General features: G+C 41.8%; 1 protein-coding gene across 1 annotated transcript; it reads right to left on the bottom strand.

The window, feature by feature from the left end:
* Positions 1-19,190: 19,190 nt before the first annotated feature.
* On the bottom strand, positions 19,191-60,595 carry AACS (acetoacetyl-CoA synthetase). Its single transcript, XM_014965300.1, has 18 exons — positions 60,387-60,595; positions 57,145-57,248; positions 52,571-52,691; positions 49,502-49,615; positions 42,440-42,537; positions 38,478-38,592; positions 37,832-37,913; positions 37,015-37,162; positions 32,824-32,904; positions 31,606-31,730; positions 28,886-28,950; positions 28,595-28,717; positions 27,127-27,240; positions 26,579-26,704; positions 24,924-24,993; positions 23,960-24,018; positions 22,973-23,175; positions 19,191-20,548 (listed from the first exon to the last, which is right to left on the bottom strand). The coding sequence occupies exons 1-18, from the start codon at positions 60,502-60,504 to the stop codon at positions 20,411-20,413; spliced, it is 2,004 nt and encodes a 667-aa protein (XP_014820786.1). The 5' UTR covers positions 60,505-60,595; the 3' UTR covers positions 19,191-20,410.
* Between the last annotated feature and the right edge of the window lie 1,491 nt (positions 60,596-62,086).

The raw sequence follows: 62,086 nt of genomic DNA, 5'->3' as shown, positions 1-62,086 counted from the left end.
CTGGGGGCGGGGGCAACCGGGAGGTGCGGAGAGATGAGTGCGGGGGGGGGAACAATGGGGAGAGACGCAGAGAGCTGAGTGCGGGGAGCGGATATTGGGGGGTGCAGGGAAGAGGAGGCAAAGGTGGGCACAGGGCACCCAAAAAGGTGCATAAAGGGATGTAGAAAGGGACACCCCGAAGGGGGTGTGAAGGGGGCGGCAGGAGGTTGCCCCATGGCACCCCCAGGAGTGCGGGGGGGACACCAAAGAGCAGGCAGGGAGCCACGCACACAGGTGAGCTGCATCCCCCTGCCCCCGGTGTGGGCTGGGGTGTTAATTACCAAGCCAGGTGCTGCCCATCTTCTCTAGACCTCTACCCTCCAATCCAGAAATAACCCACAGCTGGAGCCACTATTTCACCGAAAATAAACTCAGCCCTTTAAGAGCTGGGAGTCGTTACTGTGATCGCAATAAAAACAGCGAGGTAGGGAAAGAAAAGGAGAGGAAAAACTAAAAAACCATCCCCTTGGGTTCTTCCGCAGTTTTGCAAACATGTCTCCGAGTTTGATTTTTTTCCCCTCCCTGCATAAACAAGCTTTTATGTAGTACTTGCTGTAATCTTGTTTGTCTCCATAACCACTCCTATGAATGTCATAAAAAATTTAAGTCTAATATTTTACCACTCCACGCAAACAGAAACGTGAATAAATGCTTATCTCCCATGTAGGGAAAGGGACGGTGGCGTGAGAGTCGGGCACACAGAAATCAAACTCAGGCTGGAGGAATTTGACCCATACAGGTGGGGAAAAATAAAACGAAGAGAACTCAAAGATTTTGTTTCCTCAAAGAAGGTAAAGCTAATAAAACAATAAAAACCAAAGCTGCAGTAATGATCATCTTGCTGTCTGCTCTTGGTACTTGATATAATAAAATAGAACATGAGCATTTAGCTGCTAGCAGAAACTTGATGAGTGAAAAGAAGTAAATTATCTACTTTTGACATCCCTGTTTCTTTTGGGGGGGTGTGTGTGAGATGCTGAGCTTGCTGTGGGTGGGCAGGTGGAGGCACAGACTCTGCCCCTGCCCTCCGTGGGTTGCTGTGAGCCCACGTCTAGTGCACCCTCAGGCACGGGGTCCCACTGATGCCTGAGCCATCCCCTGCTCTGCTTTGGCTAAAAATGCAGAGCCTGAGGAACGCCAGGCACGTTTCTGGGTGCTTGGGGAAGCTCCCTGCAGGGCAAGCCAGTTAAACACCCCAGGTCTCTTTGCAGGCAAAGAGCATCCCAAGGGGTGCCCACATGGTGCAAAGGGCAGCCAGGTCTGTAGGAGACATCTCCCCTCTGTGGCTCAAAACCAGAGGCAACACATACCCTGGACCAGTGCCTTCTCCTCTCCCCCTCATCTCACCCCCGAGTCCTGCACACAGCCAAGGGCCTCGACCACAACCTCACATTTATGGCAGCACTGGAAAGCCTTTAGGCTTTATTCCAGCATTGCTACACATTTTTAAGTGTGATTTTATAACCAATATTCAAAAGAAAATCCACAGTGAGAAGTTTTGCAGCCTGAAAAAGTGCTGACAAGGAATCCATCCTACTCACATACATCCAGATGTGTCAGCTGACAGGCTCTCAACCCCGATCCCGTTAGCTGCAGTGAGGACTACTCTGGTTAATACCTTTCCAAACTTGTGCTTAAGATGAATAGTAAAGCTGTACTGATTCATCATACACCTCTCAGCAGTAACATCTTCTCCCTCCTCTACAGGATGCCTTAGTGCTCTTATTGTCTTTTAATGAAGGCTAATGTCATTCAGGTGAAGATGAAGCAGAAACAAGTATTAGGTGATGTCTATAGATTAAGATGGTTGCTCTGGCATTGCTCTCCCTCCTCTTCCTTTGGGCTAGCTTGTTTATGTTGCAAGAAACAAACCAAACCAAAATAAAATAGAAACAATAATAAACTCTTCTGAAGGTTTTGCCGCTGACCACTAGGGACTGTGCACAAATAAACAGGTGAAAACAGAAGTTATCACAGAGAAGGGATGTCAGAATTAAAAGTTTTTCAGCACAGAAAGCACCTTGTGGGATGAGCCCCCAGCAGAGGAGCTGCTCCCATCATGGGGGCTGTTGGGGATTATTGTGGGCATTTCGGGGGGGGGCAAAGCCCCCAGAGAATCCAGCTGATCAGTAACTATAAGGGCAACTGGGATTTATTTCCCTCGCTGAGTTTAAAAGGTGTGAGAAAACAGAAGGCGATCATTGGGGAATACAAAAAGCATAAGGAAGAATTGCAGATGAATCAACAAAATCAATAGTTACGGCTGATGAAGCGCGGCTTCCTCATCAGAGCAACAGGACAATGAATGCTCCTTGACTGAGTTTGCACAATTCAGCGGAGCTTCTGGTTTCTGTATCAGCCTCTGAGCCACTTCCAAGCTCCCTAGCTGGCTTGTCTTTTCCTATCTTCTGGTGTGAGAGCAGCAAAAGCCAAGTGAGGAGATGCCGCTGAGACAGCCCAGCCACCCAGAGCCTGTTGGTGCCATAATCTGGGTCTCCCATATGTGATCCTCAAAATAATTCCTTTCCCAAAGGAGACTTTCTTTCAAGCTATTCCGGTAGGTTGTTGCTGTACTTCCCTTGTGCCGGCGTGATTTCGCACACAGAGGTAACCTGGGTTATGAAAGACTCGAAAGACTTTGCAGCGTTCTGGAAAGCTGTTGTTTTTTTAACATCACTCAAATGTCAAAAGACTGAAGGTTTCGGGAGCGCCCTTAGGTAAACAGTAAGGACAAGAATTTTAAAGATGTCTTAGCATATTAGGAGTGAAAAACCCATCTGGGAGATGAGGAGAGGTAAGGATGGAGGCCAGATCCTGAGTTGTGTTTAGACACTTATTTCCTGGAGGGAATTAGGAGCCTGAGTACCCCTGGGGCTCTGTTCAGCACACAGGGGATCGCAGAAATGCCATTGCTTGGGCTGAATGTGACTCACATGGTCACCACATACTCACAGCAGGTTGACAAAGAACTCCCATTGCAGGAAGGCTGGGGGTCCCTCCCTCTCAGTGCTGGGCTGTGGGACCTCCCCATCCTCATAGGATGGTTTGGGTTGGAAGGGACCGTAAAGATCATCCAGTTCCAACTCCCCTGCCTGGAGAGGGACACCTCCCACTAGACCAGGTTGCTCAAAGCCCTATCGAGGAGGGGAATATTCTCTTACCCCAGCTTTTCTTCAGCCAGTGTTTAATAATGATGGGAAAGAATTACATTTAATTACTGTTTGAGGTGTGTAACAGTATTTGAAAGCTCCCCATAGCTTTTATCACTTTGTACCCTTGTGGCTGACCTCATTAGACCAGCATTTATAATACAAGTCTACCAGACCTCAAATCAGTTAGGTGATTCCAAAAAAACCAACCCCAACCCCAATTTGTCCTAAAACTGACAGTTTGGGGGTCACTAGAGCATCTTGTGAATCCAGGTCAAACTCTGTAAAGGGTTTTGGCTGGGGGAAGAAAATGGTAACATCTAAATATTTTGAATGGAAATATTTTGACTTTGTATGTTGAGCAGCCTTTGGAAATTGACCTTAGTTATTCATTTGGTTTTAAGTCCAGAGGAGGAGAGAATAGGAGAGCAAAACACTTTGTTCCCAGCTGGACAAATCATGACCCACAGTGCACCGTGAAATCAGAGGGGCTGCATTCCTCAAGGCATCAGGTGCCTCTAAAACAAGGAAAACTGTGAGCAGCTCTGGAAAAAGGCAATAAAACCAACCAGATCCTGTCTGCAGCGCCGGGATCATTGGTGCCATGGCCTGCGGTAAGGTCCCCTAGCAGCAGTCTGTCCCCTGGGGACTGCCCTGACCCACAGGGCAAGATTGGGAAGAAACTGCTATTTTAGCTGGTGGATTTGCCACTACTGAAAGCCACCGGCTGCTGCCCAAGGGGTGGGGAGAGGCTTTGACATGACTGGGATGAAAGTCGCTCCTGTTTTAGCATCTCCTTTGAGTGATCAGAGCTTGCAGTCAAATGGGGCACCTTGTCCTATAGCTCATGTGGGGCTTCAGATTTACCTCTGGGGTAGAAACCTCAGCAATGAAGAGAAGCAAAACTCAGTCCCCACGGATGTCCCCATGGCCCAGCGGACATCGCAGCGAGCAGCACAGCACGGTGGGGCTCTGGCACCCTGTGAGAGCCTGGTGCCACCTTCCTCACTGCAGGGATCCCAGGTGGAAACACGAAATGCTGCCACCAGTCTGCTCAACCTCGGGTTATTAATCAGCACCAACTGGAAGCTGCAGATCAGTCAGCCAGTTTCCTTGCAAGAAAGGAAGCCACCCGAGCGCTGCGTGCAGAGGGCAGATAGCCAGAAACTCTGCCAGTGGTGCCATCTGGCCCCCTGAGAAAGCCTGGTTCGTTTAGAGCATCATTAAGGCATGCTGTCCCACCAAGCCATGTCTGCTGACTGCTTGCTTGCAAGTTGCAAGAAAGAGTGTTAGCTCCGGGTCAGGAAAAAGCCCAGATTTTGCAAAAATATAATTGCATCCATTTTGCAATGTTGGGAAACACTGGGGTAATGAATCCTCGGTCTGTAGGACTGAGGCTGGTACGTCGCTGGTGGCTGCTGGTATGGAAGTTACTGCCAGCAGCACAGCCTTTGGATGTTACGCCCTGTACCTGCTCTGTTATACCCTACCTGGGGCAGGTGAGCAGAGAAAGCATCCCAGTCCCTGTTTTACAGATGGGAAAGCACATCAATGTCTGAAGGGACCCTACAGGAGAGCTGGAGAGGGACTCTTTGTCAGGAAGTGTCACAGGACAAGGGGTAATGGTTTTAAATTGGAAAAGGGGAGATTTAGATTAGATATTAGGAAGAAATTTATTACAGTGAGGGTGGTGAAGCAATGGAAGAGATTGCCCAGGAAAGTTGTAGATGCCCCATCCCTGGAAGTGTTCAAGGCCAGGCTGGATGGGGCTTTGAGCAACCTGGTCTGGTGGAGGTGTCCCTGCCCAGGGCAGGGGGGTTGGAGCTCGATGATCTCTAAGGTCCCTTCCAACTCTAACCATTCCATGATTCTATGATCAGCCCTGCTATTTAGGCTACTTTGAAGAAATCCAAGCCCCATGAGCTGTCCTTCCCCCTCTATAGGAACTTCACCACCTGCAACACAGCTTGCTGTGTACACGAAACAGGGTCCTCTGGGGATGGGCTCCAGCATCAGCCACAGCAGCAGAAACCAAAGGGCCAAGATTGAAGAAGGAGCTGCCGTTTGCCGGGCAGTGAGGGGCCGGCGTGAGTCACCGAGGTACGTGATTCACCCAGAGTCACACAGGGAGCCCGTGAGCGAGGCAGGAGCTGAATCAGGGGTGAGGGCTTTTTGCTTTTAATCATCTCGTCTCTCTCATTATCCTGAAAGCCGCTTCCCCAGAGGTGGAGGGAGCTTTGCCTGCCAGAAGGGAGCGGGTTAATCACTCCCAGGAGGAAAAGCACGGAGCGGTGGGAATTGTGGTGCCCCGCTGCAGCCGAGCACCTGCAGAGACTAAAAGGTGATGAATTGCCATAATTTCTGCTCCCTCTTTTACCTACGTTTAATTAAATTGGTTTAAGACAGGTCTGAGCAGGAGACTGACTGATTTCCTCTCTGTGTAATTTAAAACACCTGTATGGGCTGGGGGAGACCCCTGTGCCAGGCTGAAATGCCCAGGTCTGGCAGCTGCCTGAAGCTGTGAGCAACCAGCCGAGACTCCCCAGCCCTGCACCACCAGCACCAGGAGATGGTCCCTGGCACCATCACGATGTCTCCTCTCTTCCTCTGGTCTAGAAAGCACTAGAGAGGGCAAAGGCAGGATCAGACCCAGAGAAACGGCTCATTTATTTATGGCAAGGAAGGGGCTCTGCGATCTCAGAGGGCTGGGGAGAGAGTGCAGGAGGGTTTTCAGCACAGACAAGACTGTACCAGGGGCCAGGAGGGTGCTGGGGGAGCAGGACTATGGTTAATCATGCACCCCAGGTAGTGGGAAGCACAAAAAGGCCAGGGGATGTGTGTTCATCTTCCCTCAGGCTCCAGCCAGAGAGTCTCAAAGAACGGTGCATGAAATCCCCTACCTCCAGCAAGTCAAGCTCACACCGTCACAGGGAGATCACAGGAGTCTGGGAGCTGCTCAGCCCTGGGGAAAAACAGAACAAAGCCCCTAAAAAAAAAAAAAAAATGCTCTGTGTGCGCTGTGAGAGCCCCAGGCTGCTGGGAGAGGTGCAAGCCAGTTAGGCTGCAAAGGGTTTCAACGCTGCCCTTGGGACAGGCTGCACCAGCCCAGCTCACACTCCATCCTTCCTAAAAAAGCCTTCCTAAAAACCCCCTGCTGCTGCAGGGTTTTGCTCGGTTGCTGTCACTAGCCCGTGACCAGCTCAGCACAAAGCAGGGAGCTGCAGCGAGTCCCAGCACTTGCTCAAAAGGACAAAAGGACCAGATTTGTATTTGGATGCTGCCAGCCCAGCGAGCTGGTGTGACACACCGGGGCGGGATGGAGGAAAAATGAAGCGGAAGGAGTTAATCTCAGCTGACACCAGATGCTCCATCCCAGATCTCTGCCTGCCTGGAAAGCGTTTTTCAAGGCACCAACACAATTCCCCAGAAGAGCAGCCCCGGGTTTCGGATGCTGAGGTCCAAGGAAGGGTTGGGTTAGGGGACAGGTCTGATCCGGTTGCCATTTCCACCAGCAGAAGTTTCACCAGTGACCTCGGGAAGAGCAGGACTGGGACCAGACTCTGTCCTTCAGACCTCGGGATGGGGGGGGACACAGATAGATTATTGGGAGGGGGGGCAGATGTGCAAACCTTTGAGGAGAACAACCTCCCTTACTTCCTTACGAGGGGCAAACGGTCACCCCGATGGCCAAGGGCTGGGTGCCCCGGCTCGATGTGCTGATGCTGGTGGTGGCTCCCGTGGTGGGACACATGGTCAGTGGCACAGCCTGTGCCAGCAGCAACTGGCAACGCGCTGCTCCGGGCCGTACACGCTTTCCCGAGCGTGTGATCTACTCACAAACCAGCTTAATATCTTTAGGAAAAACAACAGGAGGCCAAAGCCTCTTGGAAATTCCTATCATAAAGCATCCTCGGATTATTCGTTCTTTATTTTCCCTAATAGCCAGTCATAAAAAACATTGTTTAAGGGAATAATTGTTTATGAAGAAAGTCAGCTGTATGCCATGTAGATGTTGTTATTTGCATAATTATGAGGAACCTGATTTTATCTCTTGGCTTTGTCAAAATAAAGACAAATTATCTCGTACCATGGTTTGGCTGCATCATTTTCTGATGCCTTTGAACTGATTAAAACACCCAGGCCCGTACCTCTCACGAACCCAGGGCTTATGACTGGTCCATCAGACAGCTTTCACTTGCCACTTGGGACTGTGGCTGGGTTGCAAAGACAAGCCCCGATTCTGCTCTTTCTGAGAAATCTTCTACTCTCCTCCTAAAAGCCACCAAACCCCAAGGCCTCAGCTCTCCTGCTCGGAGTTTTCCCTGCAAAGCACAGCAGTGGTGCTGAAAAGCAGGGGGGGACATCACTCCCCAGGGCATGGGGGCAGGAGGGACACAGCCGTGCCTGGAGGAGCATCCTGGGAGGAGGATGAGGAGCTCAGTACCCAATACTACCTGCAATGGGACCAGTGGATGCTCCCGCACTCCTCAAGCATTCAAGACTCGGTGTTCCACGGAAAACAAAACCAACACCAAAAATCGAGCATTTTCCATGGAGGTCAGAACTGGGAAAGTTCTCAGGTAACTCTGTCACCGAAGAGTTGCTAAAAACAGGAGTCAGAAAGCTACGTGCCTGCCGGCTCATTAAAATAGTCTTTGTGCTCCAGAAATGCATATAAAAGACGCACACAGGACCTGTCACTCTTACAGATATCTTCTCTTATGTTTGCTCATTCTCAGCTAAACTAAGAAATGCCTGAAGCCGTCAAAGGGGCTGTTTCAAAGGCAGCCTGGAGACAGAAAGGGAGCAAGCTGGCGCCTGGAAAGCCTCGCTAATCAAGGGAGGGGGATCCGCCTGGTTTCCTCCCTCCCCGAGCGCAGCTCGTGCTTCAGCTTTGAAGACCTGTCATCTGTGACGCTACTTCGCTTCAACATTTATACTGAGAAATTTTTGCCTAGAATATATTTTCTTTTTTTTTTTTCAAACCAGTCCGCCCACCCTTCACCTCTCAGCACAGCTCTGGGATCTCCGAGCAGGAGCATCTCAGAGCCTTCAGTAAAAGGTAGTGGAGGTGGCCCCAGCACCAGGACCCCATCCCCACCCTAGACCATCATCTCTATAAACAAAGGGACTTTTTCCACAGCACAAGTGCCAAGCAGGCTCAACATCAGGATCTTTAGAAATTCAGGTCTCTGTAATGAAAAGGAGAGACTTTTGCCCCCAGGAGCACTACAAAAATTAATGGATATTATGACTGTAACTACTTGAATCAAACGCAAAGCCATGTGTCACACAGCCCTTTTACAATTTTAGCAGCTTACTACAAGCCTGTTTACATCTGTCCCTGACTGATTTAAGCCCAGCAGGAATAAAACTAAGATAAAGCGAGCAAGGTGAATTAGGAGCAGAGATGCTCTTAACATGACTTATCCGAGTGCAGCCCTCTCCTGGCACTGGGCAGATGGGTCCTGATGGCGTTTGGAGGGTTAAACACCATCAGGTACCAGGGGGAGGCCCAAAAGGACCAACCCAGGGAGGTCCCAGCCCCAGGACCTGCTCCTTTGTGCCCGGTGTCACCTGTGCCATGAAGAGGATTGCAGAGCAGAGGTGCCCCTGCATCCCTCCAAAGCCCCTCGGGCTCTCCCGGCTGCAGCACAGGTTCAGGTGGGGGCACAGAGAGAGGAGTGAAAAACACCATCAGGAGGTGCTTGAAGTAAAAAGCACGTTTCTGCAGCAGCCCCAGATGCAGACGTTATCGCCGGGTGTGTTCATTAAGCCGAACAATGCCTTTGGATGATATTTGAAGAGCTGATGGAGCTGCCTGTGGCGTGAAAGGCAGAGGTGTGAATTTTCTCCCGTTCTGCGCTGTTGGCATCTTTAATCTCAACCCGCTCAGCGAGCTGAGCACTGACACCGTCCGCGTCCCGGCTGGCAAACACGACTAATTAGAGACGCATCAAAGGGGGTTTGCGGAGCAAAAAGCGACTCTGGGTGCACCGTCTGCAGTAGGAGATTTGTCTTTCAGACAGGACGAGTCACTCCTCTCCCCCTTCCTACGTGGAACAAAGTTCCTGGCTGAAATTTTAAGAGATGGCGTTAATAGATCACCAAACTCATCCATCGGTCAGGGATGGCTTTGGTAGACAACCTTTTGCAGGGAAGAAGCACGGATTTGGGCTGGTACCCAGCTCCATCGACCCATTGCACTCACCCTTGCAGCAGTGTCTTATGAATTACTTACAGGTAGTTGTAGTTCCTGGGCTGGTTTAATATTTTATCATATTTTCATCGGTCAGACGCAGGACAAGATCCCAGAGAAATCAAAGTCCAGGGCTGAGCCCTGTTAATGCCACCACTTAAGTTTGCTAAGGAGCCGTGACTTTGCTGCTTGTCCCTCTGATTTAGATGTGATACACATGACGTGCGAGTGGAATTATTCATACCAAATAATTCCTCCTGCCCATATTAGCTTCTGGAAGAGGTTGCAGCAAATCCACTGGACCATATGAGCCAAGAGCTTCTGCTAAGCAGCTACTTAACAGAAGCAGATCTGAGAGCTGTGAGGCAAAGGGGAAGTCGGGCAAAAAAGAAAGCTCGGGATTATCCAAAAAATCACAGCAAAAGCAGCTGCTGTGCAGGGCTGAACGCGTCCAAAACCTTCCTCCTACTAGAGCAGCCCAAACTGAAGTCTGGCTGCCCATCCCCAAAGGGGGACATCTCAGCTTTTCCCCTCTGCCAGCAGCACAGTTTTACCTTTTAGTTTCATCAGGGCACAGCCCCGGTTATCCCTTGGAGCACTGCCCACATCGGATCTGGCTGATCTTTCAAGGTCCCTTCCACCCCAAACCACTCCATGAGTGTATAATGTGGGTTGCTGCTGCAAACCCCACAGAATCTGGAATTTGAAATCCTCTTTTCAAAGAGTTTTCCCCAGGAGCCTCTCTGGGTTAATACCACGTTGGCCTCATCTGTGGGTCCAACGTTACTGAGGCAGCAGCTCCAGGGGGTGCAGGCAAAGCCTCTGCAAGTGATTCTAAGCCCAGAAGAGCTGGGCTGATGAGGCACTTCCCTCCAGTTGATAACACAACAAAATTTAAGGTCAGCCCATGGCAACAAGGGCTGCTCCTCCTGCTTTCAACAGCTCTCGCCACCCGCCCAGCAGCTCTGCTGCCTGGCAGCGGCAGCGAGGCAGGATTTGCCGCTCAAGTATTTTTGCAAGGTGTCTTAGAACCGGATTTCTCCAGAATTCAGAGGAGATAAACAGCCATCAGACCAAGGCTGACCTCCTGGCAGCTCGAGGGGCACGTTTTATGCTGCAGGATGAGGACTTGGCCAGGGGCTGGTGGCCCGGCAGGGTGCGGACGGTGTCTTGTTAAGTCAGGGCAACCCAGGTGCCTGAACTGTGCATTTCTGAACTACCAAGAGCAAAACGATTGATTTTTGTTTCTACTTTAATAAATGAGGGGGAAATTTCCACTACTTAGATGAGGAGATGCTCTGAATATTTATGTTATTGTTCACCAATTGAAAAAAAAAAAAAGATGTGCTATAAATGAACATATTTGATGACCTAATTTGAGTGGCTCATTACAATTAGATCAAGCTAATTGCCAGTCTTGTATTTCATTTGGCAACTTGTTAAGCTAATTGAACAAAATAAAACTAATGAACAATTATAATGAAGTTTATAATTAGACCATTGGAAAAACTCAGTGTGAGAATATTTAAGGCATAATGAATGTTCAGGAGCATTGGGGGGGGGACAAACAGGAGGTATCAGTAAATCATGCCACTCTCTCCCACCAAAATGCTTCTTCCCAGGAGCTGGAGTTCTCAGCATGCTATCTATTCCCAAATTGGTCATCCTGGTGCTTTCTTAACTATTAATTACATTAATGCCCTTAACGCACACACGTTGCATCTACAGTGATCCCAAATACAGAAATCAGCCTGCAAGCGAGGCAGCTCAGAGCTGGACGGGGTGTTCCAGCTCTCCTCAACCCTGTCTTTACAACAGGAATCAAAGTCACTATTAAGGATGGGTTTATAATGCTAAAAGTGAAAAACAATCATGAGGTAAGGACAGAGGAGTTCACAAACCCCTGACAAGCTGTTCTGTCACATCAATACACAGACCTGCCTTTCCAGTTCAGCATCTGGGGAGGCAGAAAAGGGGAAGAAGTGAAATAGCAGTGCTCTGTGTGATTCTAGCCATTTAAAAAAAAAAAAAAAAACAATCATGAGGTAAGGACAGAGGAGTTCACAAACCCCTGACAAGCTGTTCTGTCACATCAATACACAGACCTGCCTTTCCAGTTCAGCATCTGGGGAGGCAGAAAAGGGGAAGAAGTGAAATAGCAGTGCTCTGTGTGATTCTAGCCATTTTAAAAAAAAAAAAAAAAGTTATTTTCATTGCATTCAATTCCTATTTAAATTTGAATAAGCCCATTCCAGCTCCCTTTCATCCCTGCCCCTGAAGCACAAAAAATTAAATACCATGATAAGACACAGAGTGACCTTCTGGAGTTTCGATTTACAGGGTCAAGCAGGTACCCACCGAAAACTAATAGAATTGTCACATCAGACTCCACACAGCTTAAAAACTTCTTTTCCTGCGGTTTGTACACGAAAGTAATTATTTCATATAGAACTCAGCAGGAACTGAGGTTTTGCATCAAGGAATAAAGGCAGAAACTCTTGAACTAGGGTATAAATGTGTTCAGCCTTGTCTCTTAGATGTCTAGAGGCTTCCCATACTTCTTGCACTCCAAAAGCGAGTGCTGGTTTTCAGCAGGAGCTCATGGAGCTGGGTGCTGTAAATGCACAAGGCAGGGAGGAAGCAGATGTGGTCCAGATAGACCAAAGGGTGGAAGAGGAGGAAAATCATCACCAGAGAAATTAAATGGTGTGGCACTAAGCACACTTGGTATTTGTAACCCCAGCCAAGAGCCCCAGGGATGAGAACTTCCTTCTTCCCATTTAAGGAGCTGCTTTACTTTTCTGAAGATTAAGATAATAAACGGATTCAGGAAAAGGTTGTATTTTATGAACCATCAAAAACCCCAAAAATTTCTATTCCCCCCTCCCCAGTTGTAATTCCAGCTGTGTTAGGAGGAAATCTCTGTTCTTGCAGCCGTGTCTCAATATTTTTATGCCATCAGAGCCAGCTGTCATCTCCTCAATCTAATTACAGGTTTCTCCAGGGGAGCGAGTGATAACATCCTGGTATCAGTGTGGGTTTGGAGCTGTGTTTGGCACTCTCCATGTTTCATCACCTTACCATCAGCCTCGTTTGATGGCTTTTCTGCAGGTGTCTTTTCATCTGTCACCCTGGAAGTGCTGGCACAAACACACTGGGGCCAGAGCTGCCCTCCCCTGGACTTGTGCTGCTCGGAGCCAGGTCCAGTCCCACTTCAGCACAGGCAGGAGAGAATTTTGGCCAGGAAGATGCAGGGAGCAGGATGCCATGGCTACCCTCACCCCTGCTGCAGAGATGCAGGGTTTGTTGTTGCTGCATCACCTGTGAACTTGCCACCTCTACCTCGCACTGGCACCTGGAAGCCCATTGGGGCCAGCACTGCACAAACACACAGTACAAGGCAGCAGTGGCCTCCAAGATGGTGTTTCACCCAACCAGATTAGGTGGAGGAAGGAGGTATGTATCACCAGCCCCTGTGTACAGCCACGGCACAGATGAGCAACCAGGAGAGTCACCAAGAGGAGATGAACCAAGGTCTCTGCATGATGCCTAGAGCATCCTCCCTTATCCCAGGCAGGACAGCTGGGCTGTCCCTCTGGATCTGGCTTCCACCCAGAGGCACATGTAACCCCCAGAGGTTACAGACAAGGATTATTGTCATTGCAATACCTGTATTTTTTGTCCATTGCATGAAGTTGAAGAGAAATCCCTCCATGTGCTTTCCCTCATAGGCAAAGCACCTGGGTAGAAGCAATCAGGCCTTTTTTGCCCCCACCCCACCTGCCACACTAGATCCAACTCACACCAGTGGAGTTTAATAATGCCTTTCCCCACCACACATACTGAGAGAGGATAGCAGGCTGCCAGGCTGACCTCTCCCACTGCTTCCTCCCAGCTACTCCATCACTTGGTAACCACCACAATGGCCACCAATGTGCTAAAAGCTCTCACACATGTGCAGGGGTTTATACAGGCTCATGCTGGTCTGGGCATTTCCCTCCCAGTTTCCCTCCCCACGTGCATGCACACCCCCTCCGATAATAGAGTGGCTCAGGAAACAGGAACAACCCCTGAAGCGAAGCGTGAAATAGGCTCCATGATTCCAGATAGCCAGGCCTGTTTAAAGCCTTGCTTGGCATTTGCATTATAAGAACAAATCCTGTACAAGAATCTCCCTTCATGCTTTATACTCTTGCATTAATTCATGAAGTGTCATGTATCTAGCATATTTTATTATACATGAGAACTAGGCAAATTAAAATTCTCAGTTGAATATCACATTTGCACACTCAAGGCCATCTCCTTAGGCCCCACCAAGGCTTGGAAGTCACACCTGTTTTAACTCAGCTCACCTTTTAAACCAAGTTAGTTAAACTAGCACAAATGCTCATAGTTTTCCTTACACAATTTATTTCAATTTAGCTTTAACCTCCTTGTAGCTAATACAAGCTGAAGAGAAATACATCAGGTTTAAAGGGAAATAAATGCACTGCCAAAGAAGTTAATTACAATTGAGTTCTTTGGGTGTAGCCATCCACTTGCTGAACTGCCACAGTCCCTGCCTGTCCCAGCCCCTTCATCCAGGTGCCCACAGGACCAGCTGCCCCAGGTAAATCCCATCACTTTAAAATCCACTGCAAAGGAAGGAAACCCCTCCTCATGTTGGTGAGCTCCTAAAAAACACCTTTTCTGGGCAATGAAAGATGCCACAGACCCAGGCAGAGTTTGAGAGAGGTGTAACAGCATTGTAAGCAGACTGGGACTTTTCTTCTCTGGTTGCACTAGAAAGAGCCCAAGATAGATTTTCTCTTGACCTCAACACAGACAAGAGCTTGAGGATCATGTTCAAGCAGCCCCATTTTCATTAAGCCCCAGCTTAGCTCGATGGGTGTTTTTCCTCTCTAAAAAGCAGAATTTATCAGTTAAGTGAGACTAGATTTTGCATATAGCTTCCAAAACCTATTTTTCCAAGTTCCAAAGCCCAACTGAACAGGCAGTTCCCAGGAATGGGTGTTCAGCTGCAGGCTCTCCAACATCACAGCATCCAAGGACTGCAGAGAGAGGAGCACCACCATGATCTCCTTCGGCCTTGCTTTTTCCTGCCCCAGACACACACACTCCCATGCATCCTCTGTCAAACCTTCCTACTGCTACTGATTTCAGCTCACTGCTCAGCTTAGTGCTTGCCTTGATAAAACAGACCCTTCCTCCAAAGGATGTTATTTGAGCCACTTTCCATAATGCTGCATTTGGAGAACAAGGTAATTAACCAAGCCACATTTCTAATAGCATGCAAACCATACAGTGAGGTGAAACTCTCTTATTCCTTGGCAAAACACAGGCTGCAGATCAATAGAGTAAAAAAAATGGGGTTTTCTCTTTGCAAAACTAAAACAGAAGCCACACATGAATATACCCATCAGTGGGACTGTTACCCTGCTACAACTAATTCTTAACTTCTTTTAAATCACTACAAAAGAGGGAACAAAACTGAAACAGGGACTTTTTTGAGGAGACTCCTCATTAGCGATGTGAATCTCTACATGTGTATTTTAATAAGCTATTGTAAACTAATTAACAATCCTGCTGATGATGTTTTTTCCAAGGGACATTATCCTTTCAGCTGGAATCTCGAGTTGAATGCTGATAAGCCTCTTGAACTTTGCAAAACCACTTGTCAAAAATAGTAAGATGAGAATTCGTTAAGGTCTTCTAATTACAAAGTACAAGGTCCAATTAAGCTTTCACTAATGTGCTACATAACCCAGTTAAACAATGGTATCCCAAGGATTTTTCCACCCCCACCAATGCTGTTTTATCACTTAAGTTCATCTCCAACCGGTGGTTTGGAAGAATTTCTCTGGCCATCAGAAGCAATGATGAGAAATTGTGTGGACAGCTGCAGCCTGCTACATTAATACTTTGGGACGTCTTATTGTTCTGCAACTGAAATTGTTCCGAGACGCTCTTTGACTCACTAATAGCATTTCAGAGACCGCTTCCCCCTCCTTTGCATAACAGATTCACTCCCACTTTGCACACAGATCATGTAGAGCAAGATGCTCAAACTGATGTTGATTATCTCATTATTTGAATCTAAAAAGGCCCCTAATTCCCAGCAAGGAAAATGTGTGTTCTCCTCGGCTCTAAGGCTGCCATACTGGACTGTGGCCATGCTTCACAGCAATTCCTACCCTGATTTTATTTCTGGAAGAATACAATATATGACATGTAACTTCATCTTTCTACAAAAGACGTAGAAGAAAATTAAGTTGCATCTGGTTGCTGTCTAAGTCCTGATTATTTAAGAGCTAAAAATATCTTCCTTGTGAAGAGAGGAAGATTAACCAAGCCTTTTTGGATTTCTCAGCTCTGTAGGACACAAGATCCAGCCAGTGGACAGACGCCTCAGAAAACCAGTAATGAGCTAAAAGATTTAAGTGTTTAAATTGCTCAGTGCAGAGCTCCAAAGATCACCTGTAGGAAGACCGAAGCCTTCACACACACTGAAACATCTCTGATCTCAAAGGCAGACAGAGGTTAAGTGCTCAATGAAGTGACCCACTAGAAGGAAGGGAAGTGCAGAAACAGAGAAATGAAGTGTTATTGAAAACAACGCTCCTTCCAAATCAACGTCTGTTCCATGCTCTGACCCAAACACAAAATTGCATCAGGCAATTTGAAATACGTTAGTTGACAAATGTGTCTTTCCCACCTCACTCGTACCTCTGAGCACCTAGGAGACAAGTCACAGAGCTTAAGGGCCTGATCTCGAGCTTCTCCTGCACTGTGCTCCACCAACACCAGCCTTCTCCAGCAAAGGTCTCAAATGTTCCCAGAAATGCTCACTGTCCACAAGTCTTCTCCCTCAACACCCTGGTGGGCATCCAAGATTCATACACCATCCAGAAAGATGTTAATAACTTGGTCTTGATATTGAGCCACACCAAAATCCTGGTGTGCACCAGCTGGAGCTGCACTTACCAGCACAAGGACCATGGCAGCACTTGCATCCAGGGGTGTTACATGGGGAAGATCATTCCCCAATATCTTCCACAAAAATTCACCATCCATCACATGGACACCATCTCCCTGCCAGAGCATACCCTAAAGACATTGGTTTTCCCAAAATCTTACAGTTCTGTCTCAAGCACAAACTACCTCACTGGTACTCCTTACTAATGCATTTTAAATATTATTTTAACACCCATTTACCTGTGTGACTGACTGCTCTGCCTTGTAAATGATACCCTTTTAAATATGTATGCATTAAACTGAAAGACAATAATGGCCCCAGGGAAGTTGCATTCCATCAGGCAATTACCTGTGTTTTTAAAATCACTGAATAAGTAATTCACACGATCAATTTCTCCTGCACATAACAATAAACAATTTTATCAGCTATGCCCTGCTTGGGCTGTTGTGTACCAGCTCATTTTATTTCTTTGAGAACCACCACTAACCAGGAAAATTAACTGAAATCATAAGGTAGTGGGAGGGGGAAGTACCTGCTCTAATAGGAGCTGACAAAAGCACATTTCTAAAAGGGGAGTGATAAAACTACATCCCTCCATGAGTCAAGGGCAAATGGGCTGATTCCATCACATAAATTCAACAGTCACTCAAATTTGCAGAAGACTGAGCGAGAAAAGCACCTAAGCCTGAAGTACCTCTGCTCTGAATTTCCTTGCTGTTGAACGTTTATGTCAGAGCTTAAAGCAATTTCCAGAACGAGCTCTATTTGCATGCCACACATGCCACTAAAATCTGCACGTGTAGATTCTCAGCAAAAACACTGTGAACCCCAAATTATAAATAGGCAACATAAAATGCAAGGGTTCTACACATTCAAGGTACAACTAGTTACACACTGACAGCTCTAAGGCACTGAGTCTTTCCAGATAAGAACACCTGAGGTAGTTCAGCACTCCATGGGCTCTGACACCTTCTGCAAGGGTTACCCAGCTGATGCCACAGGAGCATCACAGAGCCTTGGTGCTCACAGGAACATTTGTTGCCAACGCTATGGTATCAGAAGCTGCACTACCATTGCCAGACCAGACTCTGATAGCCAAGGGTCTGGGTGCCACAGTTTGCAAGACCCCCCTTGAAATCACCTTCAAACACAATTGCCCTATGCCCAAGCCCTGGAAGGCACACAGCTGGTTTATAACCTGGATAGGAAGCAGGAAGAAAGTTATGCTTTTGGCTTTTCCTTTGCAGACTGTGATGATTTTAGCTCCCTGCTTCCTTACCAGTGATATTTTGAACTGTCCCCAACTGGATGGGGTACAGCCATGTTCACAGCTCCCTGGCAGTATCCAAAGAAATGGCTCACACCACAGGTCAAAGATAAAAGTAAGTTGGATGTTTGGAGGACAGGATTTGGAATGGGAGGAGCTGCACTCAGGATGTCTGGATGGTGTTCCCAGCTCTGCCACAGCCTCCCTCCAAGTACAAGTCACTTCACAGCCCAACATAAATACCCACATACCTCTCCTCCTCCCTGGATTTTCATTAGCTCCTGGCATCCATCACTTCTGAAACTCAGACCCCTGAAACCAGGTGAGGCACAGAAAGGTCATGTGTCTGCACAGCACAGTTTGCACCACCCATCAAGGTTTCATGGCTATAAAATAAATTTCAGTACATAGTTCAATATATAAATGTAACTATTTTTCACTTGTAACTATAGTCTGGGAAAAGCTTTGCAACATCTGACATTTGCAAAAGATCAAATTATATCCGTCAACAAAACTTTATCCAGCAGGATCAAGGGTTTAAAAAGCAGCCTTTAGGCATTGTGTATGTTCTTAATGTATCTGTGCTTCTAAACTATCTTTAATTAATGAAATACCCCAAAATTACTTATTAATAAGGATCTGTGGGCTTTGTAAACTCCAGACATTTTGCATGAATTAAAGAACAATATAATGAAGTTTTAATGAATACAAAGTCACAGTTAATGTAAAATTTATATATAGCACGCCAGAGGGGAAAGGAATTTAGAAGTACTTTTAATCATAGATTATTGGCAGCTGGATAGCTCATTTTTACTTTTCTAATGAGTGCTTGGTGTTTATATTATCACATTTATCATGCCAGCATGGTATATTGTCTGACTTGGTACAGTTCAGAAAGTCAAACTGAGACCAGCTCATTTCAAGCCTCATTTGCTAATGAGGCATTTCTGCATCCTGCAGCGATTGTGGAGCTGGTGTCCACAATGGCTGTTTCTTTTGATTCAGTCACAGACCACCTGAGAGGGGCTACTCCTCAGCTGCACTTATAGGCAGTTTCACTCTTACTGAACTATTAGCAGCACTATTTGACATATTCTGCAACAACTTTCAGCTTACTGGAGTGAGCTGAGATCTACCATTGGGTGAAGGAAACATACAGTTGACTTTTACTAGCTGCAGCTAAACATGAGAATGAGCATCTAGATTTTGTCTTAATTAACAGAGTACACACTTTCAGTGCACAAGTATTTCTCTTCTAGCAACATTAACATATTAAAACCTACAACTTCTTACTGTACTGACACAAGGCACATTTTCAGCAGACTCTTCCACTGCTGTTCACCTGTGACCTTCTCAATGAGCCAACCATGCATACAGAACTAGCAGCAGTGTTTTACTTGTCCTGGGCTCTGCATAAGAAAGCAGGATAAAACTTTCAGAGAACAATAGTTGTGTAGTGGAGTGGACTTGGATTAAAACTATTAAAATCAGTAACAAATTAAGCTAAGTTATTCCATGACACCCAATCAAAAGGACAATAAAAATAAGACCATAACTGAGTAAAAGGTAAAGCAAATATAATATATAATATATAAAGAATCAATTTCTTTTAATTAACTCTATCAATGCTGAATGCATTCAACACAATTGTAAGTACATCCATGATTTTAATGCATTAAATACGTAACCCACAAACTTCAAATAGTGCAGGAGATACTGAATGCCAAAGGTTTGGTACAACTACTGCAACTGTATTTTATGAAAAACAAAACAATAGTTTAGTGCTTCCATTTTACTGTTTTAGTATGCTCATTACAGTATTTTTCCCTTTATAAACTGGAAGGATACAGAGCTAGAAAACACCTTAGTCTTTCACTTTCAACATGACATTTAGTAAAAAAGTTACAAAAACCATCAGCTTTTAATAAACAAACACACTGAAACTCTTCAGCTAACATAACACGGGATTGTTGCCTTGCAGCCAATAAAGAACTTCAAAACAAGGAAGCCAAATGCTGTCTTCAACTGCAATGGTATTAATTCAGAGTAGTGACAGTAAATTCCATGGAAATAACCTGGAATTACACCAGGAATAAGCCGGTGGTGATTGTTCCCTCACCTTCTGAACCCCCAGAAATCTATTAACTAAGAGCTTAAAACAATAGGAAGGTTACACCACAAAATGAAGCAGCAATTACCTTCAAGGGTACTGTGAAATATTTCAAGACTGAAATTACTCTGAGTCAAGTCAAATGGGTTCAGTGCATTATGATTTGGCTGTATAAAAACATTTAAATGCACACTACATATAGAACACTTTCATGTGTTACGGTCAGGTAGTTAAAAAAAATCACTGTAAATTCCTTACAGGTGACTGAAACACATGGACTGAAAAAATATCACTAAAAATCCAGTTCAAAAAAGAAAGTGAATGTTTTATGAAAGAAATATTCTATTTGCAACTGTAACTTATGCTATTGGTGCTCCCATTTGATGGGCTGCTGATGTAAATATAACCAGAAAAGATGCACTCATAAATACATAAAAATCAAAACAGGCAGGTTCCTCCTTCCAGGCTGGAAAAAACTTCAAGATATGGCATATTTAACCAATAAAAGGGATCTAAGCTTTACCCAAGCCTTTCATAATGCACTTAATGAAATATTTTTTCTTTTAAAAGAACCACTGGTATTAAATAGAGCTTTTTCTTTACATACAGTATTGGTATATACAAAACAAACACAGAACAAAGACAGATGCAAAAAACCAAACGAGTTACTTCAGAAGTTCTGAAGCTCAGGAATATTTTGGTAGAGGTCCAAAGTCTCTGGGTTTGAGAAAGCTCCCCGCTGCTCAACTTCTTTCCCTGCAATTATTTGCTTCACAGCTACTTCCACTTTTTTCCCATTTATTGTATACTGAAAAACAAAACCAGCAATGATAAAAATTACACTTCACATGTAGTAGCTTTGAGATATTCGTGAACCCCCCCCCAATGCCAGAACTCAAGTGAAATACAGAACAGTGCCTTCCCTTCTGTTACACTCGAGACACCAGAATCTTTCTTCTGGAAATTGCTTGAAGTGGAATTCAAAGAGGAGTTGGCAGGTGATTTTAGTTTATTACTCCTCTTCAGTAATACTGTGAGAATCTGATCAAGCTACAACTGAAACCAGATCAGAATCATGGTATAAACATTAAAAATCTTTGTTCTGACACATCCAATTTTTAAACAATTTTTGATTTTCCAAGGGTCGGCTCAAAAAACAAAGCCCAATTCCACTGAGCTTTGGGAGAAGAAAACCATGACTTTCCTATCTTAAATGGACAGTCTCCTAACAGAACAAAGTGAAACACTGAGCTTAAATAGTCCTCGTCAATTAAATGTTTCAAAACAAACCATAAAAAAAAGGCTTCACCTTCACTTATGAATTACAAATTCTGTTACATTGCTACCCTAAAAGTAAGGATGATGCAGAAAAAAAATATAACCCTAATTCCTCTATTCTTGGGATCAGACCACTATTTCTGACTAGTGAAACGAACTCCAGGCACCACCACTTTTCATTAGAGATCATTTGAGCCAGGTTAAATAATCCTCAACTCAATACACTCTTGCAATATTGATGTTGATACTAAATCAAACTCTTCCTTATTAAAACTACTGAAGTCATGTGTAATGCTACCCTCCTGAACCACCTTAATCAAACATTCTTCCTCCTCTACAATTAACAACCTAATTTTCTTAAGTGCTCAAACCAGAACACTCAGTGGCCTGGACAGAACTGCCCCCTTAAAAAAAAAAGTACTGTTCAGCAAAGCAAGTTTGCTTACTTTAACCAGTAAACATCTTGTGGATGACCAGAATGCTTATCTGATCAGAGTAGAACTAGGAAGATTTGCATTAAAAGCTTGCAGTATGTTTTTTTAACACCTGGATATCTCATTAAAAACATGCTTCGTATTACTAAAGTCCGAATTACTTCAACAGAGCTATACTATTTCTACCAGAACAGTGTCAGTATACAGTCAGGATGAGATTGTATTTTCAGATAAGGATTCAAACACATTTCTAAAAGTAGCAGAAAACAGAAAGATGTTTCCCATCCAAGCAAAACTTTGAAAGAAAGATGGGAGACAGCTTTGATCACTTTACCACTGGCATATTTACCTGAAAGGTAATTAAAATTCACTCAATTGTGAATTCAGTCAAAGTCTGAACTAATTAATGATCTAAGCAGGTTTTCCTGAGGGGCAGCCCATCACAAACACCTTACTGCCATCAACTTTGTGCTGTACATTCAGGTGATTTATAGGGTTTAGAAGTTCAGCACTTTCTGCAGAAGCTAAGCTGAAGCCCAGAAAATCTAGAGTTCCCCATTTAACAGGTGCAGGGGATTTTACACTCATGCAAAGAGGACATTGAGAGGACATTTGTCAACAGTGGCCTGAAACAGAAGTAACTCCACAGATCAGAACCAGATCACTGTGTGCACCACTGAGGCTGGGAGTCCCGAACCCTAGAGACTAGAAATCTCCACTGGCAGTAAATGGGTATCAGAATAGCAAACAACTGGTCTGAAGTCTCAAGTCTTTTCTCTAGGTATACTCAAGTCTTATATATAAATGTACTTGGGACAACTACACTCTGCACTCCATTTTGCTGCTGATAGAGCTGTTGAGGAGACTCAAGCATCAGAGAGGACTACAAAACACAGGCAATTCCATTGCAACTACTGAGCTCACACAGCAAGGAAGAGCACTTGTAGACTAACACAGCTCCAGAAGACTGCAAATGTAGAACCTTTAAATATCGAAATTTCTCTCCCTCTGCTTAAGTACAAAGATATTATTATAGTTACTGCTACAGTTAAGACAGTGATAGAGCTACATTTAAGTGGCTAAACAGATATAAAAGTGAAATGATTTACAAAATTATTTTATAAATTTGCTCAGTGCTCTCAGCTTTCATACGAATGCCACTTGAAACAGGAAAACCAAACCAAATACGCTTATGGGTAGCCAGAAAAGCTAAAGTTAAATTACCTTTCTAATATTTTCCTTTAAAAGGTTTAAGTATATATTACTGAGAAAACACTACACATTTATAAACTGAGAATGGGCATTTTTAGGTATTGTTAAAAAACAAAAACATGCTTAGCTGAAAAGGAGATGAAATGATGTTGCTAGGCAACATAGACAAACTATTTATAAAGCTCGAATACACTTTTGAGATGCTAAAATTTCCACGCATGTGGGTTTGAAGAGCAATGACAACTGCTCCTTAATTACTATTCAAGGTGACAAAGAAAAAAAAGTAGGCAGCATTTTTCATGACATACCGGAATGCCTTTGGTTTCTAGAATGAGGCTTGGAACATGCCTGGCAGAAAGCGCTATACGTATTGCATCTCGAATTCTTTTCACCAGATCCTCACTGAACGCATGGTTTAATGCCATCTTCAGGAAGAGTATCACTCTCTCCTCTCCATCTTTGCTGTACTGAGGGACACAGAGGCTATCAGAAACCTCCTCAAAGGCTTCAACTGAAAATAAAGGAAGAGTCCTTATTAGCATATGTATATTATTCTGGATGCACATTTTCTGTGGCTGCACTAAAAGTAGTATCAGCTCCTCTAGAGCTGCAAATGCAAACAGGCATCCTGGCTAGGCCAGTCTACAAGAAACTGCCCCTCTGGGTGCTCTGAAATTTCAACTTCTGCTCAGGTGAAAATCCAGGTTGAAGGACCATGTGTATTTAGGCCCATTTTGGTATAACTTTTGGGACAGATAACAAGCTTTCACACGAAGCCACTTTCTTTGGCTTTTGTCACAATCCCCATCACTGCACAGAGAACCAACATGCCTGATCACACAAGAACAGGAGAGGTAACAGGCTCTTATGTCTCAGATTAGCACCTTCACAGGCACAGTTTCACCACCTCTCACACGATAAACTTTGAAATATGAAGCACAAGAACTGCTTCTAATCATTAGAAAATATATGATAAAAAACTAGCCTCAGGAGCTTGTCTTGGAGGAAAAAGACAAAAAGCTTCAGAAGTTAGGTATTCTCAAAAAACTGCCTGATATAATTAGTCTGTAAGGCCTTATTATACAAAAGCAACATCTTAGGAGAACTAGTCATCTCCAGTCCTACAGATACTTCAGGAAAACAGCCAAAGTCTACAAAACAGAATTTTACTGTTAATGCTAATATGCTCTGTAATGTCTTTCATTTGAAAAATGGCCTTTTATTACTTCATGCTTACAATTCAGATTTAAGGCAACAGTATCACAGCTGAAAGAGGTGGAAAGTTAATTTCATACCTATGTTATAGATTTCAGAACTTCCAAATCTTACTCCATTTGGATTTAATGTACCATCACTGAAAAAAATCACACACAAAGAAAACAAAGAAGCATTAAAATGTGATTAGAGTTTAATGAAAAAAGAAAAATTGATGCAATTAACCAAGTGTCTCTACATTTCATGCAGTGACTATGCAGCCACATTAGAAATAGAATTTTAAAAGAATTTGATTTAAAAAGGCATTTTGCTCATTTGAATGAAGCTACAGAGAACCTCAATGTTGTTCATTCACCTTCCTCAATCCCTCCCTTTTCCCCTTAGCCCACAAATGCACACACACTACTGATGACAAAACAGACCAAGAATCCTTGTAGTAGTCCATCATATTGCAATTGTGTAACATTACTTTCCAGTCATATAGCTGGAACTTGTGTTTCCTATAGAGCAGCCTCACACCATATGTCTGTTGAGTAGGTCTATTTGTGACAATGCCAGACACAGACTTAAGGAATTCACTCAACTTTGTTTCAAACAGCAACTTTTAAATGCAAGCAGAAAATTCAGCCACAATTCTTGTCTTGAATGTTTATAGTCGCTAACTCAAGTGCAACTTTATACCTGACCTTCCATAATTAAGTTTTGCTGTAAAGACCAGAAGACAAGTCTCCTGATTCACCACCTTGAATGTGCTGCACTCTTGATTCATACTCTTATAGATGATCACTATAAACCAAGGAACACAAACCCAAGTCCAGTTCAGTCTTATGTTCACTTTTATGTAAGTGGGATAGAACTTTGCAATGGGCTCCCTTCCTTCTGATCCAGGTGCTCTGATTAACTTAAGGGTTGAAATCCACAATACTAGATGTAACAAAACAAGTATAAAGCTAATAGGCCTGACAATCATGTACATTATGCTCTAAGGTGAGGTTTGAATTCTAACACTTGTTTACTCAAAACACTTCCACCAAAATATTATACCTGCGACCCAGCATGACGATTCCTCCTGTCTTGGGATTAATTTTGCAGTAATCACCGTGGGCCCAAACACCTAGTAGAGAATGACAAAGGTTAAGCAGCTGATTTCTTATTCATTCATTCACAGCAGACATGTGTAACTCAACTTATGTAACTTTGTAAAATACATACAAAAATTTAACACATCATATATACTTAGAATTACCCTCAGCAAATGCAGCAGTACTTAACTGCACAAACAATCCACCTTGCATTTACTACAAAGAGCTAGCACACGCAGGAGAGTAGGTCACACATTAGGATCAAACTCTAGCTTATCTTCTGATTGCTTGTTTGCATGACTATACAGCATCCTTTAGAAAAACAGATGAATTGCTGCTCTCAACAACACATTGAGGAAACTGCAAGAATCTTCTACAAAGGTAACAATATTACCACCAGTCTCTCTTGACCCACTTCTTTTATGATGTACAAATTCTGTGCAAGAAGCTTTCCAGGCTTGCACAATAGGGCTCAACAATTCCCTGGGGAGCTTAGTGTGTGCTTAGTGTTCTTAATTTGTGCTAATGTAAAATCAGATTTGACTTCTCAGAGGTGGAATAACTTCTGTATTATTTTTAAAATTGATACCATCACAGCAGCCTGCCACAAGCAGAGAAACAATTCTACTCAATTTTCTAAAAAACAACCCCAAGCCTGATTTGCATATGCAAGTAAAACCATTTTCCAAGCTTAACTGTTACACCCTTAGGCCCATTTACAAAAAAAGAAGAGCTTCAAGAAGAACCTCTGGACAGCAGTGATTTCAGTCCAACAACTATCACAGATTTTTTTCCATTTATTGTCAGGCTCACATGCAGAATCTAACTTCCACGTTCTCTCAGTTTTCCTATATGATTGCTTCCTGCTGCACATCCTGACTTCTCTCGTGAATCCAGTCTATATTAATGCTATTTATAAAAAAAGCTTCTGCCTCCAGAAAGCAGCAGCTTGAAGTCCTGCTCCTATAACAGCCCCTGCCCAGTAGGCAGCAGGGAGTTCAGCATCACTGTGTCACATAAGCCAAAGATCTGGATGAGCAGACTCCTCCACAATTAGGAAGCAAGCCTCGGTGCCACAGTACGTGTTCCTTTACACTTACCACCACTGAAAGACTGGATGAATGCAGAATATGCATGTTTGAGGCAGCACATATTTAAACCTCATGCTAATGAGGCAGGAGGTCAGCACTTATCCCTTGGGCCTCACTCCTCTAGGACAGAGCAGTCTGGCAGAGGTACAGCAACACTCATTAATGGAGGATTGCTCCCTGACCTATTCAGCACTTTCATTTCACACTCAAGCCAAGCAGTCTATGTCTGCATTCCAGACTATCAGGCTGTTACAGTCATATCTGCCTAATGAGAGTAGGAGCAAAAATAGGATTGAAGCTTTCCAGAGATTCTTATTAAATTGATTTGGATCCATATTCAAAACAAAGCACCAGAAAACAGACTGATATTATCAAACACATCATGGAGTCCTCACCCTGGAAATCAAGATTCAAAGCTGCACCTGCGTATCACTGGGCAAGAATAGACCTGTACCTTCCCAAGAGCAGCAGTACAATCTATAACCTTGGTCAATTTGAGGAATAGCCAAAGTCCTTCATTACATACCTGGGTATTTTGAAAAATAAGCCTTCCTGTATTTGTTTCCATTCTCGTCATTCCAGAAGTGCGTAGGCTGACAGGGAATAGGTTTGGTACAGACCAACTCTCCACTTTCACCCCAAACTGGTTTTCCTGTTTACAAAGAAATACATATTTTCTGCATTTCCCTTCCATAAACAATATAGTATCAAAGCAAAGATCATCTACAGTTATCACTTCCATGCCAGATGCTGATGTAGATGCGAGATGAGCTGTTACTGGTGGTCTTAACAGCTCGTGTTTAACTCCTAACACTCAGCCATGTCTTAACCTCAGTAACTCCAGGAGAGTAACTTTAGCAGAGGAATGGAAAGAGGAGAACCTTCTTTTACACATTGATTATTTTCACCAGAGTCCAGTATGATCCAGATCAGGTGAATTCGGATCCAGGTTGTGTGGAACATTTCCAAAGTGAAATCACCTATTTAACAGCTGTTTACTCATCTGATGAATGAAACCTAGGGTCATAAAACTAGTATTTCCTAAGTGTGAATAATATTTTGGATAATAGTTACCTTCATCATTCCATGCTTCAACAGCCATTCCAAGATTTCTGGCCTGAATTTCTCCTTTGTACACTGGAATTGTAACATTCTGACCCATGAAACATGAAATTATATCTGTCCCACCTATAATAGAAGAAATCCATTTAGAATATGCAATACTTTTTGGAAAAATCAAAACTGAAAGCTACATAAGAACTCTGGAACAGCAAATTGCCACCTTTGCCAAATGCTTCTGATCCACATTAAACAGCATAGACAGTTATTATCTAGGATGTTATGTGACTTGAAGTTTCTTTTCTTACTTTATATATCTTTTTATAGATTAAATACCCTTCATGCAGAAATATTCCTTGGGCATAACTTTTCTTCTTCCAACAGTTTCTTTAATCTCATTTGAGTAAATTTCCATTTATATAAGAGTAAGAAAATAAACAGGCCCTAGTTTACAGGCTTATATACTTAAGATTACTTAGAAATGCTTTCTTGTTTGTTTTCCTTAGTTTAAGGTAAACAGACAAGCTATTCCACTCAGTATTTACTTAGTCTTCATATCTTGTTCTCATTAGCACAAGGGGAAGAGGAGGGAGAGGTGAGCCATGCCTGTAGGATGAACAGTTATCTTAATAAAACAGACACTGTCAAAGTGCTTACTTCACTGAAATATCTATAGTCCTCCTATGACTTCAAGGAATTAGAATTAAAAGACACAAATGAATCATGTTAGCTTTACTCAAAAATAGTCTTCTGCATTTGGGACTATTAATGTCTACAGTAGCGAGTTCAAGATTCAGCACTACTCTTACCAAGACCAGAGTAGAGCTGACTTCAGTAGCATAATAATCAGACTTTAAAAATCAAACTAAACTCAGTTAAAGCACCCTTTTTCAAAGCCTGTCCTCACTGCAAAGCAGAATGAGGAGTTCTATGGTGGACTTTGTGTGAATAGCAGTTGCCTCAGCTAGCACTCCTCACAACAAACCGCACAGTATGTGGGCTTGATATTTCTCTAATTATGTAATTTACAAAAAAATCTGTCTGCAGTGCCAATTACTTGGCACAAAAGAATTGAAATGGGAACACAGAAAAACCTCTCCAAGAGGTATTTTCTGCTAAAGTCAGCTATTTGCAGAACAGTATGTTCTGTAGGTTAATAGACTCTTTTCTTGATCTCACCCTGCTACCCCTAAGGACAGCCAGTCAAAATAAATGATCCTGCTTAAAAGCAGCTAAAATCCAAAACATTCACCATGTCAGAAACATTCTACCTAAAAGCCTTTGAGTGTACAAGCTTCATTATGGCACACTGAATTATGCAGAAAATCTCTGCACTAAGATGACAATTAATTCTAGTTTAACTATAACCAAGCCTGAATGATCCAAGGCTTAAGGCTCCCCAATATACAGCATGAAACAAGGAAGAAGGAAACACACAGGCAACAAACAGAATTAATAAGGTGTACTCAGCATAAAGCATCACCTGAAATGGATCCCAGGAGGACACTGCTTTTTATGTGTTTGTAGACATACTCATAGCTTTGAGATTTGAGCGGTGATCCTGTAGACAGTATCGTGTGGAGTGTTTGGAGATTGTGTGTTTCACCTTAAAAAGCAGGAAATTAACAAAATAGGTTAAGGTAGAATTTGTAACTATTTGTCACTACAACCCAGAATAATTACATAAAGGACTTTGTGACAAGATACAGAACCAGAACCTGGAGAGGAAAGGCAGGAGGGAGGAGAAAGGATTCAATAGCTTTATAAAGCTTACATGGTTTTAAATTTTTCTCTTCTAGCACAGCCAGCCACTTGGCCCCTGTTCCAAGGATGGTGATCCTAAAGGGGAAAAAAGTTTAAATGTTTTACATATTTAAATATGCAAAGATTCTAAAGACCTGCGATTCCCACTGCAGTAAGCAGAAACTGTTAGACTCTATACATTTATTAGTCAAGCAATACAGTCTCTTGAAGCTTTCTAAGTGCAACGCACATCCTTTTGAGCAATCAAAATTAGGCAGATGACATGTCATCTCTACAGCTTTAGAACTTTTAATTTTATCTTTAAATATTAAGTAAAGCTTTCCCACCTCACAGAAAACATCCACTTTCATTTACAGGAATTTGTAACTGCTGAACACTCCAAAGACATCACAAAATGTTGTAACCTTTACTTCATCAATGGGCCATAATTGCCACTAAGATGTTTAACACTAAACTGATGCCTTGTTACACTCTTACATGTAAAAATCTTACCATTTCAGGGCACAGTTTAACAAAGAATACTTTACTCTGAGGATGGCAGTGATTTTCTTAGATACCTGTTCAGTTTGCACTAATGAAAGACTGAGTTGCAGGTGCCTAACTGAACCTGAAATTTGGCCTAGCTAACTGAACAACTGAAATCCACCCTTGCAAAAAAGTTTTAGAGCTCTGCAATACAACAGAATTAAAACTTTAAACAAAGGCTGTATCCCTTCCTTACTCTATCAAGGGAAGTGCCAGTTCAACATTTCTGCTGACTTCCAGGAAATCTCTTCCCTGCCTTCTGCTAAATCATTTTAGATTACAGCAATAAACTTGCTCAAGAAAGCCTATAGAGACAGATAAGGTTAAGGGATACAGTCTGAGCACGCAGAACGTGGACACCACATACATCAGTAGAACTTACAATAAGAGCCTGCTATCTTTGCTTTTACTCCACAGGCGAGGTGGAAGGTAGAACAGCTCTTAAGATCATACAGTTTCAGACAGAGAAGCCCATTTCAACACTATCAAAAGGTAATGTCTTCCTTTGCCATTTAGGTGGGTGACAGTAATAAAGAAGCTGCCACCTCTTGCATGGGGACAGGCTATTTGCACATACACATGGGTGCACAGAACAATTTATCAGGTATGTGGGAGCAGCACTGAGAGCCCACAGCAGTGTACAGCTCCACTCCACAGCCTCCAGCTACGTACCACAATCATATGAACTATTTTTACTCTTGTGGAAGTTCTAACTTTTCTTCCATGCTTCAAATAATTCCTTATTTTAAGTTAGAATACATAATGCTTCTGTTTATTTTTAAGCTCCTTGACACTTCCTCTACAGCACATGTAGAGCCTATTCTCCTATTATTTCCTTCCAAATGCTGTATAATTGGTGGATGGTGACTAAATACAGTTCACTTGAACTGATCTTATAATTGACGTCCACTTAAGTAATTCTTGTCATGCAGTATGAGCTATCTTGATGATACCATAAGAATACGCTATCTGAAGGAAAGTATGGTACATCTTCAGAGAAGCAAGGTAGTCTTAACATGTTGAAACCTTTTTTTAATATGTAACATATGACTGAGTTGGGAACAGACTGCATTATGAAGTACCACACAGATGGCCACCGCTTTTAGCACCAGATTACAGAAGTGAGACATGCAGACACATTTCAGTTATCTTCACTTACTTCTGGCATGTAGAAACAACGCTTAAAAATAAGCTGTGTTATTTGTCGATTCTAAATTTTTGCCTGTTCTACTGGGTCTTTTTTTGGGGGGGTGAGGGGTGTCTTAAGCTTGTGCTTTTGTTTTGTGGTGGTTATTTTTTTATTGGAAGCATTCTGACTAGGCATTAACCTCCAATAGACACAGACAAAATGTCAGTCTCTAAATATTATATGCCACAAAAGAGAGCAAAATTTAAATTATTAATTATGAAGAGTCAGAAAGAATCTTTTGGCAACCATTTTCCACCACAAATGAATTAAAATTATCAATTAAAAATAACACTCATTCTTTTACCAGTAATATAATTCAGATCTATTCCTTACATCCAGTTGGCAAAATAGAAAGGTTAAAAAAAAAGTTTAACCAGTGAACAAAGCTAAATACCATCACAGTAGTTTACAGCTGTTTATCCAATACCTGCCATTTCTCTAGGCTTCAAGAGAGGGCACTATGAGCATTTTTAGGGACAAAGAACTGTGTAAAACAATTAACAAACAGCTTGACAGAGAATTAGGCATTATAGATTGAAAAGCAAAGTATAAAAATGTAAGCAACCCTGCCAAGCCTTTTCAGTCAATTTAGGTCTTTAAGTCAGAGCACTATATTGAGTCTTAGGTTGAGCTGCTTGAAATAAAGGATTCTTATTTTCCAAGTTCTGAGTGTACTAAGAAATTACTCTTCAGATCACTCCCAATTACTGTCTTTTGAAAAGGCTGCTCTTGAAAACTGACTATTGAACTCAAATTCTTTGTTTGCCTGGAATCCAAATACTTGACTTAAATTTGAAACAATCAGTTCTTTGTCTCTTCTGCTCTCTAAAAGACTGTTTTAGTACAAAATTGTAAAAAGTTGTTCCACTCAAGGCTAAGCCAAAAGATAAACTATGTCATGCTACATACTGGTTTCTGACCAATGGAACGACACCTTTAACAAGGTTGCTTGTATGCGGTCACTGTAACAGGAGCAAAGAACATTATTCTTTTTTCATTTAATGTTGCTTACATACCCTAGCCTGTCAGTCAAGTCCCAGAGCACATTCGGTGATGGAATTAGAGGAGATCCATCATACAGGACCACTGAAGCTCCTGTGGCAAGTGCAGACACTAACCAATTCCACATCATCCAGCCAGTCTGGAAAAAAGAACATACTTACATTAGTTTCTGTCAGCCAGCTGTCCCCCTTTTCTGGCAGCTCTATCACACAATCAGGTGTATCTCTTACTGTCGTATGTTGGTAGGAGCTACAGGCAACTAGAAAGTGATGGATAGATTAAGACTTTGGCAGAATCTTCTAGACCAAAGCATGCTCCCTGCCCGTATTCAAGAGGTGCCACCTTCCCCTCCACTTTCCTTGCCTCAAGTTTCTGCTCTAAGAAACTGTTAAACCAGCACCTGAGTTTATGCCCATCTCTGCTGATTACACCTAATCACATTGAGACCTCAGAAACTAAGGCTAGAGCACTGTATCCTCTCATCTGTCCCAAGACTGGATCAGTTACATGTTCCCGATGAATATTGATTTAACTTATCCTTAAAAATACCTAATGAGATGGGGATTCCAAACCTCCCTACACACATACCTTTAAAGCATGAATCAAAAGACAGCACAACTTTGGGACAAGGTAATTATGACAACTCCTCGGAGATACTACAAACTGACTAGTACTGTTAAAGTTCAGAAAGGAACTCATGAGGAAAGGCATTAGCCTTCTCAAACCACTACAGTAATAGAAGATGTGCAATAGTTTTCTTTACCACAGCATTAGGAAAAAGCCATCACATAACTTCTACATTGCTCAGTTTTATTCCCTGTCTTACTAAACTTAAACTTGTGCAGCTTCTTTCCTCCCCACCAAACCAAAAATACACAACAGAAATTCTCATCTTCAGAATGGTCCATCCTTGCATAATGCAGGAAGGTGGAGCCTGTTTTGCAGGTCGTATTGATGAGGCAGTTACATCAATAAACCTATGGGACTGTAAAAATCAATCAATATTCCTCACTAATTAGATCAGAAACATTTAACATGGGTTTGCCCTTTCACAGAAAGGTCCCCATTGCTTTTTATTATTCCATCGGATTTTTTTAAAACTCAATTAAATAGGACAATCCCTTGCAGAACAAGAATTAAAAATACATAAGGATGTACTTGTAGGAAAAGCCCTCCCATCTTCATAAGAAAAATATCTTAAAGTATTTTTTAAAATGCCTTAAGACACTTGCCGTTGTATAGTACATAATAATGTCATTGCTGGTCATGTTGCCATGAAGAATGTGTTCCTTAAGATGCTGTATTAGTGTACCCTGAAAAAAAACAGTGGAAGAAAAATGTAAGTTCACATAAATGAAAAGCAAAACTCAGAGCAAATTAAGACTTCAAGAAAGCCTAATGTTGTCAATCCTTCACAGGATGTACTCCAGGATTACAGGCAAGTATTTCCTTTTAACCACAGCTGAAGTAAATCCCAGGGCCTATCTACAGCAGCAGCAATTGCATTCTCCATTTTCTCACATAACTTCTCAGCCTCTCTCATTAGACCTCAGAAATTCCCACTGCACATCACTTGTAATCCATGGAATAAATAACTTCCTTCACTTCCATCTCTGCCCAGCCATCAGAGTTGCAGAGTAACTCCATGCAGGCTGTAATTTTAACAGCAGGCTTTTACCAGTCAGATTTTCCGAAATAAGCCCTTTGACAGAGTTTCATTTTCAGTATATCCAGGCAACCGGGAGGAATGAAGGATCTAGAGCTGCTATAAACTGCAACAGTTGTTATACATAAACACTATTTATCCAAACTATCTTATCTATTAACATCTACGAGACAAAAAAGTCTAACTATACACATCTCTTGTAAACACTGAAGTGACTAGCTGTGTGAAAAATCTCACTGCTCAAAACATCAATATTAACAATAATGTAGTTAAATATATTACTTCCTACTCTTGTTGGAAATGCCACTGCAGTACCTTTCTTATCAAAGCATAACTTGTTAGGGTAAATAATTTTACAAACTACTTCACTGCAGTGACAAATTAATGTGGTTGATTTTAAAATAAAGATTTTTTTGCATTTATACAAGGAGTTATAGTGGAACTATTAAGAGCCTCATAAGCATGAAACATGATTTATGCTGAAAGAAAATAGATTACAGATAAACATTTGAAATGAAAAAGGAGAGTCATAAAACCGACACCCGATTTGGGAGAGAAGCAGGAAACACTAAATAAAAAAATAAAAGGAGTAAATCTTATTTTCTCTCTGCAACTTGAAGGAAGCAAGTCTGAATTCACCTACTAGTGTTTGAATGCATTAACTGTCACAATGCTGCCACCTACCTATAGCTACCATTATCTACATTTAAAAATGAAGAAAGCCTGAGGATTTAGAAACACTGTTTAACTTAACAGTTAAGGTTGTCAAAAAACTGCAGGTGTTAACAAAACTATTCCATTTATAAAAGTACATTGCCTCCGCAGAAGAATGTGAAAGAGCAACAAAAAGAAGTGAAATTAAAAGTCAAATTCAATGAAAATAAATATTGGCTTTCTTTTCCCTGCATTTAGTTGTTGCTATTCCACAGTTTTGGAACCAAAAGGGAGTTTTTTTAGTAATGACTGTAGGTAGAGCCTATGAACTACTCCCCTGCAAAAAACTCTCAATCTGGCAACAAAGGTGGTGTGGTAGAAAACATACCTATCCTAAAGAGCTAACAACCCAAGATGCTCTCTCAAGTTTATTTATAGGATTTGTATGACCCTCAAAATAAATCCTAAGCATTTAGCATATCATGACAGATCTGGCAGCTGATAAAAGCTTACTGGTCTGCTTGTCTTCATCGGGCTTAACATAGGGCTGATAAAGTGCTGAGCATCTGGAGTGTCAAAAAACCAGCAGGCCCTGCTGCTCCTGAGCACCGAGGGACCGGTGCTAAGCGGTTACACAGCAGAGAGAGAGCAGCTACTCACGGTGTGGGCTCTGCGCTCAAACCAGCAGTGGTCTCCACACAGCACTCCATCTGAGCAGGAAAAAACCCCAGAGCAAGTTGCCTACGTTAACACAAGAAGTCTGTAGCAGCACAGCTACTTCAGCCCAGGTCTTCTGAGCCCTTACAGTGGGTAGAAATGAACTGATTACAGTTTTACCAAAAAAACCCCACCTCTTCTTAGATGGGAAAGTGGAGCAACTGAAAAGGGACCTGTATGAATACAGTAAGAAGCAGAACCAGCATTTTTAGGACTTCAGAAGAACAACTACTCACTAATGTTTTTCAATAACCCTCCAAATGTATTTCTGTAGCACACCCAATTAATTGTTCAGTAAGAAACAGCTTTGCCTCCAAGACCAGAAAAATCTTACTCCAAGACACTACTTTTTAAATCATCTCCTATGACTTGACTTCATTTTCATTATTTACATATGTTATTCACTGTGTATCAAGAAAACAGACTATATGCAGAGAAAACAGACCAAAAACATACTGCAGAATTAAACTGAGTTGTGAGTTTTTAAAAAGCTGCCTATTAGCATCTATAAGATCAGCACTTTAACATACCAGCATTGAGCTGCACTGCAAATAAAATGATTTAAACCTTCACTGAGATATCCTCTCTTCTTGCATTTTTAACCATCAAACTAAAATTCCAGCTAATCTGAGGCTAGAAAGTGAGACAGACCATAGGATAATTCTGCTTTTGTTGAAATCAGTAAGAATCCTATTAATTAGTGGCAACAAGATTAAGCCAAGACCAAACAGAGGAACCCAATCAAGTGTGCACAAGACATCTAAGAATTTCTTTGCATGGATTTTATTGTAGGCTCTATTCAAAATGGCACATATAAAGCATGCACACTTAAGAGTCTCCAATGCCAACAATTTGCTTTTACACCAGAGGTGTTAGCACCAGAATTTATAAAAAAAAATCATGCTGCAACACAGGAACTACAGAACTGCTCAGCAGGAACACAGAATCCTCATAACATATCTATTCAAACCATCACATTCTCTCCCTCCCAGCAAGAATGAGTAGTCTGTAACTAAACCTTAAGGTAGCTCTGTATGAACTGAAAATTATTCTGATGGAGAGCAGAGGAATGAGATTAAGAGCAAGCTAAGCAGCCATACAGATAATGTGGGAAGTGAAAGAACTTTGCAACAGAGAAGAGTCCCACTGTATGATCTACATCTGTATTTTTAGTCTCTCTACTCTTTATCATGCACTGCTGAACAAAAAAACTTGTCCTGGTTTTACCAGTCTTTCCAAGTACTTAACCAGTCTCAAGCCAGCACAGCTTCAAAACAGCTGTCAAACTTCAAAATACACCTTCTTTCTTCACAAAGATAGCATCAGTGTCCCACAGGGACCATCTTATATGTCACATGCTGCTGGCATAATCTCTTATTGATAACATACAAAGCAGAGTGTTTACAGGCAGTGTGGAATTTACCTGTGGGCAAATCTTCCAGTTCTTGCCATCAGAGAGGCAAGAACGTACACACCATGGGTGTAACAAAGTGATCCTGCCCTCAGGCTACCCAGACAACTCTACAGCCAGTCTCACCAGATGCTCGTCCTGATTTTCAGAGAAAAAAGCAGAAACAATGGACACTGCCTAATAGTTTTGCCATTTAATTTATACAAGTTGGTACAAATGAGCTAGGCAACACATTCTGCCTGCCTTAAGGGGAAAAATCCCTGCCTTTTATTAAGGACTACACTAACAGCAGAGTTAAACACTATGTCTGACTGCTGGACACTCTTCCTGACCTTTAGTAAGTTGCCTAGAGCAACTTTTAGAACATGAATAGTAAGTGGAAAGCATGTGAGTATGAATGATTTTAGCAGTAACATTTTATATATCTTCACAACAAGAGACTGCCTAAAGCAAAGCTTCCATACAAAGCAAGACTTACACCCAAAGAGATGCTAAACCTTCCAGCTTCCTTTCTTAAAAATGGATCGATGAGGATGACATGCTCTGAACTGATAAGCGTAGGGAGTGAAGTTTAAGGTCAAAAAAAATCTAGATAAAAATAGCAAGCTCTCTATGGGCCTTAACAGTGGCCAAAAATCGGTTCCAAGCACCCATTCAAGTGCTTTGGCCTTTCTTCTACAAGAATCAGTTGGGCAAGGTCTACTAGTGCTTTTGTGAGGCACCTGTTCCCAGGAAATAGCTGAAGTCTCCAAAAGGTCTTCACACCATTCCCTCAACTAAATTATTTTATATCCTTATTAATCCATATTTGCTTTCAAACAGTTACTTACAAATATAAAGTTTCATTGCAAATTACTGAAAAACTGTCAGCAATCAATTCTTCCTTAAAGTACATCATGAGATGATCCTGTTAAAGGAAAAATGTAACCCACGTAGTTAAGAAAAGGTAGTGCAGCTCCAGGAGGGAATACATACCCCTGCTGAATGAACCATGCATTTTGGTGCCCCTGTTGTGCCTGATGAATACATGATAAAGAGAGGATGACTGAAAGGCAGCTGCTCAAACTCCAGCTGGGGGGCCTGGTCTCCTTTCCCAGTAGCAAGGAAGTCTTCTAAAAAGACACTGCATTAAGAGGAAAATAAATGATTACTTCACATTTTGTCTGAAAGCATTACAGAGGTAATCTTGTATATGAGCTGGGGTATCTAGTAGTTATTTTACAATAAACTATATATATTGTTTTTATTCCTACCCTTTCTACTCTTTGTTTGAATTACTAGTTGTTTTGTTTCCTTTTTCTGCTTTAAAATAAAGTGTTATTGAGATGTAACACAACAAAATCAAGCTGATAAATCTCCACTTATGATCAGCTGCCAGGCTTAACAGCTCAAAGCAGACTGGAACTATCTGACCCTCAACAGTCTGGAACTCAACCATTTCCAAAAGGTATCTAACATACATAATCCAGACCAGGAAATAAGCAAAACAATTTTTCTCTAAAAATGTCACTTAAATTATTAATTGATCATTTCTGAAAGCCACTTTCTTCTACCTGCTATATCCTATTGAATTTTGCCTTCATTGAGAACCATTAATACCAGCAGTGGTTTTGTATGTTGCTGCAGATGTTTTGCTTCTGCTACTTCTGTTTCCAGTATTAAGCAGAACACAAACTAAGAAATCCAGCTACATCTTAATTTTTGCAACTTCAAGAGGTCAGGCCCCTTCAATAGCTCCCAGCATCCATCTCATCCCTAGTTAGGGCAGTCACAGCTCAGAAGCTGCCATTACCTGTTTGGAATCTTTGAAATATCTATGGTTTCTCTGGAGGAGACATACGGGATCACAACCACTTTTTTTATATCTGGAAGCCCTGGAAGAAAGAAGAAAAAATGTTTCTGACATTCAGCTACATAAACCCAAGGTCTTTTCTGTCTGATTGAATCATACAGTGTAAAGCATTAAGTAATATAAATAATTTTGATGCACCAAGTATTGGATATAGTTTTAAATGTTAAAACCCTCAGAAGGCTAAATTGTTACCTAAGACACAGTTTCCTTAATACAGCCAGCCTTTTAAAAATACATGTATAAATCTGCAAGCTTTAGTGCTGTAATACCTCTTCATTTGTCTTCAGCAGCACTTCGCTCAGGCTTAAAAACCCAATATTCATCAGTCCCTGTTCCCCCACTTATACTGCCAACTAATTTATGATGATAGATTTGAGCTAAGCTAAAAAAAGACTGTTAAAATTACATAAAAGACTGGTTAGTTTTCACTCAAATCAGTTCTGCAATTCTAAGTGGCCACAGAGATACTGTAAAGGAGGAAGGACAGTGACAGGCAGTCAAAAGTGTCACTTTTAGTGACAGTGCAGGCTTTGAGTGCTCACAGAACTAGAGCATAACTAAGACTAGATGGTATGCAGGGAAATACCTTTTACCACACTAAGCAGCTTTTCCAAGTGGTTATGTTCTTTGCCATTGTATATAACAGCTTCAACAGAGAAGATGAGCTTAGGCTGAATTTGGGAAAATCTGTCCAGCACACCCTAGGAACAAAGAGAAACAAGTTTAAAAAAACTGAATTGCTACAGTAGGAAAATCCACTGAATACTAAATGTAAATTTCAATTCAAAGAAGGAATAAGGACAGGAATTAGTAAGAATTGTTAAGAGGCTGCCTGCCTGTCTTTCACTCACCCAAGATCTTCAAAGTACAACAGGTTTGTAACACTCTATTTCATGATCCCCAAATATATCAATCAATAACAAAGATAGGATGACCACAAATCACAGAACATTATTCACTGACGGATTAAGTTCACAAAGCTAAGCAGTTAAAAATTCACCTTGATAATTACACATTCATCTAAGGAGGACAAGCACCTAACTGATGTGAGCAGGAGTCAGGCACTTAATTTACCTGAAGGTCCACAAGAACCCTGTCTGCATCTGCCGGATGTCCTTACTACATGTCCTTGTAACATCCCCCCAACACTGCTTTGACAACATACCAGTAGTTTGGCAGCCTGCATAGGGGAAAAACTGAAAAACACCAGTGTTCTGGAAGATGCATTTGTCATAGGGGAAGTTGACACTTGACATGAAGTCAGTTTTGTTCTTCTATGATTAACATAGGAAACTGTACCACTTATTTTTACCAGAAAAACTAGATATTGAAAACACACATACCACCAACAAAAAACTACCATATCTCTTTTAGAACCTCTGGGGCAGGACACATTCAAATGCTAAATTTTCAGGTGTCCTCCAGCTTACAATGTTTTCAGGAATTTACCACAGTTATTATCACACTTGAGAGAAAAACCCTTCTGGCATTTCTTTTATTTTTTCTTCATGTACACTGCATGCAGCAGCTTACCAAAAACAGGTCTTTTTTTGTATTTAACAGCAAAAAGCAAATCCTTTTAGTAAAAGCTCTCAGCACACAGTAATGTTCATCCCTCTCTAGCTGCATTACTTTAAACAGTAAGAACTACAAGATCACTCAATACTACAAAATTGTCAGCTAACCGTTCAAGAACAATCTCCTAAATCTTTTTGCAAAATTTAGACTTCAGTCATGTGCTTATTCTACCCAGCATTCTTTATTCTTGTGTCTTCTGCGTTGTCCTCTACATTGCAGCCAAAATAGGAGACAAATTATTACCAAATCAAAATGCTGATGCAAAAACATCACAATCAACTAATCTTTATTAAATGCCTCCTTTCCAAGCTAAGCCAGGGTAGTAAGAAAGCCAACAGCAAAAGTACAGAAATCCTGTCCTGACAGCTTCTCCATGTTATTTTTTTAGGAAAGCTCACTGAACACTAGAGGTAAGGGACAGGGATATGACTAAATATAAATACACAACTGTCTCTGCTGAATATGTCTCTTAACAGCTTTCCCCCCTATCACCCAAAGATGCATTTCCATTTCCTCGTTCACACCATGAGAAAATACAGTGACAATGTATTGACACCCAACTTGATCAATTAGTTAAAAAAAAACCCACCAGAATCTGTTTCAGTAGTATAAGAGATTTTTAAGAAGCCCCTAATGCATTAACTGACAAACTCAGGAACATAGATTTAATTAGTACATCAAAAGTACTCTTAAGGGAGAATGAAATCCGATTTCCTGCTTTTAGGTATGTTATCACACCTACTTATTTGTAGTATTTTCCAAGATTGGGCCAAGCAGCCAAATTACACACAGCATGTGTGTAATACATATTTATGTGTATGTGCTCAGCATGAATGTGTATATGCCTACACAGAGCATACATACCCCATATCCACACTGCCTGATGTTTAAAAATCAAGACCAATGAGAGGACTAATGGTACTCTAACAGAAGAATCAAATCTGAAGAGAAGTGTGAATCAGAAACAGAGATGACTACAATTCTCAGGGTCTTAGTAATCCTGCTAACACACCCAGTTGGATTCATTAGCACTGGCAGGATCAAATCCCACAGGGCAGCTTGGTGTGATACAAAGGGAATACAAACAGATGGAACATGTAATTGCTACACTGGAACTTTAATCCAAGCAGATGGCTCAGCAAGGAATTGCTTTCATGAAAACCTCAGGTATACTAGATATGGCTCATATTATTTGATGAGCCTCAAATCCTGTATTAAATAATTGTGCAGGACCCCATGAATGGAGCCACACTGGCTTTGCTAGGGCTCACCAAAGATTTCTTACAGTCTTAAGAGTATAGCCTCCTTTTAAACTTACATATCCAACAATTTCTTATGCACAGGCTGCAAAGAACTACTTTCCTATTAATATAAGTAAATGGATAACAGCGACTAGAGAAATTAAGCAAAAGCTGCCAAGAGTGGCACTCTGCGTGGGAGGGAGCTCACTGGTTCTCTGACAGCAGACTTCCTGAGCGCTTCTGAAGCCTTTGGATGTATGGCATTCAGAGCTTGCAATGTGTAGGCAGCTCTGAGAAGTGACATTTCTAAGCTTCACAAAACATATATACACAATTGGATTTGAAATGCTGAAAATGCTACACTATTTCCCAAAACAAACAAAATCTTCATTTACATTAACAAAACTAATGCAACTGCACAGAAGGAGAAATATCTTTTCCTTAGGGTAGAAGCTAATATCCCTGGGGACCTCTGCTGATCTCCCTCAAGATTTTAGGGTTTGAATTCATGCCAACACATGCTGCCAAGTTAAAGGAGAATAAATGATATCGATGGCACTGCTGCTCTGAGGCTAAATTTCATTAAAAAAAACCTATCACAAAAACTAAATAAAGCTGGGCACTGAAAATAACAGCACATCAACACGGACAGAAAACATACCAGTATTCTGTAATGCAAACAAAATGAACAATCTTCCCTCAGATGAGAGATCAAATCATATTGCAAAGAAAATACTCCATACTGTCATTTTCTGAGCAAGCAGAAAATATTTGTAGAACAGATTGATCATTACATGCTGTAATGATTTTTTAATTTTTTTTCCTAATGCTACACCCTCAAGTGTAAGAAAGTGGAATGCTGCTGCCCTCTAGTGCTAAGCCAGAGGTCATTACTCCATATATTTAACCAGCTACTGGGATTAAACACTGAGATTTAGGGTATATATTATCTAAATGTTTGGTATTCTGTATTCTGCAATCCACAAACAGTACATTCTCCAAATAATGCTTTCATGCAAACTTTGAGACAGAAGAAGGGTTCAACACTCCATTTTAGAAGTGATCTGTGTCTGTTGCTTCTTATGATTTGTGCTGAAGACTTTCCATAGAAAGCAGAATATATTCTCAAGGCTTCCAGGGCACATCATAATATCTCTTTGAATATCACAATAGTTTTTACCATATTTTACACACAGCATTTATTCCTACATTAAAAAGTTAAACAGGTTAGCTATATTAGCCTGAAATTCCTCACCTTGCTGGCAAACAAAGCCTTCTGGAAAAGGCCAACTGAGGTGTTGCTCACTTTACCCACATAGGAGGCAGAGGAAGGTACTTCTCAGGCAAAGAAACTGGAGTGTGGCTAAGCAGCATGGGGAAAGATACAGAAAGGAGAGGCCAAGCCCCAGACAACTGTTGCATTGCTACTCATTTGTATATTTAATATAACAAAAACTCACCATGACTATGGATTGCACCTGAAAATATCCCAACAGGGAATTAGCTAAAGATACTCAAGTCACTATGCTGAAAGTCATTACTAATAACTGAACCCATTGATTTTTATTCAGTTTGTGGTAGCTAGAAAAAAAACCTGGTGTACTTGGCTGTGCCAGGAGGTGGCAGTAAGACTAAAGTGAACAGAATCTATCCACCAGTTGAATTTATCCCCTTTATATTTGTTTGAAACAATGATAGCTTTTCTGGAACATGCAATAAGGCTACTCACGTTAATGCCAAAGTCTGGTGATGTTGAACTCCAGATGGCACCAATACTTGCAGCAGCCAGCATCGCTTCCACTGCATGAATGCTGTTTGGTAAGTAACCTATGGCAGAATTTGAAAGGTTAGAGATGGAAAAACAAAAAATCCAATCTTACAGTAAATATAGTGCATACAATAGCCAGTTTAAACAAATAAAATGAAAAATCCTGGACTGAAGCATCCTTTAAAGTTTTCCACACAAGCACAATGTCCTCTTTCAAAGTCAAATCAATTACACAGGGAATTAGAAATAATTCCATTTATAACAATAGTTGAATCAGTTTGTATCTGCAATGTTACTCCCAATTTACAAATGCATCTGCTTAATGAACGTGACTCTCAGAAGGCAGCATGCTGAAAAGAACTGTGGAGGACATTAAATTTATGGATTGAATAGGGTATGTAGAGACTAATGCAGCACTGTGCAAGGTCTGTAGAAAACAGCCATTTGAGAAGGAACAAGTATCTGGAAGGAAGGAGTACAAATGCTTAGTTCAAAAGCAGAGATTCAGCTTCACAAAACTAAACATTGTCTCATAGACACTGCCAGAATCTTAAGCACAAACAAGCAAAACCAGTGTCTCAGCTGATAAGGGAAGAATACAGCAGGACAAGCCCAGGAACACTCCCACACAAATGCAGCTCTTCAGGTTCATCTCATTAGCTTGCAGCAAGATTTCAAGATTTAATTCAATTTATCAAGGCATACAGAAGAAATGAATGTCAAGAAAGTTAGCTTTTCAATGGGCTCAATGTGAGCAATTCTCCAGAAGGTGCTGGGTGGCCAAGATAGATTCTGATCAGTTGAGAGTCAAACTCACAAGTTAGAACACACAACAAATTCACAAACTACACAGAAGTAGATTAACAATCTGGAGTTTCAGATAACCCTTCTGAAGTAACCAAACAGATGTCCAAGTACTTTAAAAAAGGCACATGACAGGCCTGATTGCAGTACTTGGACATCTAATTAGAATTCAGTGTTTGAAAGCAAACTTAAATGGCATTATAAATGCTTCCCAACCCATTTAACAATAGTGGTGAGCACCAGCAGATCCTGGAACTGCAGAACAAGCTTAGGTGCTCCACAAGTATCTACCAGACAGCAAAAACTCACTAGTGCTAGGCACTTTTCAAAGATAGATATTTATGGATACATTTTTCAGGACAGGAACTAAGACCACAGATCTTAGTAGCAACTTCTGTTACATTAACTTTGTCAATTATGAGGGTACTGAGCTTGATTTTTGCCAGTTTGTCTACACAGCTTAAAACACATTATCCTTTTAAAGTCTACTTTGTAGAAAGTTGAAAAAGTCTTAAACTAAGATTTTTCTTCACAATTCAAAAATTAGTGAAATCAATTTTTTAAACTAGTTACTCTGTAAACTGCTGTGCTTTTGGGAACAGCAACTTTGAAATCAGCATTATGACATAAGCCCAACAATTTCTGGAAAAACACAGCTGTGAATAAAAACCTCATACTGTTTTAAGATATAAATTACTCCCTAGAACTACCTACAGTTCAGTGTTTTGTTCAGTGAAGTTCTTAAGTAGTTGAAGTGCAGCAAAACCTCAAGCCCATAAGGGCATTGTTTATTTTGCTGTTTTTCCCCTTAGAGTCAAAGTTTATGACAGAAGGTACAGCATCCCAAAATTTTAGTCATTTTTCCTTTAAGAGAAGTCTTCCTCCCTGAACAATAATTTGAAATCTATGAACCAGAACAGGCTAAAATGTCATTTTCTGTGATGAAAGCAGTTATTTTTTAATTGATGCCAAATATTTCCACTGAGCATTTCTTGGATAAGATTATGGGAGGCCAGAGTACAATGAAAACTTAAAGCATCTCTTCATGCTTTGGAGCAGTGATTACCTTGCCACAGCTTACAAGCATCAGTTCTATTATAAGCAAGTTCTCCACCACTCCTACAAAAGCCCTCAAGGTAAGAACACAAGTCTGCTTATTATTATGAGCCAGACAATTAAACCATTACTTTCACCTGTCAGTTGGCTTTGAGGTGGTGTTTGAGGATATCAGCCAAAAATGCCAAAAGGTATGAAACATGCAAGGCAACTTACTCTGCACTTCTGTATCTTCACCCAATCACTGCAGGCAGCTTGCTCACCCTGATTTTCACATATTTGTCATAATCCCCAGCACCAGGTACATTAAATCAAAATGTGGTTCTGTTCTAGAAAGATTCTCCAAACATCCCAATGTAAGAACTTGTCACTTCTCGACAGCTCCCAACTTTAAGTGACACAAACTACTTCTCCTGTCAGTCTTTCAGATTAAAACTGGATTTTCAGAAAAAGCGATTTCTCTCACATCAGAAATTCTGCAGATCAATTACAGCAGCTCCCATGTATGTAAAATTCCCTGCTTTTGACTGTGCCCCTTGAGATACCAACTGACTCCTCAAAGCATTCAGGAGGCTGACACAGGTCTTAAGTGGCTAAAACTTGGCAAACAGTAATGTTGCAGACAAAGAGGATGAAAAAACTCAACTTTAGCTGGATTCACATCAAGGGTCACAGAACAGTGACCTACATACAGAAGCTCTGTACTACAAGAGAATAATGATACAGCTACTTTAAATATTCATCATATATTTGTTCACATATTTAACTAGAGCCTCTGTGTTCCTTGATACAAGATTACAGATAAGGATTGAAACTAGCATTTGTCAACATGGGTAATGCTTACAGAAGGTACTTCTCTATCTCTGCATCTTAATTTACCCCTTTTCCAAAGCTGGTAAAAAAGGGAGAAACTACTTTCTGTTACTAGAAAGAGAAGATCTTCATACCCTCTTTGGGTGAGCTAGAAAGCAATTGAACAAAGGGCTCAAAACACAGGAGTTAGGAACCCAGCAAGTAGGAATTCAGAATATAACATACCAAGGGTCCTAGCAGCACTCCACCTGACTCTTAAGTATATATATAATCTCCATAAGGACAAAGAAATAAAAACTTTACTTCAACATAAAACATGACAAATGTCTAAGCAGTACAAGTGATAGCTTAAAAATACTGTATGGATTTTGGTTTTTTAGAAGCACTTACAGCCTGATCTACTCAGGACAGCATTTTCTGTCAGCTGCTATTTACTTAGCTTAGCATATGCTAAGATTAAATTTAGATTTGGTCATTTACACTACAGTACTTTATCAACAGAATAGGTGAAAACTCTAGGCCAAAAATTTCTGGTAGAATCATGCTAGAAACTATGCCAGAAGTCTCATTTCTTAAGAGCGCTGAGAACACATTCCCTGCAAGCACCTAATAGCTTCATAAAGTAGAATAAATGGGTACTCAGAAACAGAGGCATCCAAACATTAGTACTCATCCAAATAAAAAAAAAAACCACAAGCTTGGACCCTGCACCAAAGATTTAGTTCAAGCCTTAGAAGAAACACATTAGGAAGAAGGAAACCAGGGAGCTGCAAACAAAATATCCTCTCAATGGCTTATAGTATTGATCTACAACAGCTCCCAAACAGAAGAGACAATTCAAAGACCAGACTTCCAATTTCTCTTTTTGATGTTAATATATCATTTTATGCTCCTGTAGGACTTGTGGTCATCCTGCCTAACATTACTGTGGCCCGAGACTATTAGTAACATGCTAATCTTCTTACAAAGCTAGCTTTAAAACCCACGTAAGCAACTAGGGCTAATACAGTTACTATAGATAAAATACCAGCTTTAAACAATGTAATTCATTGATGTTTTGTTGAGGATTTTTTGTGTGAACACACAGGGAAGATTAGCTTGGTTTTTTAACTGCTGACTTGTAGTAGAACAAAGCTGGCTACAGGGATATAATAGAAACAACCTATCCAAAGATGAAAAACACAGATACTCCCCATTTTATTTTATGCCTGCTACAGTCATTGTTATTTGCCAAACAGATGGCCACTGGGAGACCACAAATACTTCACATGTGGATTTGTGTAGCTTGGATTAGGTATCATATCTGTTTCTTCCAACTGCTCAAGCACCATTGACAGTATTGCAAGATATCTTTAGAAGAGATATGTTTCACCACACATCTGCTTCAACTATGTTTACTATTAAGTGCTATCTCCTTAGTGATGGAAAGGGAAGACTAATATGAAATCAAGCTGAAAAAGTGCTGACATCGCTACTTGTCCGCCCACATTCACCCACCTCCAACTTTAACATACTATTACTGTCATGATGCAACCATAAATTGTATTGAACAAACTAGGGGATATGTTAAGTATAATGAAAAGTTAAAGTAGTCTTGTCTTAAAGGCAGTAAAGCATGGAGATGAAATTCACAGGAAGAAAACAACATTAATTGTCTTGCATACAATTCTAACAGCTCAACATTTTAAGTGATTTTAACAGAGACCAAAGGCATCGGAGCCTAGCAGGCTGACTAGGTGCTAGGCAACTATAATAAAATAAAATCTTCTATTTAAATGCTGATTTTTCAGCAGCAGTAAAAGCATGCTTTGTATTACTGCTATAAACCACATGAAGAAGCACCCTTCCTTCTGTCATCTGCTATAGGTTTTGGAACCCATTAGGTCCCAGTATATTTTTGGCAAGCTTTGGAGAGCCTGATCTTTGGTAATACAAGTGGGTATACAACTCAAACTTTCTGACCCAACACTTAACATGTCTCCCCCATTTCAATTTGGCATTCGGAGAACAGTCTGCAGCCCAACCTCTGACTGATGTTCTGTTTCAGCTCTTCCAAGAGCCACCAATATCCTCTGGCATAGGAGAGAAACATGTGAAAGTTGAGACCCAATTTAAAATATATCTAAATAGCTGGATTGCTGTTAAACATCCCATCAGATGTCCTACACAGGAAAGCTCTCCCTAGATATGGGCCCACAGCAAAGCTATCTGTCAAGAGTCAGGGTTCTAGGGCTGGGGGCACTAGGGGAAGGGAAGGAGGGAGAAATGCACAAGAGCTCAACTGATGAGAACAGACACGTTCATCTGACTGGAGATTACAAGGAAAAGAGTCTCTCACCAGCCAGAGTAAGAGGGCAGACTGGAAAAAAGTAGAACTTGAGAAATTGCCTCTAAGAAAAGAACATGTGAAGACTCTGGGTAATTTAAAAAGCCCAAAAACCATACTGTGATTTTAAGGAAATAATGAGGTTGCCCAGATTTGCTAATCTTTTTTGCTATCAAAAGTGAAGGGCTTTGTAAGAACTCCAAGCACAACACAAGCCTGCTTCCACAAATAAGTTGTAACTGCTCGTGAAGACACATAAGCAATTGAAATGGCAAAGGGGCCTGGCACAGACACTCAGTGCCCACAGCAGCTGGGCAGAAAGGTCTCTGCTCTGGAAGTGCCAGATGGCCTTTTTGAGCAAAAGTTTCCTAAGGGGAAAAAAGTCAAAAAAGAGTGCATTCCATGTGTTTCACAATAACAAACAACATTTACAGAAAGCATTGAAAGTCCTAGTCATGTTTTTGTTGACCCCTTTGATCAGTTTCATGATGTCCAAGTTTCCAGTTATATGCATAGTTAGATACTGTTTTGCCAATATCTTTGGAGCAAGTTTCTAAAACACTCAATCCACTCTTTCCATTTGACATACACAGAGGACAGGTTGTAAAAAACTACACTGAAGCTCCAAATACTTAAACTTTGTAGAATGCAAGTTTTCCTATTCATTGGTTTGGTTTCAGACAAAGGCTGTAGCTGCTTAACAAGTTGTCAGATACAAGCCTGACAGTGTTAAGATTGAAAATGGAGACAAAATTAGAGCATCTTAACTTCATCTTTATTCAGACAAGCCTTCCTGATTTTGATAGATGATTCATAGCCAATTAAAGATTTAGCTGTACTTCTCTGTAAAAAAAACAAGCCACTAACTGTGATAATTAGATGTTCAATTATTAATTCTATACAGTACTCATACCATATGCATGAAAAATGAACAAGTATATTTTAATTTAATACTATTCTAATAAAAATAGTAATGCATACCCTTCTGTCTCTGAAGACATGGGTTCAAGTTTGTAACATGCAGAAAACAAACCAGTTTCATCACTTTGGGCTTGCATCATATAAGAATTTACACATACTTCGGATAATGGCCAAGTATTGCTCAAAGAACACATGATTCCAGTAGTAAGATTGATCTGCGCATCAGAACTACCAGGTAGGAATCAAGGAGCTTCAAGGATATTGCAGCTTTGACTTGCACCACAATGACAAAGCTAAAAGGAGTATGTCACAGAGCACATGAAGTATGGAGACGAATCAGCTCAGCTGGAAGATCAAACCCAGCAATTTAGAAATAAGTGGTCTGAGGCCAGGAACTCCTTTTTATGCCTGGACTGTATACTGCACAGGCTGTTCACAAGACAAAAGACCTGTTTATATAAAAAAATCCACATGACCATCTTATGACAGGAAATACTACTCTAGAAATTTTTGTGAGTTACTAAAAGAATCACAGGGTTCTAACTACTGAGCTCTGCATTGGTATGACTTACACAGTTACTGCTCACCAGCTGTCCACTGTCACCATTCTGCAAGACACTACTCTCAAAAGCACTGGTGGCAGAAGGTCGTACAAGTCCATTCCTCAAGAACTGCAATTTGCAGGGCATCACATTACCTGGGGCTGTAGGGTCATTAACTGCCAGCTGGCACAAGAACAACCAACCTGGGACTGTAATTTCCAACATTGCCCCCATGTCAATCTGGCAGACCTTGAGAGCCAAGGCTCAGCTAGATGCAAAGTCTCCATCACTTCCGCTTCCATGGAATGCTTATGAAGCAGACCTTAGTGAAGCTATGAATGAGATTTTTTCTTTTTCTTCCCCCTCCAGTGCTAGAGAGCTCACAGGCTAATCCAGGCTCCTTCCCTCTAGAAGCTTATTTCGTACAAATGTAAATATAGCAGCATAAGAGCCTTTAGAATGTTTCTGTGAAATAGTATTTCATATTTCTATAACCTTGGCTACTCACTTGTGTATTTCCAGAAAACTTCACCTCCTGTCCTTTAAAAAAAGGTTACTCACCCACAACTCTGTCTCCTACTTTTACTCCCATCTTCCTCATGGCTGCAGCATACAAAGCTACAGCTTGTCTCAGTTCTTCAAAAGTAACTTTCAAGATTTCTTCTTTGCCTTCCTCTGAAGAAAGATTAAAACAACCAGTCAAATTATGCACTGCAACATAAGAGTCTAGTACAAACAACTAATTCTAGAAAAATAAAGAATACAAAGCAATTTTAGGAGAAGAATTTCCACTAAAAATTAGGCTTTTTGCTTTTCAAGTTCCTCTTATGCTATACTAAGTTTAATTTTTAATGTGAATGAAGTATTAATCAGTAGTATTCATTCAGCAGGCACCAGGACATTTTTAAAGACAGGAACACACATCTGCAAAAATGCAAACTATTCACTGGCAAAAGGTGTGTTCTCAGAGCATTCATGATAACTAGATTGCGCTCACTAAGGCTACTTTCTTACATGGAAAGAACAACCTCATTTTCCCTTTTTTCTCAATTTTCTTATTAGATCTAGGAAGCAGCAGCAAGGTGCCAGCTTCAGGTTCTATTACAACAACTTACTGTTGACTAGAAAATCTAGTTAACTAAGGTCTGACTTTCAATACGATTTTTAAACATCTGCATTTGCCAACATACCACAAAGCAAACAAACTAAACTGGACTCCATTCATCTCTGAAAAGATCTGCAGGGTGTTTTCATTTTTGTACCGAATGTCAGATGTTACATAAGCTGTTATTAAATCACTCGTGAAACAAAATGAACAAATCTAAGTGTTATGAAAGGCAAAGTTTGTCATCTTAAAGGTCCCTTCCTGTACTTCCTCAATGGGACTCCTGCAAACCAGCTGGCCTGTCCTGGTTCCAGTATCCAGCACTTCTTATGAAAACACCTACACCAAGAATGTCACAAAAGTGTACTGCGTGCCCTGGTACAGCAGGTCCATACAAAACAGCTACCATCAGTTTGATTTCCTTAAGCAGGGAACAGTATCTTTACTCTTTTGCCTTCTTAAGACTTCTACCCCAGTAAATTTAGACCTACATGGAGCAAAAGAGCAGGTTGTGATGGGAAATAACACAGAAGTCAATGTACCATGTAGTTTCTCAGCTGAGCAGGGACTGCTGACAGATTGTGTGTTCCCACAGGACAACAGAAAATCGGATTCTGATCTTGCACCATGATTAAAGCCCCAAGGAGAAGGGAATCACAAATAAAAGATTCAGTGGGAGCCAGTGACAAGTGAAATTGTTTAGTAGAGTTACACTTACATTACAGTACTCTATTAGACCCACATTGCTCCCACAGAATCACACCCAGTGAGCTCATGAATCTGAGACAGGTTCCCTGAACACCACTCTGACCTAGCAGTGAGGGGTTAACAAAAAATACCCTGACTTAAGAGATCTTAAGAAGATTAAATACAGCAGAAGGTCATGAAAAGAAATGCAGGTGGAAGTCTGTTCACTGCAGAGAAGTATGTTCACTCCAGGAATGACACAGAATTCAACTGGAAAGTAATTTTGCTCCTGCTGGTATTATCACTTGTGATTATGTGACAGAGCAGTAAGGCTCTGGTACACCCCACAACTTCCTAACAAGAAACAAGATCTACAGGGACAATGTAATCCCATGTTAAACTAAATAATTCACTAGGTTGATAATAATTCCTTCAATAATTTGAACTGAAAGCATTTAACTCCACTTTTTCCTCAAGTTGCATGTTTAGCTTTTAACATTAACAAATCAATCATGTCAATTCTACATTTAGGGTTGACTTACTAATCAGTGTTTGGCTTTTAGTTGTTGCACAAAATGTACTTAACTACATTGATTTTTTTCCTCCATTAAATAATACATAAGAAGCCTTTCTAATGATCTCAAAATTTGAAAGTGATGAGTTCATCACTTTGAAGCCAGCATTCTGTTACAAGCCTCATTTCTATCAGATTTCACCAGATCGATTCTTATTACACCAAAACTGGGTCACAGATTTTCCCATTCTCTCTGAACTGATAGTTGATTTTTATATATATGATCAGAGAGGTTTCTTTCAATACCTCTAAGCAGTAAAATGCAACTGATAAGTATTTCTTCTTCAGCAGTAAGTTTACAGAAGATGATTCTATTGTCTCACTTTTTTTTACAGTTATCAGAATCACAGTAATACATATGTAATCCAAAAACTCATCTCCATGCATCAGAAATCAGAAACCAAGACTTTTAATACCTACATGATCAATCCATAGTTTTGCATAATTTTCTCTGCTAATGAGCTGTAAGACTGCATTGTTTATTGTTAAGCTATTAAGAAGCATGACCGCTTGGTCAGGCTTATAAGGATTAGGTTCAGCAGAAGGGAAGCTCAGAGCACAACTCCCTAAGGAAGCACTCACACACCTGCGCAGAAGCTAATCCCATCTAACAGATTAAAATAATTTTTTTAAGTTACCAAAGTCAGCAGATATAGGAATATTGTCTTCACATTACCATCCTCACTCTGGGTATACCCAGATTTTACTAGACTGAAATCTTCTCCAGTCTAATAAAAAAATTAAGACAGAGCATCCCAGAGAAGTGAGTTTCCAACTCTTCCATGCCTGTAACCATCCTTCCTTTCTGTATCAAAAGCAGAGTTATTCCTACTTTTGTCCCACATAGCCCTTAGTATTCCTAAGATAAAAGGCACAGGAAAAAGGCAGGAAGAGACAGTATCAAGCAGCACTGCCAAGATTCTTCCTGAAGGCAAGTATAGTGTTTATGACAAATATGAAATAACAGCATCACTCACTTTTCAAGCTAAACACAGCACGATCTCCACTACCTTGATGCACTTCAGCACATTCAAAGAAAACTTGTTAGTTTGCCAAAGACTTTTAGAATTGTCTACATTCCCAGAGCATGTTTTGCTGTGTTTTGCAGAGCTATACCATAGATTTTGCGGAATTACTGACTTTATTTTCCTCTTTTCTCCTCACACACCTTTTATGAAGCCTCAAGGCTTCATAAAAAGCAGAGCTGTTTTAAGGCCGAGTCCTGTGAACTATAAAGAAATACAAGCCATTAATTCCTTCTTACTTGCTGCATACAGTGCAATCTTGTCATTGTCCTTGTGCTTCAGAAGATTTTCTGCATAGTTCAGACGGCTACCTTTAAACCATTCTGGGACATCTGCAATACTTTTGGATGTATCAACCACCTGAAAGAAAACACAGTACATTCCTGGAAAACTGTAATATAATTTCTTTTTAGGAGCATTGTACAGAAATCAGCTAATTAATTCTGAGCTCTTTATACACTCTATTAGGCAAGAATCATTTCTTCCAGCTTACAGACGGCAAACAGACATTAGATCCTGTAATTACAGGCCTGGAAAGATTAACTGTTTTTCAACTGTTACAAGCAAAGACAACAAAACTAAGAAAGAGTTCATTGCCAACAGTTCTACCTTGGGACCAGCCTTAAACACACAAAAGAAGCAAACCATTATGACTACATCCAGACCACAAGATACACACAAACCAGTGCACGCTGGTGTTTTGCTTCTGGGAACATCCTGAGCAGGGACTGAGCCACAGCACATTGCAGCTCTACCAGCCCATACACCCCAGCCTCCCTCACAAAAAAAAATAAAATAAAATCAAAGCATAGGAAAGTGTGAGTACCTATTCTTCCCCAGCAATAGCCTCAAGGAACTTCAACAATGGCAATTCAAATTAAGTCTAGACTAAGTGAATTGTGTAGTCAAGAGTTCAGGCTTTTTATTCCATTTTTCAGTACTAAGTTGCAGTAAACATTTAAGTACTCCACAGCTCCATTCTGAATACAGAAGTACTGCTAATAATCTCTACAACTAAAATATTTTATTACAAACCATGAGAATGCCCATTTCTACCATCCTTGATTCACTTTTTCTAAAAATAGGGTTCAACAACCCAATAAGCCCATATCAACTAATTCCTCACTTAGGACTAAAACAAAGAATTGAAAAGTGCAATAAAAACAAGTCACAAAAATATGTTCAGCTGAACCAACTTCCCCCTAACTAATTAACCCTCTAAATATTAAATTACCCCTTGATAAGTCACAGTTGAGACTATACCTTTACAGATATAGTGACAGGTAAAGAGTCCCTTGCATTAGCCACAAAGTTACATAAACTCCTTCCAAATGGCCCACTGCTTAGAGAGTCAACAGCCCGGCAGCACATGTATTTCGTAACCTTTACATTGGAACTTTATTTTACAGTTGTGTTTTTGAAAGCTTCTGTTTATACCCTCAGGTACTCTCTCATGGGCAGCACAAGCATTACAGAAACAGCATTCTTCCAGACCAACTAAAAGGCTCTTCTGAAAGCCAGATAGAGCTCAAAATACCTCCCATTCCAGAAAACCTAATATTTTTGTGCTTTGAGATGTGCAGTGTATGTATTAGTGGAGACAATCCTAAAATTAATTTTTATAAAAAGTCAAAACTCATGTGAATGTTCTCTACTGTATTATTTATTTCAAATTAATTTTCTAACATGGGAACCCAAGTATATTTCTCTGCTTGTAACAGAACTGAGTTATAGCATTTAAAATTTATCAACTCCAGCTACAGAAATATTTTTTTAATACCAACATTAATTACTGCAGTAATTAGAAACCACTCTTTAAACTGACTCGTTACCGACTTCCTTAGCTTCAAGAAAAGTGAACAAAATGTTTTCAACACTTTCCAGGACAGAATCTAACACAATTCTAACTTTTTCCTGAAGTGGAACACGCCTTCAAAGAGCTCCACTAGCATAAGAAAATGGATTCACATACTTGATGCTCCATTATTTTCTACTCTTGTAATGCCTATGAGTCCTAGTTAAGCCCACTCTTTGGTAGTGGTACTTCATTACATGAACAACCTCTCTTTCCCATAGAGCAAAGTTCTCAGCAAGCAACAGAAACCCAAGGTCTGCTAATTTAGTGGAAGATCCCAGCTAGATCTCACTTCCAGCAAGTCTATAAAAATGCAGAGCTTTGCAACAAGCCTTTCTCTTCATACAGTCCCAACAAATGCTCAGCAAGTCTACAGGAAAGGGAAAAAGCAGTCTACAGTACTGCTGACTGCAGTCCTCATTAAATGAGGAAGGCTTGACTCCTACTCACAGCAGCACCAAGGCATACAAGGCTCATTTGTGCAGTCAGGTGAACATGCCAAGTATCACCTGTACCACCCTGCCACCAGCTCCTGTTCCACCATTGCTCTTCACAGCAGCTCAGTGACCACTTCCCAGTTCTCAGTAGCTATGAATAAGCATCACATTAGCAGTATCCTCTATCCTCACCTCTACTGCATTTCCCCTCCTTGCAGCAGTTTGCTGGTTGTGCTATAACCATGCATTATCACACCCCAGAGATTCTGCTTACCCTAAGCAGAGTCTATACCTTTGAGAATACATCTCACCATTACCATGAGACAGATAATCCTTGCCTTACTGCACTACGCAGGATGTTGTGTATGACCTGAAGAGCAAAGCAGCATGGCTCATGGAAAGCTGGAGAGCAGAAACCATCAAAATGCTCTCATCCACAGGGAAGAGTCAGGTGCTTCTCATAGCAAAAAGAGAAGTTTAGACTATATTCTTCATTCAAAAAATCAACAGCTACTTGTAACTTGATGTATCAACACACCTGCTGCCATGCCAGGATCACTTTGTATACTGCAAATACCTTTGTTCTTTTCAGAAGTGACATGGATATCAATTGCTACAGAGTTACATGAGCTTGTCTACATCAAGCACTTAAAACCTTTACTAAGTTTAAATAATATACTGGCTGCCTACAATTATTTTTCCTTAGAACAACCTGTGAAATTAGGAACTGTGTTCACTGGCTGGGAACAAAGGAGTCAACTCTGGTTCATGAAAAAATTTGATTTTCCTCAAAGCATAATGCTTACTTCCAACAAGCAGCCAGGATCAAATCATAAGACACTTCACACTTCCCAGCTCTTTAGCTACAACAGAACAGCTCAGTTACTGTGACCAGCCTTTCTTCCTGACATCTGAGATAAATGGACCAACAGTAAGAACTAACAGCAAGTCAGCTCTGAGGGGCAGCAAAGCTGGAGTCAAGCCTTGAAGCTGACACTACACTGACACTGAGGGAAAGTTAGAGGCAAACAGCAATGTCCATGAAGAGCAACTCAAATATCTTCTTCTGCAGAACTTGTCTATCAGATGACTCTGCCTCTCCTGTTAAGATCTTGTATCACAGCAAGACCATTGTGGAATGGGCAGGCAGGGCCTAGAAGCTCCCAAAGTAGTCTAGTTAGAGCCTTCCTAGACATCCCCCATTTTCTTGCTGCTCATCCTCAGCAAACATCTATTTCTAGACCACCATTGCCTGCTTCAGTCTCCCTTCCAGTTCAACAGCCATTGGTGGTGTCTGGAGGGACAGACTTCCAGGAGTAACAGTCCTGTAAGGCAAGGGAACAAGAAGTTACTGTCCAGCTTGCTCAGTACAGATACAAGGATATAAAAATAGCTCTTCTGAACTGCTTGCTCAGGACAATTTACATTCATGTGGAAACTTAGAAAGATAGCCTTGTTAGCAACACAGAATAAGTACAGAAAATAGACAGTATCCAAGTACAACCTGGTCAGATTTTGAACTACCATCTACAGAAAAAAGATTAAGTGTTCACAGTCTTCAGACTACATATTCAAAACGCAGGGTAGTTATTAAATTCTTGCTGAATTCACTCTTTGAAAGGGTGGGTCACATTAAGACACCTGAGTACTCAATTTCATTGTGGGATCATACTTGATCTATCCCAGCATGCTATACAGAAATTTTTAAGACAAGAGACAGAAGCAGCTTACCAGTTCCCTGTTCAGAACTGCCAGTACTCTGCGTGTTCTTGGAACAGATGCCCTCCAGGGACTAAGACACAAGTCTAGTCCTCTCTTTAAGGCCCAGGAAGGTTCCTCTGCATCAAGCTTTTGAAATAATTAGTCCATCTGCCTCAGATGGAAAACTGCAGGGTGATGTTGATATCCCACACCAGCACTGGACAAGGGCTCCAGCTTTGCCCTCCATTTGCAAGAGCTTCAAAGCCACCTTTCTCTCAAAGCAACACTGTGGCATGGTCTGGTATTTCACCTGTGATTGCATTCAAACACTACCATTCCCTCAGAGATATTTCAAGCCTACATCTGATTGCAGAGTCTTCCATAACTAGTTTTACAAAACTGGAGTGGAGCAGATGTGCTTATCAGGTAAGCTGACTCAGGGAACATCGATGTGAACTTGACTGCATGCCAGCATTTACAAAATCAAGATATCCTACCAGCACAATCCAAAAGCAGAAGGCACTGTATTATTAGACTCCTCTCAAGCAGCCAGGACTCCTAATGGATATGAGAGCACATGGCCACAAGGACAATACAGCAGAACCATTTAAGACAATGGAACTTGAGGATTTGACTGTCCTAAAGTGTACCAGCAACAGGACACCACCGTGCACCACACAAGGAAATTCAAGATAATATACCTGACAGATTCTTGATATCCCTTGCCAAGGTTCCAGGAACAGGTCAAAAGATTGATTGTAAAACTGGCTTATCTTGCCTTTGTGTTGCACTTAACCATTTAAAGTAAATACTGACTTACCTCATCATACAGGCGAGAACATATGATGTTACTGTACTTCCAGAATTCTGCCCAGAAGTCTGAGTAGGATTCCACTGACCACTGGTATAAGTCATTGTAGTTGGCTAGAAGTAATAGCGATCTGTTAGCATTATGCAGGGAACTACAGAAATTTAAACAAACTACAATTAGAGATAACCCAGATAAAGAAAGTTTGTGGCTAAAACTATCAGTAAGATAAAACTGATCACACAGAGTAGACGCTTCTCTGTCCAAGGGAAGTGACTACAGCATCAACAGAAATAGTCTGCTAAAACACCTGAGCAGATGGACCTTTTCTAATAACTCTGTGCAACTTCTTCCCCCATCAGTGAAACTTAAGATTAGACAGTAGGACAGAGTCCTGCTCACTGACACATCCACTCCCTCTATCATCAACATGATACTTTCACACAGCAAAAGATAAACAAGTCTTCTTGACATAAGCCATTTGCTGTATGGTTCTAGACTGAGACCAAAAACCTCAAACAGCACAGTAACATGGAGATTAGATCCACTCCTTATCTAACTGTAATATCAACATCACTGTTACAAAGGAAGCATGTGTTATCCCTCAATAAATAAGGGATCTGACAGATTGCACCTAATCTTTTCATGCTAAAACAGCATGAAGTGAAACAAGATGTTTACTAGCTAGATATTAAAATTATGACAAAAAAACATGGAAGCAAACCATTTAAGTCATACATGATTGTGAGACAGATGAAGTAACCTGAGGAATGCACACCAAAAAACCCAACAAATCAAGCAAAATACTGAAATTCAGTGTGTGAAACAGTCTTAGGTATAACCCACTGAAGCTGATTTCTCATCACCAGCTTAAAAGTGACATTCCCAAGTCATGTCCATGCTGCCTGACAGTATGCCAACAACCAAATTAAATATGACTGTCTGCCACCAGTGATAGCAGTAAGCTTCCTGCTCTACCAACTGTATTTCTTATTTGATGCTTTGAGCTAGACACTTCAAGTCATTTTTTCCAATTATCTTTGGTTTGTCATACTATTACCAATCTGATTGCTTCAGAAGTCATCTTTGCATCCTCTTCCTATAAAGGAAGTCATCTTCCAGCTTTACAAGAGGGGAAAAAACCATTCAAAACCATCTCTACAGTGTTACTCACACTTGATCACTGCAGCTGTTTCCCCACCCAGTCTTTTCCCTCACATCTTACTCCACTCAATCTGTTCTATCCATGGGAGATTATGCTCTAGGTATTACTGACATAGTAGAAACAAAGGCAAAGACTCCTCTCCATAACTCAACTTCTGCCTACATATTGCCTCAATCTCAGCCTCCTACCTTCTTTTTAACACTCCACCCAAGTTACTCTTTGCTATTCTGTACACTGCACATCAGCTGGTGTGGGGATAAGACTTTACCAAAGGAAAGCTCAAGCTCCCATCTCCTTCAAAAACCAGTTGTACTCCATGTAGCTTTTTAAATGATTTAGAGCACATCACCACAAATTTGATTTCTTACAATAAGAACAGTTTTTTCTTACAATAAGAACAGTTTGTCCCCAAATAAGCTTTAGCATGCAAGTCCTTCAGGGCACCAACCTGCTATTCCAGCAATTAAATACCACATCTCACTACTGTACTTTCAGGGTCGGACAGAACCATGCTGTTTAAAGGGTTGTATTGCTCTTAGCTCTCCTCAGAGAGTCCACATCTTGATGTTACATAAAGAATCCATTCTTTGTTGTTGAATAGCACACACACCAATAAACATCAGTTCAAATCTAATGGAAGCTGACAAAGGTTTCTATATATGCACAGAAATCCACTTTTAACTGGAGATAGCCACTTAAAAATGGGGTGAAAAGAGTTCTTGTTGTTACAGCCCATAAACATAGGCAGCACATCTAAAACTTCTTTAAATCTGGATCATAGGAATACCAGTTATATGACATTTCTCCTCAGAAGTTAGCTTAAATTCTGTAGGAAGTCGCTACCTATACAGCAGGAAAGTTAAACACTATACTTTTGTGTTCAAATGTGAAATCCCCAGCAGCCAAACTAATGACCTAGCATACCTACATATTAAATCCCCAATCAAGGTGCACAATTGTTTTCCAGACATGGACTGCTAGAAGCACTAGATACATTGCTGCTACTCCAGAACATCTCTGCTTGTACCACAGACATTAATACTGGACTGACAAACTTGTCAGGCCACTTACCAAAACTATTCCCTCCATTCCTCAGACAAATGATTACAGGAAAGCTACACAAGCAACCTGGTCCCCAAATACTTAGGGAGAACAGACAACATGGAACAAGCCAGTCAGAACTGGAGGGTATGACCCCCACATGCCCTAAAGTCTACCTGGTTCATGGTGTGAATGAGCCCACACAATCAGCACCACTGAATCCCAGTACCTGCAAACACCATCTCCAATGAGTAGTCATTGAAAAACAGAACAATCTGGATTGAAAGACACCTCTAGAGGTCCACCCCCCTACTCAAAGCAGGGGTAAATTCAAAGTTGACAGGTTGTTTCTCAAGTCAGAGGGCTTCACTCCTATTCACAGCCATATAGGTATTTCCAAATGAGCATGAAGCAGGGCTTGAAGTTCAAGAGTGTAGGCAGATGCACAGCAAAAAACCTTAGCTTCCACCACTGAAGTAATTTATACATCACCTTTTACTTCCCAGCATACTTAAGTAACAGAGACACACTGATCAAAATCAAAGATGAGATGCAGCTTTAAGTCTCACACACAAACGTTGTTAAAGCACGACATTAAGGCTTACCTTAACCTCAAAGCCACGGGGGGGAAGTGATTCCTCCTTCCCAGAATCCCTTAAAACACTGAGTCCCCTCAGCACTGCTGCTCTCCCCAGGAATCCCCTACAGGCCGGGGCCGGTCAGGAGCACACAGCAGGTACCAATGCCGGCGCCGCCTGGGCTGACATCCAGCAGCAGCACCAGTCACTGATAAAGCTGTTTGCATTTCCCAACAGCGCGTACCTTCACGCTACGCGAGATGCTGCGCCGGAGGCCTCTGCATCAGGCACAGGCTGAGCATCACGCTAGCAGCCCGGACCGCTCGGTCCCCTCAGGCCCCAGGGGGTGTCAGAGCACGTCTCTGGGGTAAGGGCAGACGGACGGACAGGCACGGTAAGGCCAGCCCCGGGGAAGCAGAGCCCCGCCAGCGCCCGAGGGCCTCCCCGCCCGCCCCCGGCCCGGCGCTCACCTAGGTGGAGCCCGCAGCTGTTGGCCACGGCAGCGCGGAACCGGTCCATGTGGGTGTTACGCTTCGAATCGGGCTCCCACATCACCTGCGACTCCATGATCTCGGGCTCGCGGGACATGGCGGCGACAACGACGACAAAACGATCGAGACGAGCGGCCGTCCCTCCCGCGAGGCGCCCCACACGACCCCCGCCTCTCACAGTTCCTCAGCCCTGACTGCGGGGCCCCTCCTCCGCGCGCAGCCTTTTAAGGGCCGCCGAGACCTTTTACCGACTGCCTCACCCCGTAACCTTCCGCCGGAGAGAAAAGAAGTGCCGCCGAGGGGGGCGGTGGGGCGGCCGGGGAGGGAGGGGCGGCCTCGCCCCCGCCGGCCGAAGGGCTGGGGGTCACCCGCCTTCGTCCCTCCCCCGGGAGAAGCGGGGGAAGGAGGAATCAATGAATGAATGAATAAATGAATGAATGGAGGTCCCTCCCGGCGGGGTCTCCCCTCAGGGACACTCCCCCCCCTCCGCCAAGCGACCCCGGGGCAGACACCCCCCCCTCCCCGGTCTCCGCCCTGAGGGGAGCCCCGCGGCGTCCGCCCCAGCCCGGCGGCCCCGGGGACTCTCTCTGCGAGGATCCTCGGGTTAAAATCTACGGCTTCTCCTAGTCTCAGACCGGGAGGGCTTAGCTCCGGTTGGCAGCCGCCATGTCGCGACAGGTGCTTCCAGGTGAGGCGATGACATCCCTCGCAGCGGGGCACGGCTCGCGGTGTGCGGGCCCTGCTTACCTAAGTGTGAGTCTCATGGCCGCTATTTCCCTTCTAATTCATAGAAGCCTTGGCGAAATACGAATTCGACGGTAAATTGTACAGGCACGCGGTGTAAATACGAAAGGAGAATATATGGTGTGAGGGCCAGAGCCCCTCTGCTGTGGGGACAGGCTGTGGGGGGTCAGCCTGGAGAAGGCTCTGGGGAGACCTAAGAGCCCCTTCCAGTCCCTCAAGGGGCTCCAGGAGAGATGGGGAGGGACTCTGGATCAGGGAGGGGAGCCGTAGGACGAGGGGTGACGGTTTCAAACTGACAGAGGGGAGATTTAGATGAGATATTAGGAAGAAATTTCTTGCTGTGAGGGTGGTGAGACCCTGGCCCAGGTTGCCCAGAGAAACTGCGTATGTCCCATCCCTGTGGGGGTTTCAAGGCCAGGTTGGAGGGGGCTTTGAGCAACCGGGTCCGGTGGGAGGTGGAACTAGATGATCTTTAAGGTCCTTTCCAACTCAAACCATTCTATGATTCTATATGTTGTTGTTGAACTCCAGTAACGCAAAGACCTAGATGAAATTTATAGGAGGGGTAATACTGTGGGAAGTTTACAGGCAACATGATTTGAAAAATTTATTTTTGCCTCAAGAAAGACTTTACATTTCACGTGTTTTTAAATAACTCTCTCTGGACAAGGGCCCGCAGAGGCTGAAGGTGGAATCAGGACGAGCCAGCTGCTTTTCCGTGCCTCTCTTTGCCTTGGCAACAGCGCCGAGAGGTCAGCTGAGGTGTGAAACCGCGATAAGGGAGCTCCGCTGCCCGGGCCGTTTCACCGGTACAGCTGCCCGCGGTCGGAAAAATAAACCACCGCAGGCAGCAAACCCGTAATGTGCCATTTTTACCTCACGCCCGTTCCACCCGGACCGAGGCCCCGCGGGGCCGCCCGCTCCCCGCCGCCACC

The sequence above is a fragment of the Calidris pugnax genome, unplaced genomic scaffold (genome assembly GCF_001431845.1).
Source record: "Calidris pugnax isolate Ruff unplaced genomic scaffold, ASM143184v1 scaffold32, whole genome shotgun sequence".
NCBI lineage: Eukaryota > Metazoa > Chordata > Aves > Charadriiformes > Scolopacidae > Calidris > Calidris pugnax.
Note: the sequence above shows the minus strand (reverse complement) of the source record. Positions and strands in the feature narration are given on the sequence as shown.

Coding starts and splice junctions, on each gene's coding strand:
- AACS (XM_014965300.1), bottom strand. CDS start 60,504: ATGTCCCGCGAGCCCGAGATCATGGAGTCGCAGGTGATGTGGGAGCCC. Junction 52,692..57,144: donor GTTCTCGCCTGTATGATGAG/GTAAGTCAGTAT, acceptor GTTTTCTTTCAG/GTGGTTGATACATCCAAAAG. Junction 38,593..42,439: donor CACCAGACTTTGGCATTAAC/GTGAGTAGCCTT, acceptor CTTTGTTCCTAG/GGTGTGCTGGACAGATTTTC.